General features: G+C 43.9%; 3 protein-coding genes across 3 annotated transcripts; 1 reads left to right on the forward strand and 2 right to left on the reverse strand.

Moving 5' to 3' along the window:
* Positions 1–8,429: 8,429 nt before the first annotated feature.
* On the forward strand, positions 8,430–30,368 carry LOC125514629 (nuclear-pore anchor). The gene is made up of 48 exons (XM_048679966.1): positions 8,430–8,910; positions 8,999–9,145; positions 10,511–10,609; positions 10,838–10,966; positions 11,042–11,134; positions 11,233–11,298; positions 12,446–12,535; positions 12,631–12,708; positions 12,808–12,950; positions 13,363–13,471; positions 13,571–13,663; positions 14,477–14,525; positions 14,645–14,748; positions 14,814–14,882; positions 16,219–16,353; positions 16,449–16,553; positions 16,679–16,792; positions 16,912–16,990; positions 17,132–17,175; positions 17,265–17,338; positions 17,783–17,885; positions 18,085–18,219; positions 18,293–18,391; positions 18,897–18,938; positions 19,011–19,064; positions 19,246–19,425; positions 19,498–19,539; positions 20,443–20,487; positions 20,734–20,817; positions 20,946–21,020; positions 21,111–21,295; positions 21,386–21,488; positions 22,312–22,428; positions 23,630–23,722; positions 24,011–24,163; positions 24,232–24,285; positions 24,819–24,932; positions 25,038–25,115; positions 25,210–25,359; positions 26,474–26,545; positions 27,010–27,156; positions 27,238–27,291; positions 27,378–27,465; positions 27,538–27,602; positions 27,670–27,777; positions 28,092–28,154; positions 28,315–28,486; positions 28,791–30,368. The coding sequence occupies exons 1-48, from the start codon at positions 8,605–8,607 to the stop codon at positions 30,077–30,079; spliced, it is 6,090 nt and encodes a 2,029-aa protein (XP_048535923.1). The 5' UTR covers positions 8,430–8,604; the 3' UTR covers positions 30,080–30,368.
* Positions 30,369–30,831: 463 nt separating this feature from the next.
* On the reverse strand, positions 30,832–31,574 carry LOC125514631 (putative cell wall protein). The gene has a single exon (XM_048679969.1). It carries the CDS (start codon positions 31,450–31,452, stop codon positions 31,117–31,119), a length of 336 nt encoding a protein of 111 aa, XP_048535926.1. The 5' UTR covers positions 31,453–31,574; the 3' UTR covers positions 30,832–31,116.
* Positions 31,575–33,080: 1,506 nt separating this feature from the next.
* On the reverse strand, positions 33,081–37,525 carry LOC125514630 (alpha-mannosidase I MNS5). The gene is made up of 15 exons (XM_048679968.1): positions 37,253–37,525; positions 36,795–36,837; positions 36,636–36,701; positions 36,479–36,540; positions 36,228–36,327; positions 35,927–36,109; positions 35,518–35,566; positions 35,265–35,444; positions 34,976–35,096; positions 34,786–34,867; positions 34,611–34,696; positions 34,331–34,431; positions 34,073–34,214; positions 33,811–33,961; positions 33,081–33,684 (listed from the first exon to the last, which is right to left on the reverse strand). The coding sequence occupies exons 1-15, from the start codon at positions 37,402–37,404 to the stop codon at positions 33,457–33,459; spliced, it is 1,746 nt and encodes a 581-aa protein (XP_048535925.1). The 5' UTR covers positions 37,405–37,525; the 3' UTR covers positions 33,081–33,456.
* Positions 37,526–72,089: the final 34,564 nt, after the last annotated feature.

The following is a 72,089-nucleotide window of genomic DNA, read 5'->3' on the forward strand; positions in this document are numbered from 1 at the left end:
GATTGTGTAGTTCGTATGCTAAAGGTTTTCTAATGTAAAGTATCATTTCCTTAGACCATGAGATTGTGCAACTCCCGGATACCGTAGGAGTGCTTTGGGTGTGCCAAACGTCACAATGTAACTGGGTGGCTATAAAGGTTCACTACAGGTATCTCCGAAAGTGTCTGTTGGGTTGGCACGAATCAAGACTGGGATTTGTCACTCCGTGTAAACGGAGAGGTATCTCTGGGCCCACTCGGTAGGACATCATCATAATGTGCACAATGTGATCAAGGAGTTGATCACGGGATGATGTGTTACGGAACGAGTAAAGAGACTTGCCGGTAACGAGATTGAACAAGGTATCGGGATACCGACGGTCGAATCTCGGGCCAGTATCGTACCGCTAGACAAAGGGAATTGAATACGGGATTGATTGAATCCTCGACATCATGGTTCATCCGATGAGATCATCGTGGAACATGTGGGAGCCAACATGGGTATCCAGATCCCGTTGTTGGTTATTGGCCCGAGAGGTGTCTCGGTCATGTCTGCATGGTTCCCGAACCCGTAGGGTCTACACACTTAAGGTTCGATGACGCTAGGGTTATAGGGAAAGTATGTACGCGGTTACCGAATGTTGTTCGGAGTCCCGGATGATATCCCAGACATCACGAGGAGTTCCGGAATGGTCCGGAGGTAAAGATTTATATATGGGAAGTCATGTTTTGGTCACCGGAAAAGTTTCGGGTGCTATCGGTAACGTACCGGGACCACCGGGAGGGTCCCGGGGGTCCACCAGGTGGGGCTACCTGCCCCAAAGGGCTGCGTGGGCCAAGTGTGAGAGGGGTCCAGCCCCAGGTGGGCTGGTGCGCCCCCCACCAGGGCCCAAGGCGAAGAGAGAAGGAAAAAGGGGGAAACCCTAGGCTCAGATGGGCCTAAGGCCCACCTAGTGGTGCGCCCCCCTCTCTCCCCCTTGGCCGGCCCCCTAGATGGGATCTAGGGCTGGCCGCCACCCCTAGGGGTGGAAACCTAGGTGGGGGCGCAGCCCCTCCCCTCCCCCTATATATACTTGAGGTATGGGGCTGCCCAACACGTGTGATTTGCTCTCCCTGTTGGCGTAGCCCTACCTCTCTCCCTCCTCGTCTCTCGTAGTGCTTGGCGAAGCCCTGCTGGAGTCCCGCGCTCCTCCACCACCACCACGCCGTCGTGCTGCTGCTGGATGGAGTCTTCCCCAACCTCTCCTTCTCCCCTTGCTGGATCAAGGTGTAGGAGACATCATCGGGCTGTACGTGTGTTGAACACGGAGGTGCCGTCCGTTCGGCACTAGGATCATCGGTGATTTGGATCACGACGAGTACGACTCCATCAACCCCGTTCACTTGAACGCTTCCGCTTAGCGATCTACAAGGGTATGTAGATGCACTCTCCTTCCCCTCGTTGCTAGATTACTCCATAGATTGATCTTGGTGATGCGTAGAAAATTTTGAATTTCTGCTATGTTCCCCAACACTAAGGAGGCTTGGTGAGACACTCTTCTCTTATTTTTGGATGTTTCTGGATAAGCAACACCTTTAAATACAAATAAAAAGGGTTCAGGGTTCATTGCATAGTGGGCTCAGATTGGCCTTTCCTCGGTCATATAACCTACCCCCGTCATCTCTTATCACCAGACCAATTTGTTAATACAGGGGAGCTGCCCTGGTTATCACTCAACAAGAATGACCATCCAAGGACAAAACAACAAGTATTACATGATCAAAAAAGATCCTAGAGACAAGAGGGAGGATCCAACTTGATACCCACAGGTTCCTCGATTACTCAAAGGCATACATATTTCAGCCACGGTTAATCATCATCGCCCTAGCACGAACGTCATTGATCAATTTAGCAGATCCAGTAGCATAGCTATAGGACCAGAGCATCCACATGTAAACCAGAGCATCACATGAGCTCCTATGATAGCAACTAAACATGAACAGCAGCCTGCGAACCCTAGAATAGCATGGATCCACAACTACAGAGCTCAAACAGGAACCGATGCATGAGTAGGGCATAGAGCATCAACCAGATGAGCACCACATCAATATAGCCACGACCATGTCCCGAAGAAGAGGAACAGGAGGAAGATGGAGCTCACCGAGGGAGTTTGTAGCCGAGGCAGTACTCAGTGGGTGCCGGGGTTGCGCCTCAACGCCGTCCAACCGGCGAGGAACCGCATCAGAGTTGCGCCTTGCACCGTCCCGCCGATGAGCATGAACGGGCACCGAGTGGCCAAGGACGCGAGGAGGTGATGTGTGCCACATCCAGGAGACTGAGCAGTGAGGGAAGGTGAGAAAGACATTATATTTGATGGGAAACGATTTTGGTCCTTAGTATAAGAAACTCCTACTTAATGTCAAACAATGAAATTCTTGGAAAAATGAATATGCTTATACAACGGGACATTTCTTCAGGAAAGCAGGCTCAAAATATAAACTCTTGCTGAGTGTTGTTTCCTCACATACCTCGGGTAATTCATGGACGAAGAAACCAGAATCCAAGAGGGGAAGCATTAGTGCTTGAGGATGCAACCTGATACATATTCCTGCATAAGCGCACATGAACCCAGTACCAAACGTGTTATTATCATCACCACTTCTATGTAGAAAAACAAATGTAGCGTACAAAAAGAAATAATCTAGTTCGATAGAAGCGTCAGGACCGCGACGGTTTCAAGTGACTATTAAATAAATGGTTATCATAGTCTTAAATGTACTATTACTTCCATACAACTGAGAATCTAAATATTAGATAACAAGAACACAACATATACAGGTTTAACTCTTTCTCGAAATATTACATGGATTTATCAGTGGATGCTTTAGAACTCTCACGCCTTATTTTATTCTTAATAATAAATCCATTCAAGAAATATATTTTGTATTACTGATTCAATAGTTGTTGTACAGAAGCATATCTTACTCTGTTCTAAATCCATGTACCTCCATTTTAATCCAGCCACATTATTTCTTGTTCTTTGTAGCTGATCAACACTAATAGTTTATCCGGGCAAAAGAAAGATTGATGTAACATTCGACACTCTAGATTCTCATTAACTATTCCAACAACAAATTTGACATCCATCATGGACAATCTATCTATTTTCAGAAACAGTGAGGACCAACTAAATCGATAGACGCACAATGTGCAGATATTAGGTGTGCAGCAACAGAACTAAATATTTCAGTCAATAGTCAACATCGGTGATGGCTAATCAAAAATGAATTGTAAATGTCAGGGAAGGGGAAGGAGTTTGCAACCTAGTACTCCTACTGTCAGGGAGCAAGAATGTGTGGAGGCATTGGGGCTTCAATTATTCCTCTTTCATCTGCTCATGTGCCACCTCCGCCGCATCCCACAATACAGCTAGGCATGCACAGAGGGTTCACACATCATCGCCTTGCCAGGAAACCTAGAGGTGACCAGGAGAGCAAAATTAGGAAATGGTGGAGCTTCAGATTCACATGGTGCCAGCAATCTGTCACCACAAAAAATTGTACAGAAGTAGAGGGGGTTGGATAATCTATGACACAAGACACACATGAAAGAAACACCAGTTTTGGCACAAGTTTCGGGTAAGGAAGATACTTAGACAGTAAAAACAACTGATTAGAGTTATTTCCCAGTTCAGATAAAAAAGAAAGAACCAATGATTGTTTACATACATTAGAATTATGTCTCAGTTCAGATAAAAAAGAAATAGTCACCGCTTGTTTCCATATAGCAGAATTATAGCTGATACAAAAATTGAGTTATTTCCCTTAAACAAAGAAAGGCCCATGAAACACACACTTTGATAGCAAGAGTGCTATTTATTTATCTATGCAAGCCTACAGCAGAACCATAATCCAAACATATGTAAAGCTCCTGTAAATGTTAAGGCTTGACATTTTTCTAACCCAAAAAATACATCAAAACTAATCCATCTTGGTCTGGGCTAATAAGTTTAAATCCTAACTAATCAGGGTAATCATTCTCCCAGCAATCCACAACTACAAAACCCAAAAAAAACCTCAGTGATCATGAAAGGCATGAATGATTGGCAAAAAGGGACAGGAAAGAGAGAGATACACACATAGTGAGAGAGACATGAGATTCTCACTGTAGAACCACTATATTCTGTTACTGCAACTCTAGCTTGCTGCTCAGCCAACAGACGCGACACTGAGCTCTCACTGCATCGATGACTCCGTTGCTTTGCTGCATGATAAAGTATATGTCAAATCAACTGAATCATAGCAATAATCCAACTCAGTGTGGGAATATACCTGCAGTTTTAGATAAGAATGAAGCAGCCAAATATTAGTGACAATCTACATGCATATGTTCTTGAAACACATAAACTAAACACAAAATCTAAGCCCGCCTCTCACAAAGTAACATGGGCTAGCTAACTCAAATTTAGAGCCGACGATGCTTAAGATCTAACCACAAAAAAGGAGGACTTGACTTGACTTGAACTATCTGCTAGGCAGCCGTTGTCTACAACCACCTCAAATAATGAAAATAAGCATGTTAATTGGCGATCTTGGAAGGTCGGGTTACTTCCAGTAACCACATCTCCATCATTTTTTTGGTCTGGCCATGGCATAGATCCATCCATGTTGTACCTTTTCCATTTCCTTTTGAGTATTATATTTTGCCAGACAAAGCAAAGGCCATGCTTCACAGTAAAGCGCTAACAAAACAACAAAGACAAAGAAGAATCTCTTCTTTGGAACCTAGCCAGACCTGAAGATCTTTCTTTGACAGCAAGGTACCAACAAAACAACAAAGACCAAAAAAATCTCTCCTTTGGGAATCTAGCAGTGGATCATGAATATTAAAAGATATTAAATTTTCCGTGCAGCAGGTAGCAACTAACATAGTATGCACTTGAACAACGCAGGCACATAGCAACATAGAAGTAAGGGGATACCTGTAGGCCACACTTTATATGATGCAGGGATAGGCATATCTTTGATTCCAGGGAAGGGTCTTCACCACCAGAGGCAATATATGAGTCACATCTTCTTCTTCTTCCCCGCAGCTCTAGAGGACTGAAACTTTGCCCTTGGGATCCAGCTCCCCCTGCAAATGAACAGACATACACACGTAATCGAATCTCGAGGGGATGAACAGATAATCTGAGAGAGAGACCGTGGAAACGAGGGAAGTGGAAAGGGCACTCACCGCTGTCTTCTCACCGCGGATCAGAGCCGACTCAGCGCGGGTCGTCTCTTCCCGAAGATGCACGAAGATGAGGAGGCCGAGGCGAGCTGGTGGCGGCCGGATTTGGTGGAGAGGCACTCAGTGGGTGCCTCGCGTCGCCCTGCGCCTCTACCCCCGCCGCTTCGGGCCACAGCCGTGCTCAACAACGCACCGTCGCGTCCGGGCTCGAGCTCAACCACGGCCGTCGCCGAACATGAGCAAACAAGGCGGTGCTTCCCGGAGGTGAAGGAGTCAGCGGGCCGGCGGCCAGCGGTGCGAGGGGGGCGGGGAAGAGAGAAAGAGCACGAGCTGTGGAAGGGGAAGGGGCGGAGGCGGCTCCAGCGGTGCGAGGGGGGCGGGGAAGAGAGGAAGAGCACGAGCTCTGGAAGGGGAAGGGGCGGCGGCGGCCCCCGTCCGTGAACAGGAAGAGGGAGGATGAGGATTGGGGAGAAACCCTATGGGCATTGGGCTTTTATACCCCCACCACGCGAAATGACCGAAATGCCCTGGTGGGGGCATGGTATTTACATTTTGTTGCCATTACTATTCATTCCAGCAGTGATCGTCTCAGATCCAACAGCCCAGCTTCCTCTAGATGTCGATCGGACGGACGAAAACGCATCAAAGAAAATGATCCAACGGCCGAGAGTCACTGATCTCTGAGGAGGCTTGTAGGAACATCCTTCTCTTATCTCTTGATTGCATGTTCGTTTTTTGTGTGTGAAAACCCTTGTAGGAGGGCCAATGGCTTCTTGCTATTGTCGGCGATCCTGTAATGCGTTTGTATGTCGACGAGGATCGACACAGACATGTCGAAGTTCATGAGTACCTCGGAGTCATCGGAGGTGTCTATTGTAGTGAAGGTATACCACCGGTTCATGAGGAACTCGGGTAGCCTGACGTAATCCTCGCTGGCTCTGCAAAAGTGGTAGAGCAGGACGTGGTCGCGCATGCACCACTCTGCGTCACTACGAGGCACCATAGGTTGGGCCCATCGATTCGCCTCGCTCACTGTATGGTTTGTCTGGCCTGATTTTCCCCTGACACCAAGGCTAAAGGAAAACATGGCTGAAATTTTGATAGATTTAAATCATAATATTTTTTAATAATCGTTCCCAAATTCAAAAAAATAGAGAAACTAAAACAATATTCATGGATGAAAAGAATTATACATGAATTTTAAGAAATGAACACATTTTTTTAAATTATGGTTCTAAAAAATATCCATAAATTCAAAAAATGTTCGTGAATTGGAAAATAAAATTCATGAATTCAAAAAATGTTCATGACTTTTAATAATATCCATGAATTAAAAAATGTATGTGAATTCAAAAAATATTCATAGTTGAATAGCCATGAAAATTAAAAAAACATTCACAAACAATTTTTTTCATGCATTTGAAAAAATATTAGAAGTTCAGAAAGTATATGAAAATTCTTAAGAAGTGTGTATGCTCCTCTTCTATGGCTGGAAGGAGACACTCCCTCGTGCCATAGATACATATGTACATGCTATAGCTTGTGTAAGTGTTTCTGGCCGCATATGCAATGTGCTCTGGGTAGAGAGGCCGCCCCCATTTCTTATTAAGGTATTGCATGTTCGTTTTTTTTGTGTGAAAACCCTTGTAGGAGGGGCAATGGCTTCTTGCTATTGTCGGTGATCCTGTAATGCGTTTGTATGTCGACGAGGATCGACACAGACATGTCAAAGTTCATGAGTACCTCGGAGTCATCGGAGGTGTCTATTGTAGTGAAGGTATACCACCGGTTTATGAGGAACTCGGGTAGCCTGACGTAATCCTTGCTGGCTCTGCAAAAGTGGTAGAGCAGGACGTGGTCGCGCATGCACCACTCTGTGTCACTACGAGGCACCATGGGTTGGGCCCATCGATTCGCCTCGCTCACTGTATGGTTTTGTCTGGCCTGGTTTTCCCCTGACACCAAGGCTAAAGGAAAACATGGCTGAAACTTTGATAGATTTAAATCATATTATTTTTTAATAATTGTTCCCAAATTCAAAAAAAGTAGAGAAACTAAAACAATATTCATGGATGAAAAGAATTATACATGAATTTTAAGAAATGAACACATTTTTTTAAAATTATGGTTCTAAAAAATATCCATAAATTCAAAAAATGTTCGTGAATTGGAAAATAAAATTCATGAATTCAAAAAATGCTCATGACTTTTAATAATATCCATGAACTAAAAAATGTATGTGAATTCAAAAAATATTCATGGTTGAATAGCCATGAAAATTAAAAAAACATTCACAAAGAATTTTTTTCATGCATTTGGAAAAATATTAGAAGTTCAGAAAGTATATGAAAATTCTTAAGAAGTGTGTATGCATTCGAAAACTAACTTTTTAAAAATAATTTAAAAATGCTTCACAAATTTTAAAATAAGAAAATGAATAAGAAAAAAAGGAAAAATAAAATAAAAACATAAAATAACCCTAAAGAAAACATAAAGAAAAAACAAAAAGAAGCTTCAAATGGGCGGGTGGTACACGCGTGGGCGCTATTTGGCAACCCAGACGGAATAGGTTTCCCGGAAAAAGCAGAAAGGCAAGTGATATGAATTGGTCCGCTAGTCACGTAACAAAGTCAATGAGTGTACGCGTGGTAAATCCTATGTGATGCTCCTTTGCGTCAAATTGCACAAGAGGAACCGAGCTAGGTTGGCCCATTTAATGCTTTGTAAATAAGACGGTGGTTCCGTTTTTCGGGAACTTCTGAAGGGTTCCAGTCTGGTATGTTTACCGATTTTCCATTTTCTGTTTTTACTGTTTTTTTGGTTTTGGTTTGTTCTGTTTCTGTTCTTTGCTTTTCTTCTTTCCTTTTTTTCTTCCAAAAAGTCACAATTTTTAAAATATGTTCTAAATTAAGAATTCATAAATTTGAAAAATGTTCAAGATTTCAAAACGTGTTCACTTTTCTAAAAATAGTTTGCTATAGTATGCCGGTTTGCTACAATGAATCAGTTCGCTATAATAGACCGGTTTGCTACAGTGCTGGGCTCTGTCTACCAAAAATGGCTCACATTAGTAAACAAGACAAAAAAAAGTAAAAAAAGAGACAAAAAGTTACACGGAGCCCGGCAGCCGCCATCTCGTTTCCAGCCCACGTCGCAAATACAGGCCCGGCGCCTGAGGTCGGTAACCAGGCCGGGCTCCCCAGCACGTCCTCCTCCCGATATACTGCCTCCGCTTCCGCCGTTTGGCGTCTCGTCCGTCTCCATTCTCCAGTTCAACTCGGCTCACCCCCTCCGCTTGCGGCACCGCCACCACCCTTCGCCCCCTCCCCGCGGGGAAACCCTAGAACCTTCTGGAGGCCACCCCGAAATCTCGGCGCGGCTAGGGCTCCCGCTCGCTCCACCCCGCCCGCGGCGATGCCGCTCTTCATGTCCGACGAGGAGCTCCGGCTCCTCGGCGGGGACGTGGCCGCGGTCGCCGAGCGGGCCGACGCCGCCATCCGCGAGCTCCGGAACCAGGTCGACACCGTCCGCGCCGAGGCCGACGCGGCGGCCATCGCGGCCGAGCAGACCTGCGCCCTCCTCGAGCAGCGCTTCACCACCCTCTCCGCGGAGGTCGATCGGTACCAGGCCGAGGCGGCCGAGCTCACCGCAGCCTCCGAGCGCCGCGCCGCCGACCTCGCCTCCTCCCAGGCCGAGATACACCAGCTCCGCATCCAAGCAGTACGAACCCTAGATTTTTTGGGCGACTGATCATTTTGTTTGGTTATTAAGCTTCCTGCACTGACCACTTGTGTTGCCGATGTCGCAGATTGCAAAGGATGGCGAGGTCGAGCGTCTCAAAGTGGAAATCTCGGAGCTGCACAAGTCCAAGTGCCAGTCGCTTGAATTGATCGAGCAGAGGGACGCAGAGATACGGGAGAAGGATGGCGTCATTCAGAGCTACCATGATAAGATGGTGAGCTACCCTAACGCCCTCACACTTCTACTAGTAATATGCAGCAGTCATCAAACTGGTTGTAGAGCGAGTTGAGAGTACATGATCACCTGAACAAATTGTCGCTTGGTGCAATCTGATATGGTGGTGTGCGGGACAATGTAGTTTTTAGCATCATACATTGGTAGTACCGACTACTGGTTACTGGTTGCTGCTTGAGGATTTTGTTATTGAGTTTAACTATAGGTTTGTTTCTGCCTAAATGCTAATTAGTGCAGCTTGTTTCTGTAACTTGTCCTGCTTTAGAACAGATTTTTGCGCACCTCAAGAGAGAGGGAGAGAGAGGATTTGATTTGGTTTGGTTTGCTTAGCACCATATGGTGCAATGTACATGCAAAAATGCGCAAGCAACTGTATATTACGGACGTTCTTGCTGGTTTTCACCAGTAAATTTATTGGAATAACTTCTGACTTACTGGATGAATCATTTTCGTTAGTTGGTTATGACTTTATCGATCAGTTACCCATGGGGCCATCCCTTTGGAAGGCATGCATGTCCAAAAGTCAAATTTGCATTCTGAGCAATATATTTGATCTTAACTTGATTTGCTTGTAGGTATACATCTATATCTGTCTCTACCATACATTATTTCACGTCTTTGTTAAGTTTTTATGACACACCTGATTACTTATGTGTGACATCTTACAAAACTTCTCTTACATCTTAGAGGTTTGTGTTTTCTACATATTATCTCGGTGGAGCTGATACAGTACCTCCATAGACGGCGGCCATTATATGCTATGTAGATTTGACGTTAGCTTGGTAGATATTATGTTGTTTCATGAAGAGCTATTCTTACATTCAAATATATTGTAATTTGTAATAAATCATGACATGTAGATTTGATGTTGTTTCATGAACAGACTTAAAACGTTAGTTTTCCACCGTCTATATAACATAGCTACATCTGCTTTTCTTTTATAGCATTATTGCATGAACTATCTGCCCATTTGAAAAGCTGAATGTTCGATCTCTTGTCAGTTTAACTGAAGTGGAGCTATTTAAGAATTCTGCCATATCGTCAGACCTCTCACTCTTTCTTGAATAACTTATCTGTAGTTTTTCCATCAGACAATCTTGAAAATTTAAAAAATGTGATATGCTATGTAATATCTATTGCGTTTTTTCTTGCTGGCGGTATGGATATATGGGTTATATTATTTTTGCGCCTATCATGAGCGTTATTTTATCTATGCACTCTAGCAAGCTAAGCCTTTTTTAAACTCAATTGAGATTTCATGCTCCTTTGTCGTGGAAAGACCTTTGCTCTTTTGTGTTTTATAGCATAAAATTAAGTGGGCATACCGTTTTTATCGTCTTTTCAGGTAAATCAGGCTGACTCTTCTGCTGGTAAAGAGGCTAGGATACACGAGGTTGAAGCTAAGTTAACTCACTGCCAGGCGACATGTAACCGCATTGAACAGGTATACATATAAAAAGGCTTAGGAATGCTTAGAACTTTCGAAGCAAGTTTTAGTATAATGTTCTACCAAGCCTTATTTCAGTTCTCTATAAATCTCTTGTACATCGCATCGTCTTCATCTGCTCTTTGGTTACTCATTGTTATACTAAGATTCAAGGAAGTTCCTGAGCAATTGTTTTTCATGGACCAATTGGTGTTTCTTATTTATTTTTATTACTTCCCTTATTAGGAGAAGGAGCTTCTTGAAAAGCATAATCTCTGGCTTGATGAGGAACTGAAAGCAAAAGTAAAGAATCTATCTGATCTAAGAAAGGCAAACATGGATGAGGAGTCTCGGATGTCAGCAAAGATTGCAGAGGTTACTTTCTTCTTATTTAATACTTGATGTGACAGATACAGGAAAGAAAACATGAACCTGATTTCTGGTTATCAGCTTGAAAGAGAGATTTCTGAATCTACAAGTTCCTTGAGGCGAAGTAAAGAACGGATTTCTGAGCTTGAGCAAAGAGTATCTTATATGGAAAAGGTATAAGTTCTGATGATTATGCTATATCTTTCATCTAACTTTTGCTATTCCCTAAAAAACCAGCTAACCTTTACTATTTCATCTTTTGTTGACTGTAGGAGCTACTCTCAGCAAAGGATGCTGCAGCTGCTAATGAGCAACGCCTTGGCGCTGAGCTTTCAACTGTATGCCCCCCCCCCCCCCCCCCCCCCCCCCCCCCCCCCTCAACCTCCGCTGTCTATCCTAGATACTCTCCCAATTTGCTTTGCTCACTTTATATTTTGACGATTTGGAAATTGTCGAGCTCTTTGATAGTAATTTCGCTTTGGCACACGACACATAGTACTAGTCTTAGAAGGCATATTAGATCTATGTTCATTAGCTCTAGTATAAGGAATTCAGCTTCACAGAAATTGTCTAAGCCAATTGAACCCCAAGTATGTTTATCTTCTTCTTGAGAAAAAGCAACAAGCATTGCACCTTGTTATATTGATATATAGGGGAAACATATTTACCTGAACAAATTACTAAGCTAAGTCAGTGAGCAGAAACATTTGCAGTTTCTTAGCCCCGGCCTTGACCTAATCGGGAGTTTCATAGCTCATTGTGCCCATCTGGCCTGGCACCGCTGGGTCTCCTCACGAAATACGCAGGAGTCCCTCTGCTTGCAGTCCCACCATGCATTGAGCATGGTGATGGAGCTCGATCGTACACGTAGCGTAGCCAGACGGGATGCTAGAGTTATCTTTCTTGGCAAAGAATTGGCCAACCTCTGGCTGTGAATTGCATATCAGGGGCATGGGCTGTGTGTTTGTTAATGCTAGATTGTCTGTTACTCCCTAAAGTAGTGACCTAAAACGTCTTATAAAAGTTTACAGAGGAGTATCTGTTATGCCGTCATACATATTTGGTTTGCATGAGAGTCAGTCGTCGCCCTTGGATTTGAAGTTTGACCAATGAAAGTTGTGCATTTCTTTTGAGAAACAAGTTCAACTCATGGCTGGCTTATCTAATACCCATTATTATCTTGCCCACCTTGGCGTGCCTGTCTAGCCAAGTAGACAGCCAAATTTATTTGGTATGCCTGCTTAAGTGTTTTGATATGACTAGTGTCACAGCTTGATTGTAAATTCTTGTACTTGATATAGAAGTTCTCTACCTGATTAAGACTCATTCTTTACAGTTAGAAACGTTGCAATGATCCCATTACCTTGTATGTGTATGGTCTAGCCCCTTGCCGTTGGCAATTTGCAGTTATGAAGCGATGATGTTTTTTACAGTAGTGCTGTTCATCTCTAATAGTAGCTTTTGATTTGAACCCTAAAAAACAAGGTCATGAAACTTGCTGAACTTCACAAAGAAAGTTCTAGCGAATGGTCAAAGAAGGCTGGGGAACTTGAAGGTGTTATTAAAGCTTTGGAGGTGATGCCTTTGTGTATCTTCTTTGGATGTACTTCTCTGTCCCATTTTATGGATAGAAACTCTTATGCTCAATTGTCATTCTTTGTGCAAACCAGACACATTTGACCCAAGTTGAAGATGATTACAAGGAAAAGCTTGGGAAGGAGACCTTGGCCAAGAGTGATCTTGAAATGGTATATCTGGGGATTATTTTCTGTACCCAATTCAGTGGATTCTGTGAGTGGATCGTAGTGGAGATTTGGACCTTATTCTGTTTTCTTTTTTCCCTGCAGGAAGTTGCCAACTTAAAGCAGAAGATACAGAAGTGTGAACTTGATTTGGAAAATTCAAGAAAGTCTGGTGAAATGAGCCTTGTACCATTCACCAACATTGCAGCAGAACCCGCTGATTTAAGTGATACACCCATGAAAGAAATGTATGGTTTCTAAAACTCACTGACCCTCTAGTCTAGTAAGATCTCTGAAGTAGGATCTATCACTGTATAGGCACCAAGAGTGTATTTTCTTCTATTTTGCACTCATGCTTGCATGTAAATGGAAATCTCAGCCTTCTCTTTTCTGTTAAATTTGTTTTACTAGAGCATGTAGGTGCCATCATTAATGTGCATTCTGTTAAGTGGATTTTCGTAGTATTTGAGCTAGATCTTTCTAAATATGGTATCTGCTGTGTGTCACATCCAGTGTAAACCATCCTACTATGTTAATCTTTACCAATGTTCATACATAAAATTATCTTAAAAAATAAAAAATAAATGTTGTGTTTATAGATCAAAACTCGGTCCTAAGAGAGAACATTTTCTGAATTCCGCTTTGTTCTCTGTTTTGCAGGTCACTTTCTGATGATGTAAATCGGAATGACCTAATGATAGTTCCAAGAGTACCTAGTGGTGTTTCTGGAACTGCATTAGCTGCTTCTCTTCTTCGTGATGGCTGGAGTGTATGTTTGATGTCTTGTACTCATTATATTTTGTCCAACATTGCACGCTTTTCATATCTCAAATCAAATGTTGCTTGATAACCTGTTTTACATGATCAGCTTGCTAAGATATATGAGAAATATCAAGAAGCCACTGATGCTTTACGCCATGAGAGGTTTGGGAGGAGACATGCTGAAGCGGTTCTGGAAAGGGTACATTATTGTGCTTGTCAATATCTTTGACCGAATTTAAGCTCGTACATAGTTCCACATGATTTGACTAAACTGTGTTGACTGACACTTCGTCTATATGCAATTACTCCCTCTGTAAAGAAATATAAGAGCCTCTAGATCACTACTTTAGTGATATAAACGCTCTTATATTTCTTTACGGAGGGAGCACATCTTTGTTTCAAAACCAGTTGGATAACTGTTATGTTTGAGAAGCATAACTAAAACCAGTTGGATAACTGTATATGTTTGAGAAGCATAACCAAACCTGGACGTTTTATGTTTACTTTCTTTTGTTTTTGCTAGTTTTTTCTACATATGGTTTCTAGAAAGGGTGGTAATTTGAAGCAATTGTGCTGTAAAGAAACTATTTTCTTATTTATGTTATCGGTCAATTTGAAACAATGGTGCTGTAAAAAAGGTATATTATATTTGTATGTAGTGGTCAATGTTTTAAAATTTCTACTGCATACATTCTGAAACAGCATCTATCAAGTAAGAAATGGACAAATACAAGAAGTTTCTCAATGTTGCCTCGTCTAACATTTCTCTTTTCCTTCACACTTCTTATTTTAGGATTAGTAGTGGATAGCAGGAAGTTTATCTGCGAAGTGCATAACACACACACCGCATGTAGTTAATATTCAATAATCACGTACTCGTACTTGTAATGCATCATCATTCCTGTTCAGGAAGGAAGCAACCATTAGCCTTTATTAATCTACTTCTTTTGTACTGCATCCTTTTTCTTTATTCTGCCTACTATTAGAGACTGAATTATCTTCTGTATAACAGGTCTTACATGAAATTGAGGAGAAGGCTGAACTCATCTTAGATGAGCGAGGTAAATTTTTAGTATAAGTACCATTTATGATATGATAGCATTGCAATGATGTTTGTTTTGTTATACAAGCTCAACCATTTGGACACACTATTTAAAGCTTGACCTTTTTCTCACGTCAGCCGAGCATGAGAGGATGGTTGAAGCTTATGCTCTAATGGATCACAAATTGCAGCAGGCATTGTTGGAGCATGATAATTTTGAGAATACCATAAGGAATCTAAAGGTATGCATGTATTATAACTTGTTAAGTTTCTTATAATGAGGTTTTAACATTATTGTGTCTTCCAGTCGGAGTTGAAAAGGTGGGAACGCGATCATTTTATTGCTAACAAGGAAATAGATGACCTGCAAAAACAAGTGAGTCGCCCTACATTCCTTTAGTTATATTCCTTCCATTCACTGGAATTGCGAAACTGTATTAAAATATGTACATGTGAAATGTCTAGCGCTAACCTCAATTATTAGTGCTATCATCTCATTGTCAACTCCCATTAATTATTGGGTGCATTGTTGGTGGGTAAGATTTAGAGAATCTTGAAGTGCTGGCAGTCCTGATAACTGATATCTCTATTTATGAGGCTCTCATGAAATGTCCATTCGTCCTCCAGTTGTTCTAAATCTGATCCATTCAAATCTAATCAAATGACACATGAATAGTTCCATAAGTTATCACTGAGAAGGTGCTTAACAGTGAATTTTCTGTGTAGTACCCCCACCCTGGAGTATCTCCTGACCGAAAAGAAATACTATATGGAATTGGATCGAACTCGCTTCCGTTAGATACAGTAGCAGAATGTTCGTCTAAAAGGAACAAGCATGGTTTGATACTCCAAATCTATCAAATACTCCCTCCGTTCCTAAATATTTGTCTTTTTAGAGATTTCAAACGGACTACCACATACGGATGTATATAGACATATTTTAGAGTGTAGATTCACTCATTGTGCTCCGTATGTAGTACTTGTTGAAATCTCTAGAAAGACAAGTATTTAGGAACGGAGGGAGTACTACCTTAGGGATGTTTGGGTTGTTGCCACACCTGGTGGTTATGCCGAAAATTAGGCAGACATGTCTCAAGTGTTTAAGTTAGCACATTTTTGGTTTGACTAACTGTTGCCACATTTTTGGTGGAACATTTTTGTTTCGAAGCATTGCCCTAGTTATGGCCGTCCTACCACTTAAAGTGTGGATGTTATCCAAACTTGTCTATTGTGAAACAACTGCAGTTTATATGGGGAAATTGCATGTTACTACTGGGTGTACTTACACACACGTCTGATATGCTACGAGCCTACGACGTGGTAGTATATATACTACTTTATCATTGAGTATGTTGTACAATATATATATATATATATATATATATAATATAAATAAAGTCCATCCATTCCAAAATATAAGACGTATTTTGATTGTCTCAATTCATGCTTTACATATCTCTCATACACTATTTAGTCAATGCTCAGGCAACCATAATCATACGGAAGTGCATTTGGATATGAATCTAATGGCGTCTATTTAGTGTAACTTAAACTACATACTATTGGACTAATTGTTGGTCAAAGTATGAATTCAGACGGTCAAACTACTCATGTTTTGGGACGGAGATAGTATATTGCATCGATGATACATCATTTATATATTTGAAGACTTGATTCGTTAATTGTATGTTGTACCTTCTGATTATTTGTAGGTCGCTGTTCTTTTAAAGGAATGTCAAGACGTACAGCTTCGTTGTGGTTCTAGTGTTCCCATTGTAGGTCATGGTGCTGCTTCTACCAGCATAAGCAATGGCATGTCTAATGCTGAAAACAATAACCATGCACATGTAAGCCTCATTTTGATCCTTACAAATACTATATTTTACCATCATTTCACACGCTTATTCTATCTGTAATGTAACCATCTGATAATCTGGGGCAGATGACATTTAATGATATTAATGGGCTCGTTCAGCAAAATGTTCAACTTCGAAATAAAGTTCACATGCTCTCTACCGATCTTGAAAATAAGGGCGTGGAACTCAGGGTATGCATGATGTTTAACTTCGCTCCGTATATCTGAATTTATATTTATATTCCATTTGTGAGTACCAGGCCATTCTGTTATTTCCATGGGCAAATGTCAAGCATCTTCCCTTTTTTCCTTTTTAGGAGAGCTTCCAAATCGAGCTGAAGAGAATCACAGATGACGCTGCATCAAGAGTTGAAAAAGTTATGAAGAAATCTGAAGAACAAGCAATAATGATTGAATCTCTTCATAGATCTGTGCGTCTTACATATCTTGTCAAGACCCGGAATATCTTTTGACGTTGAACCCCCTATTCTTCAAAATGTCATCCACAAGCTGCATGTGACATCAGCCCTAATATAGTTGACTTTTTTAGGTTGCGATGTACAGGAAATTGTGTGAAGAACAGCAGAAGACTCGTTCCAGTATCGAAAACATATCCAGTAATCTGCAAGGTTCGATCTGTTAACCGTATGTTGATTTCAGTTTAGACTGGCATGCTGTGGTGATGGAAGTGGTGTGCGCAGTTAGTATATCTTACTGCTATAGTAACGTAGTATTAACTAGAAGTCGTGGTTTTGTTTTTTATTTTCTAGATGATGGCAGAAAGGACCTGATGGTGCTGTTTGAAGGATCACAGGTGATCTTCTCAACAAGTGACCAATCATATGTACTACCATGCAGTTCTAATGATTGTTCTCACTGTGAATTCCATTTGATTTTGACCAGGAGATCTCGAAGAAAACACATGAACAAGTCTCTGAGCGGGCCAGAAAACTCGATGAAGAGTTGACCAAGTTGAGGTTATCCCCTCTGCTTTCTTACCTTGTTTGCTGTAGAAAAATGTTAGATGTAGGTAACATCTAGTATTTTTGTCTTTTCTCTCAATTGACAACAAGATTGATGGTTAGGAAGCAACATAACATCATAATAAGCTCTTTCGACATCTTTCTTGGGGCATTCTGATTTACTTGTGATTCATAACTTACCTTTGTATTTTTCTAGACAAAAACATATTTAAATGGCCAAACATTGTTACGAAAAAACTATGCGAAATCTGCTTGTCATGATATTTACTTGCCAACTGTGTTGAAGTTGGGTCTGCAGATTTGCAGACACATGATTCCATTTCTCACAACTTTTTACTACAGTTGTAGATGGCTACTTATACAGGCTCTTTATGTGATGCTCTTTCTGGCTTTACTTGAAATTGAATATCTGACCAATACTGGCTATCATTTTTTTAGGACTGAGCTTATGTCTTTGCGATCTGAGCGTGACAAGGCAGTGCTGGAAGCTAGTTTTGCTCGAGACCGGCTTAATGGGTTCATGGCAGAGATTGATCACCAGGTTCTTTCTTCATAACTCTTTCCTCACATTGGTGTGTCACCTTGAATTTCCAGTTACTTAGTACTCCCACCGTAAACTAATATAAGAGCGTTTAGAACTTTAGATCACTAAAGTAGTGGTCTAAACGCTCTTATATTAGTTTACAGAGGGAGTAGAAGATAAGTGTACACTCATCCTAATCTAGTATTCGTACATACAGAGAAAGGAAGCTAATTCTGTTTCGCTCAGAAATGCGGAGTTGATGCATTTAGTAGTTGATTATGAAAAAAGACTCCGTGAAAGTTCAGATTCTATGCAAGCTTTAGAGGAGAGCTCAAGGAAACTGTCAATGGAGGTATGTTGGATTTTATCGCATCCCTTGAACAGTTATAAAATGCTGAACCCTGACATAAGTTTCCAATTTTTAGGTGTCTATTTTAAAGCATGAAAAAGAGATTTTAGTGAAGTCAGAGAGAAGATCTTTGGATGAAGTCAACAGTTTGTCTGAGAGAGTGCACCGTCTGCAGGTTTTTTCTCAATGTCCATTACTTTAAAATTTTATCTCATGGCTTCTTTCTTTCTTTTTTTTTTGCATATTTTACCGTTTAGCTGCTGATATGATGGTGTTGCTGAAAAGATGAGATTTTTTGTGTGTTGCTGAAAAGATGAGATTTTTTGTGTGTACACCATCCTTTGTCCTTGTGTTATAACCATGCAAGTTCTGTTTTTCTGTACAACCATCCTTTATCCTTGTGTTAGTGATGCAATTTTCTATTGTACCTGCCTATGGGCAGGCAACTTGACATTAGCATTTTCTGTTGTGTTATGTTATAAATGTATATAGTTTATTTTGCATGAAATAGCAAGTAATTTTAGCTTTTGTATTGATTTGTAATCTCAGCAAATCTAATTAAGTTCCATGTTCTTTGTAACATTGAAGTGAGTTTATATTGTTTGTAATCAGGGATCTTTAGTGTATTTTCTTGAAATTTCCTTTCACCTTTTCTTCTTCTGAGATACGTTGCATCGCAGGCCACCATTGACACAATACATACTACTGACGAGGTTCAAGAGGTATGTTGTGTTTAAGATCTATTAAAACGTTTGAATTTTGTGTGCCTCTTCGTTAACCTGTGGATAATTTAGAATGCAAGGTCCATGGAAAGGAGAAATCAACAGGAGTACATCAAGCGACTAGAGGTAATAGTTTATCTCAGCAGCTATGGTGCATTGCCACTTCTGCTTCAGGTTTCATAACTACCTTGGATTTGTTTTGTCAACATTATGATTGCAAGATATCAGAGCCTAGGAATATATTGCTTGATTTTGTTCATTCAAGTCTACATGTACGTGGTTATTTTAAATCTAAACGGTTTTGTAGAGAGACTGGGCTGAACTAAAAAAGGAGGTTCAAGAGCAACGAGATCATGTTCGTGTCCTGACACTTGACAAGAAAAATGCCTTTGAGGGCTGCATGAAGCAGGTAGAGGATATGAGACAAGAGTTACAGAGCTCATGGAAAGCTTCTAGTGATGCTGAGGCGAGGGCTGCTGTTGCAGAGGTTCGTTCAAATAAATTGTTTACCAAGGTTTTGAGCGCATTACCCGACTGTTTTAACTTGTATGTTTTGTAGGCAAAGTGTTCAGATCTGGAGGCGAAACTCAAATCAAAAAGGGTAAATACTAGCCAGTCCAAAACTGTGATTTTAAAGACTTCCATCCACCCAAAATCGCATGCTGGCAATAAGAAAATGTTGTATATAAGGAGCTGTTTACTTTGGGTTGTTGCAACGTTTGGTGTGCATATTTGATGGTCTGCCTAATTAATGAGCTGTTTACTTTGGGTTGTTGGAATGTTTAGTGTGTGCATATTTGATATCTGCCTAATGAAAACAGAGTGTAGACTGTTATTTGCACATCTATATATTTATAATGGTTAAAAGCCAGTGTCTCCCAAGGAGTAACTGATGGCTTGTCAAGTGAACTAGTTGATTAGATCTGTCTCCTATTTAGTTTGTGTGGGTGCCCAGGTTCCTGTAAATTTTTGTGAAGAACCGTTTTTGCCAATGTATTTCAGTTAGGCCTCTCCCCTAAAAAGACTTGCTAAAAAAACTAAAAGTGCCAAAATTTGATTATATGTTGTGGTTCGTCTAATTCTGTTGGTTTCTGGAATGTGTCTTTAGTAAATCATCTCAACTTGACTATTAGTCCATTCTGTAATAGTGATCAAATTGTAATTGTCCCTAACACTGTAGTGGTTGTTATGTGATGCTTTGATGGACACATTGCCCTTGTAAGTTTGAGCTTCTTATGACAGTTGTTTTATACATGAGCAAACATTATCCTTAGTTTAGGTTGCATGTTGTTGATGGTGGAATGCCCAAAAAGGTCATTGTGAGAACTACGACAAAACAGCCTGCCTGCTAAAGAACTCTCCTACATATTATTGCATGTCTTATCAAGTGTACTTAGAAAACATGGAGTATTCTCGACACTTTTACTTATGTTATCTTCTTCACCTGATTTATTTTTTCTTTCCAAGAAAAAAAATCTGATCCTGCTTTCTTATCTTGATATAGATCATATTTAGGGACGGTGGTCATGATAACTCAGCAGTAAATGAGGTGAGTTAGCTTTCATCTGCTATTGACCTATTGTTTATATACTATGGTAAAGGGTCAATGTGATATGCTTGTTTTTCTTCAAAAATGGATCCATGCCACTGGTATCTCTTTGAGTTCAGCACTGAATCTTGGCATCTGGAATATTTTATGCCTTCTATAGTCTATGTTCTACCACCTTCATGCAGCTTTTACTGGGCCATTTTTGGATTATTCACGTGTTTGGTGTTTTCATGTTCATTCCTGTAGGTGAATGATGAGCTTTTCCGGTTGAAAGAGGAGTTGGAAAAATGCAAGGAGGAAGCACAAGCAAATAAAAACTATATGCTTCAGGTTCTCCTACCATCTCCTGCAATTTTGCTAATATTTCTTTCCTATGAAATTAACCTTACTTATAAATACATTTGTTCGCTGACCTATTTTGCTAATATAATTTTGCTAATACTTATGTTCCTGTACAGTACAAAGAAATTGCAAACTCAAATGAAGTTGCATTGAAGCAAATGGAATCGGCATACCAGGATTACAAAACTGAGGTATTAAATATCTGTCTTTTTTTTTTCTTTCTATTGAAGTCTCACGTACTTTATTGGACGTGTGTTTAAAATTCTTCCTACTTTTGGTAGTCCGAAATGGCCAAAAGAAGCCTGGAAGATGAGATCGCTAAGTTGAGAAGTAAGTTGTCTGAATTTGAGAAAAGCTATGTGATGAGGTGTGAAGAAGCTGCCAGTACAATTGAAGTTAAAGAGAAGGATATCACTACTCTTATGAATGACATTACGATCCTGAGGAATGAAGTTTCCCAGAAAGTGTAAGCAGTTGGACTCTCAATAAATAGGCATGGATGCAGTGTTCTTTTTTTTGCAGATTTGGTTGATCCAATGTTTTAATTCTCTGACAGATCGCGGATTGAGAACTTAGAAGTTGAATTGGCTTCCTCAAAGAGTGCTCTTGATGAGCAGTGTAAGCGTTGGCGTAGCGCGCAAGACAACTACGAGCGGCAGGTATTACCCTATTTTCCTGTTTTCATTTCTTAGTAAGCTTAATTTGAGAATCTAAATGAATGTTTGTCCATGAGTATACTTAGAATACCAAGTGTCATTTTGTGTTGTTGCGTGTGCCATGAAGGGCAGTTATTATGGCTGGAGCCTCTTGGCCCCTTATCGTTCTTGGTCTAAACCATTTTCTCAATGGAGACTTCTCTACTGTTCATTAAGCAACAATCATTGTATCATGTGGGTACTCCTTTAGGTTTTGGTGTTATTGTTATTTGGATTAATTAATGTTGTTATAATAAACTCCAAAAAGTTCTATGCGTCTCTCCAACTGACTAAAATGTGGTGACATTTGTTGATTTGGTGTCATAAAACAACTATGCATGATGTTTGTAAATCTGTTTGCATGTTGGTTATCTAAGTTTCAAACAGTTTTAACCATGATTTCAGTGAGTATTGTGTAAGATTCTAACCTTCACATGCCTTAACATTATTAGCAGCAATCTGGTGTCATATAACAACTATGCATGTTGTTTGTAAGTCTTTTCTTATTTTTTACCTAAGTTTCAGACTGTTTTACCATGATTTCATCGAGTATTGTGTATTAAGATCCTTACCTTCACATTAATGGCAATAGTTAATCTAAACCATATAATTGCTCACTTACCTGCTACCAGAATTGAACCTATGGTAAGTATAGAACAAAATTAAGTTTGCAGAAATAAACTATGTTTGCAGGATTGATTCACCTTTCATACCTTTTCGCCTACGACGAACCTGAATTAAATTTTTGCTGCTGGTATCACATATATTTATTATGTCTTCCTTGTAGGTTATCCTGCAATCTGAAACAATACAGGAGCTGACAAATACTTCTAAGCAACTGTCTTCATTGCAGCAAGAAATGGCAATGCTTCGTCAAACAGCAGATGCACACAAGGCTGAAAATGTAAATTTTGACACTCAAAATTCTTTGGACTCCGTTATTTTGTTTCGGGCTTTGGCTTTGTGGAGTACATACTATTCATATTTTGTCAGGCTAGAGTACGTACTATTCATGCTTTGTTAGGCCAAAACGGTTGATTAGTTTGTGCCTTTTGGCTTTTGGTGAATTTTACCTTTTTGGGTTAAAGTTTAGCTTGTGACCAAGTATAAGTTGTGGCATTACCCACTTTTGTAGCCTCGATTGTACTATTTATACATGTGTTTTAGCCAAAAGCCCATAACGTATACCTGTAATGCTGTTACCTTTTTCCTTGAGAGGAGTATGGGGTTGCCATAGGAATCTGGCTTGCCAAGCACTCTTTTGTCACAAGTGGCAATTTGTGGTGAAACAGATGGACTTAAGAGTTTCTCAAGATTGACTTAAACATTGATCTATTCTTTTGGTAGTAGGTAATTGTTCTTTTAGGAGGAATATGGTTGAGGCTTCTAATCCTTATTTCCGTATCTAGCTGGTTCATTTGAAAGACCTTGCTGCTATGTTGAAGCACTCCATTCAAGTTTAAGTAGTTAGTGTACTTAATTCTTGATTAATTCTTCAGTTGCTGGTGATATTAGTGAGCTACATATCTTGACAGCAGGTGCTATTCTTCAGATTATTGCCCTACTCTGCAGATTTTGTTTGAAAAATACTCCCTCTGTCCCAAAGTAAGTGTTTTAACTTTCGTACAGCTTTACACTAACGCTAGTACAAAGTTGAGACACTTATTTTGGGACGGAGGGAGTATTACCGCTGTGCTCGTAGACTACATTTCTCCTAAAAATCCTGAAGAATAACTTCTAAGCCCTTGCTGCTCTGGTTTTGTTAAAATTGTACTACCTGGCAGATACTTCTAAAATTCTGTACTCCAGGTCTACCTGATCGAGCAATATCGCTCATTTTCTTGGTTAGTGGGGGCATGTTTTGATTTCATATATGTTTAGCTGTTTAACTTAACTTATGCAATTGTGAATAAATATCGATTCTGTTCCCTTTATCTATGTTTACAATCTCTACATCATAGTATGAATTTGGTTGCACGGTTTCTTCTTGGGAAAAATTCTGTTGCATTTGTAGATTAAGCGGAGTTAGATGCATAAAAACAGTGATTTGCTTAGTTGCACCATCTTAGCTAGTTCTGTAAAAAAATAACATGTAATATTTTCAGGATGCTCTAAGAACGTCTGGTGAGCAAGAAAAGATAGAGTTGGTGAAAGAAAAGGATGAGGCCCTTCGGAAGTATAGCGAGCTAAATGATCAGGTTTTTTAGCTTGCCATTGTTACTATATGATTAGTCTTGTACTATGTAAGAAGTTTTTCTTTAGTAATGCTTATTTTTGTTAAAATCCTGCTGCTTATCTTAAGTCTAGATATTGGGTTCTCAAAATAAAAATATATCTGATTGGTTCTGGTAATTCTTGGAACAGTGTGTTTCTGGCAGTTCCTTGGTTGCCCATTTCAGTGTTGATCAGTTTCATGACCATATGGTTTAGTTATCTGCTTGTTATTCATTATGACTATCTTGGGTAACATTTTATTTCACGTGCAGAATAAGATTCTACACAACCGATTAGAAGCTTTGCACATTCGATTAGCTGAGCAAGAACGGGGTATTGCTGGACTTTCATCGCAACGAACCGACTCACATGGAGAGGATGATTTGCATGGCGTTGTTAGCTACTTGCGCAGATCAAAGGAAATAGTGAGTGCGGAATATTACTACATTATGTTATTTCTTGTCGGTGGTATTTATTCAGTTAACTATTTCAGGCGGAAACAGAAATATCGTTGCTTAAGCAGGAGAAATCACGGCTTCAGATAGAGGTATGTTAAGTTTGCCCCTCTTGCTCGCTGTTACTTGTTTAAAATACTTGCCAACTATGAGTACTGCACCGCGGGATGCACGATCATTGCATGTGGTCCTGTTCTTTCACTGTGCATATACGTTTTCTGTGCAAGCTAAGTTGCATGGTTTAATCAGTTTGTTTGTGTGAAGTGGGAACCAATATTAAACATGATTTCAGCTATATGACTACCGATTGCATGTGCTCCTGTTCTTTCACTGTACATATACATTTTTTTGTACTAAGTGGCATGGTTTAATCAGTTTGTTTGTGTGAAGTGGGGACCAATATTTAAACATGATTTCAGCTATATGATTGTCTATTTTATGTGATGGCATTTGTTTGTCTATTTTGAGAGAGAACTGTCCCTTCTATACTTGATTTCTGCTATATGATTGGCAAATTATGTGTGATGTGGATGAAGCCTGGCAAATCCCTTCTGCCCTTAAAGCTGAAGTATATAAGGTCATTATTATTTCTAATCAGATGCACTTCATTCTGTTGCTTGTATAGCTGGAAAGTGCATTGAAGTCCAGCAAGGAGGCACAGGACTTGCTCCGCAGTCAAGCTGATAGTGCAAGATCATCAATGTTCAAGGATGAAGAATTCAAGTCGCTGCAACTCCAGGTGCCATTCTACCTTGTGAATTTTCAACACATTTGTACATTTCCTCTTCGTGCCTTATATATGTATCTCATTTTCCCTTTTGTTTTTGAAATGGATTTTGCTCAGGTGAGAGAAATTAATTTGCTTCGTGAAAGCAACATACAGCTTAGAGAGGAGAACCGACACAATTTTGAAGAATGCCAGGTCAGCTAAATGATGGTGTATTGTCTATTTTGTTTTGGTATGGCCAATAGCTGTATGTGCTATAGTCATTCGTTTCTTGATTTTCTCTCTACAGAAATTCCGTGAGGAAGTTAACAAAGCTAAAATAGAGGCTGAAAGATTGAATAAAATTCTACTGGAGAAACAGGTATATGCTGAAGTGTGTACAAAAGATCTAGACATGAAGAAGACTGAAATAGCAAATCTCAACCAAAGGATTTCTGAGGTATGTTATTGGTCATTTTGCTACCATTGTATAGTCTGACACATCCTCAGATATAATTTTTTTTTATTAAGTACCAGTATATTGTTTCTCGAATCATTCTGAATATATCCGTCCAAGTGAATGTGCATGCTTACTGTCATGATATAATAAATTTCATCCGTCCAAGTGAATGGATACCAAGTAGTGGACTTGGTGATGATAGTCCAGTCAGTCATGTCACCCTAATTCAACCTCCCTTAAAATCTGGCAATCAAACTAAAAGAAAAACTATATCCAAACAACAAATAATACAACAGACAGTTGGCTGAGCATGACGGCACAGCCTTGATGCCCACTTGGGCAGTGCATGGGGTTGGATCTGACTGCAGGGAGCATGTTGAGCTTCATGGTGGCAACACAGTGAGGTTATTTTCTTATCTTTGGCAAAGATCAGTGCTCAACTAAACAACAAATTTGTACCATTGAGCCATCCCAGCCCCAGGCCTCCCAAATTGAACTCTTGGGATGCTCCCTGTAGGGGTGCAGAGCGGCGCCCGAACCCGTCCCGCTTCGTATAGAAAAGAGAAAAAGTTAGTTCTAGCTGGATCGGAATGTGCTAGTTCAATTTGTTCTAGCTTCAGTTGTTGGTGGGTCTTGGCGGGATGCCGCTTTGCACCCCTAGCTCCCTGGTCCCCTGGGACAGGCAACCAAACAGGCACTTGTTCTTGGACTTGAGGCAGCAAATCCCTTCAATGCTGGGCATCAGTTTTCTGCAGGCAACATTAAACTGTGTATTATTGGAAGTTATGGGGGCAGTCTTACCAAGGGAATAATGGGAGCGTATTCAGCAGTGAAAAATGTGTGCTTTCAATTTTGCTGTCATAGGTGGTGTTATAAGCGGTGGGAGTTGATTGATTTAGTGGCTTGCTGTGTGGCACAGAAAAGGGTAGGTATTGGAAGAAAGGGAAACAGTGATGAGGTGCTCAATTTGTGCTGTATTGTATTTCTTCATTCAGATGGTCTAAGTTAATGTTTTCTTCATGCCCTAACATTATTGACACCAGTATATCAGATATTTATAGTTCGACTCTTCTGAAGTTGCAGTTATGTTCTGAACTTTTACTGTCTTCTGCAGTTGGTTGAAAACAGTAGAGGCGTCGATTTGAAAACATATGAGACCATGAAGGGTGAACTTCAAAATATCAAAGTCAGTGGTTTTATTTTCTCTGTAGTGCCATAATTCTGAGATATCACTTTTAAAACTTTCTTTTAAAAAACATATGTCTCCCTTGACATTTCCTTCACAAGTACTTGAAATGATACTATTTTTCTATTTTGGGAGAGCATAGCAGCCCGCCCTTTTTTCCTTAAGCTGCACGCGATTGGTAGTGTTGTATCATATGCTGCAAAACCCCATTTCAGTTCAGAAAGTAGTAATGATACTCTTTTGGACTACTGGCATAAATTTTAAAAATCTTTTATTTTCTTGTGGATATAAGTGTTTTGCCATCCATGTGCACTGTCTTCTTTCTGGAGTACGAGTACACACCTTAGCCATGTAATCCAGAGCCATGCCATCTAAGTGTAGTGTCAAGGAGACTTCTATTGATTGACATGCTATCTAAGTGTAGTGTCAACTGACTTCTATTGTTTATTTCTTGTGCCTAACAGTCAACCTTGAGAGAGAATTCAGTTGAGCTTGAGCGTGCAAAGAATCTTCTTTCCGAGAGGGACGTTGCCATAAGAAATTTAGATGAGAAGCTTGCTGGCTGTCAGTCTGAATTGGGGGCTAGGGAAAAGAAGCTGAATGATGTTGAGGTTTGAATTTATTAATCCTTGTGATACCAATATTATGACTTCATATTCTCAGCTGTATTAATATACCATTCTGTTCCATAGGCTAGCCTGAAATCTGAAATTGATAGACAGAAGAAGATTACCTTCACCTACAAGGTTAGGATCTCCTTTTTTTCTGTTGCAAGGTCAAGAGTTCAGTGCAATTTTCATGTGTTATTATGTGACCCTATTTAATGATGCAGAAAAAGGTTGAAGTGTTAATGCGAGAGAAGGCAGATCTTATAAAAGAAAATAAAAGCCTTTTGAAGCAGATTGAAGATCTTAAATCAAGTAATTTGACGTTCTTTCTCTTTCATGTCAATTGATATCTGCAATTTCTCTAGTTCTAAATCTGATGAGCAGGTCAGAAAATGCCGATGGAAACATCAAATGTTCAGGCCGTAAAAGAGAAAGACATCAGGATACAGGTTAGCATGTTGAGCTTAAATGGCATTAAAACATTTCTTCCTGCTTCTAACTCGAATGTATTAACAGACACTGGAAAAAATCTTGGAGAAGGAGAGAGATGATCTCAAGAAAGAAAAGGCAAACCGCAGAAAGGCTGAGAACGTTTTCTACGTCGCTGTTCAAAATCTATCAAAGGTACATATCTTCCTCGTGCTCATTCTCGATGGATTTTCCCATTCGTAGTGCTTTGGCACATTGTCAGCTTACACATGATAAACAAACGTCAGCCAGTCATGCCATGTAGCATTGTTATAACTATTTTTTTATGCTTTTAATTTTTATCTAAAATGTTGTAAAGGCATATATTAAGAAAAGTCTAAAGAATCTTCAATGTTTATAAATCAGTGGACATTTTTTTAAGGCTTGATATGTTTTGCCTTCGTAAGTTCTTACCAAAAGGGTGTTTTTTTAAGTGTCATCCAATTGATTTTTTCAAATATCGTTTACAGGAGAAGAAGCAAATAGAGGAATCGATTGAGAAGCACCGGCAGGCTGTGAAGGAGGTGATTGAGGTATGGTTTATCTTAAATATCCATTTATTTTCCTGTTGGGTATGGAATTCACAGTATATATACTTTAAGTACGGAGCTCTGCTCATTTTAGGGACCTAACACATTTATCCTTAATTATCTTCTATGATCATAATTGAAAGTCGATGTGCATTTTCTGCAGCATTATTCTGGACAATCATCTCAAATCCCGTCTGGATCAGCAGTAGAGGAGCAGTTCCGTTCATATTTCCTTGCGGCTAAAAAAATGGAGGAGTCTCCTAGCCCGTTCCAAGATGGTTCAACTAGCCAGACACCACCTATTGAAACTCCCACTGTCGATGCAGCTGCGACAGGTGCTCCCCTCTTCATTCTTTCTATTCTTCCGAGGATGGGATATTAAGTAGTTGAAATAAATGTGGCAAGATCATAGAATCGATTAGGCGCATGCATTTGATAAATAGCCTGAAATTAACGGTTATTTATCGCAAAAGTTAGTATTAGACATTGTTTTGAAATGCAATATTATACTGAACTTACCAGGCATGTTACTTGGTGGCATAGGGTTGCAACTTAATCGTAGTTGACAATGGGGTTGTTTCTACTTTGTTACACATCCTTAAAGTATGGGAGTTAATAATCCATCTTCTTTTTCCTCAGGGCGGCAGGTAGCTACTCCGCCAAGGCCTGCTCAAGTTAAAGTGATGGAGGAGAAAGCAGTTTCTTCTTTGCCCAAGCCAAGTACTGAACAACGCAGATCAAGAAGGGTGCTCGTTCGGCCTAGTCTTGAACGAATTGAAGAGCCCCAGGCTGATGCGGCTACACCAGTTGTCGATGTTTCTGCAGTACAGGAGAAAGGTGGCACATCGACAGAACGAGGTTCCACAGTAGTTCAGGAAAAAGGTGGCCCATCACTGGAGCGTGAAACTTCTGGCAGTGTGTCTGTATTGCCTTCTGGTCGCAAACGTCTCATGCCATCATCGCAGATGAGAGATGATGCATCACATGGAGAGGCTAATGATGCCAATCCTCCATCAAAGAAACCTAAAGAGGATTCTGTTCAGAGTTCCAGTGAGTTAAAAACTGATCAATCGGCCCCTGAAGATGTAACGACTGAGGCTCCTGTGGTTATCTCGATAGACAACCAAGATGTGCAACAACAGCCTGGAGAAGAGATGAACACGGATCAGGCTTCCATGCCAGTTGAAGAGGTTGAGGACATCAAGGATGACGAAGCGGGTAACAATGATGACATGGAAGAATATACAGGTGCATCAATGGACATCGAAGGCCAGGATGCTGAAGTTAATATGGACAGTGATGCAACTGCTGTGGAAGATGTGCCGCTTAAGTCAGAGGCAGTAGTGGAATCGTTTGATGAAGACCAGAAACTCGAGGATGCGAAGGAAGAGGGCCAGATTACTACAGCCACCGATGCTGAGGATGAGAGGGAGGAGGGGGAGTTGCCGGATGAACCTGAACAACAATCAGATAGCAGTCCCCTGGATATTGGTGAGCAAGCAGGTGATGCTTTCAGGGCAGCATCTCCAAGTGGGGCAGCAGCAAAGAGCGACGCAGACATGTCAGAGGAGATTGTAGAAGGTGACGGTACTGCTGAACTTGCTGAGGTGGAGCCAGACCAAAGCCCTCTAGCACAGTCAGGCGGAGCGGATGCATCACCAAGCAGAACCACAGATGCATCCCCTGTACGTGAACCTTCCCCTTCAAACCCAGCCATTGCTGGCGCATCTTCTGAACAACAGAATCCCGGTACCGCAGCAGAGAGTGTGGGAAGAACAATCAACTTGACGGAGAGGGCAATACAAAACAGAACAAACAGACAAAACAGACTTGTACGGACGAGCACTCCACAGCCTTCCTCTTCCAGGGGTCGTTCTCGAGAAACCGGGCGCGGACGTGGACGTTCCCGGCGAGGTGGTCAGCCATAGTGAGGTGGAAAAAAATTGGTGTCGTCGCTGGAAATTTGTAGTTGCATCTTTTGCCCAACTACGTAGACTACTTTTTGCCATGAACTACTGAACAAGCTTTGCTGCCGGAGTAAAGCATTGCGTGACTTGTAAGCCGTCAAGTAAGCAAATATATGCTGCCCGACTCGTTTACAAATGGTATGCCGCTAAGCGGCTGTGTTATGGTGCGCCCATGTGCGCTTGAATTGCTCTGTGAGGTCACATTACTAATTGCTACGTGAAACTTGGTCATCAATCGTGTCTAAGTTCACCTCATGCGTTAAATTCAGCTCTGTTTTGTTGGCGTTGCGTGCCAGTTGCTGGGGTAGGCGGTGGCTTTCTCAAGGACGCGTGTGGGTTGTTGTCCGTTCTGACTTTTTTTTTGATACTATACACTTTCGTTTTCCTTTTGTGTCTTAGGACTCGGTTTAACGTGGAGCTTACATTTGCCATATGAAGTACTGAGCAACAAAAATCTAAAATCTAAAAAGTGAGTGTCAACTAATCCATCTAGAACATTAGACGCCTAGGAAAGCCGTTAGCAGGGCGACACAACTTAAGCCAGAGCCTTTGCCTAGATCACTGAAAACAACATCCCTTCTAACCAAGGATCAAATTCAGATTTTCACTGATTGGACCGAACAATGGGTCTTCTTTCATCTATACAAGCTTGTTTTTTGTGTGTGGCTAACATAGCAAGCTTCATCATTAATTTATCGAACTAAAAAGAAAAATACATTGAACTGAAACACATTATTGGCAACAACAAAGCAAAGCGAGATATGCAACGGATGCTTCCTTCCTACACATCCATGCATACCCCATACAGGTACACTCTCCAATCACACACAACGTCGACAGCGCGCTCGCACGCAGTCGCTGATACACGCATGCTCATGCCTTGCCTATGTATAGCAGCTAGTTTTATTATAGCAACCAAAAGCTAGCGGAAATTGAATTGTAGCAGGCTAGCTACCCATCGACCGATGGGCGTAACGTGGACGAGTTCGATCCATTCATCAGGGGGACTCCGTGGTGGCTGCGGGGCGGAAGGGGTTGGGCACCTCGAACCCGGGGTTGGGCACCCAGGTGTCGTCGGCACCGGGGATGAACTGCGCCCTGGCGGCGGCCGGGATGCTGTGGTCCAGCCCGCCGATGTCCGGCCTGTAGTGGGTGCCCAGCTCGTACCGCCCGATCCCCGGGATCAGCACCGTCCCCTCCTGGAACGTCTCCGGCCGCTTCACCGCGTCCTCCTTCGCGGCCACCGGGACGCCGCGCGCCGTTGCCGAGCCCGCGCACGCCGCGGCCGCCACCAGCGCCGCGAGGATCAGCAGGGAGGCCGACTTGCTGGCCATGTCAACGAGTGGCTAAGCTGCGACCGCGACTAGTGGTAGGCTGGTAGCCAAGTGAGCTTGCTGGCTGTTGCTTTCGTTGTGATGTTGATCGCTCGCCGCGCCGGGCTTTTATAGGGGCGTGGCGTAAAGGCTACGAGGAGCCTGCCCGCTGGCGCGCCGCGGGGTGGGAGCTAAGCTGGGAAAAGGCGGTGCGTTCAATTCGCATGCACGGCGCACGCTGCAACCAACGCCGGGCCGTGCGTTATTGTGCGCGCGCGAGTGAGCAAAAAAGGGCTTCTCCTAGGGTGTGAATGACGTCGACGAGCATGCGGCGCGAGCGATCGGACGCGGGAAAGGGCCGTGCGTGGACGACTGGCAGGGCGCGGTTGAGTTGGTTGCTTGCGTCGTACGTACCGTTCGATTGGGGGCGCGCGCGAGGAGGGAGGGACCCTGCGCCGCGCGGTTGTTGGTCTAGAAGCCATGCCAGGTCCGGAAGCTCCAGCTACCCTCGCCTGCTCTTTATAGCGCCGCCGCGATCGACCACGGGGAGGCTACTTATTTCCTTTCTCTTGCTATATCTCCCTTTTGCCACATTTGTGTGGGGTGTTTTCCAATGTAGCTTGGGCTTTGATCTACCTAGTCCACCTGAAACAACTGGCCCTGGTTGGAGAGTGGTCGAATCTCACTTTTATGGTCCGGAAAAAGGGACAGCCAAAGTCCTTTTTTGATTGCTTTGTGCCGGACTTGGTGGAAGACTCGAAAATGAGGCTTGTTTTGAGAACAGACTTCCCGCTGATCCCCATGGGATTATTTACCATGTTTGTCGCTTGGCTCACCTACCGGAGCGATTTGCAGACACCAAAGGTGCAAAAGGCGATGCACCGAGTGGATGAACTTGTGAAGAAAGGCGCGCGGGGGGTCTTCTGGCGATCTCATGGTTGGGCACCAACATTGTCGAAGAATAGCAGGTGAACAATTTCTGTTACCAATGACTCCGCGTGGAGTCTTTGATCGGCTGCATGTTTCGGTCCTGAGATCAGGATGAGGAACTGCTGAACTTGTGTAGTGTTCTGTGAGTTCCATCAATGAAGCTGGGGGAAACCCTTTTATATATTAAAAAAACATATACATGGCAGTAGCTTTTTTTCCACAGGAAATTAGGAAGTGTATCGTCTATTCCTATAACTCTGACATACTACTTATTTATAAGTCGGCATTCTCCACCTCGATCTTTTTGGCAAAACAATGCAACTTCAGTTTCAGAGATGCGTGGCATCGAAAATTTACACATGATTTTTTTACGACCCTACATACACAATGTGCAGCAGATTCTTCCAAGCGCGGGAATCACTGTGCGTGCTATTTGGTGTTATCTTAAATCAAGCCGTTTTAAGTTTGATCAAGCAGGAAATTATGAACATCTACAATACCAATACAAGACTAAGTGGTCTTGTATAGATCAAAGTAAGGATTAACTTTTTTTTGTTCCTGCCCTGCAATCTGACATTTGACTTTGCAGCTACATTGATTATTGGTGTGAATCTACAGTAGAAATCTGATGGCAGGGAAGGCTAGAGCCTGGAGCCACGGCTCCATGGCCCTATCAAACTGTACAGCAGTGCAATCACGATCAATTTGCAACTCACAACAAACAAAAGACTGAACTTAATTATTATGTCCGAACAAATTAACCAGAATGTACAATATCTCTAGTATGTTCTTTTTTTGCATGCCCACATGTGCTAAAATAATCAGATCAGACAGTAATTACATATATCGCACAATAAAATACACCCATATATCGGACCGCAGATACATCACATCAGCATGAAACTTCAAACCAGCATTTGACATACAGGTTAATTTGGCTGATTCAGACGTCACGAATCTGCTATCGATGCTATTCTAATGTACAAAGTCAGGCTGAAGCGGGTGGGTAACATTCTATTTTCAAGGTGGTGTTTACCTTATTTTGATCATTCTGTGAACGAATGGCGAAAGTATAATCCTCTCCAACAACATTGGCTAGTAAACCGCCAGCCACAAGCCGCAGTATCCAGCCATACTGCAGGTTCTCCTCTTGCATGTTACTGACTCTATCCCACAGTCATCGTCGGCTCTGCATCTGTGGCTAGGGAACACATCTGGTATGTGGCACGCACTCTCCCACGGGGAGCCAACGTTCTGCCGGAAAATTGTCTCTGGACAGACTTTGGATGACAATGCGCTCGCACGAATCGGTTGGTTGCCGTCCTGCAGAGAGGTTCTCGATATCATTACGATGACAGTACAAAGTAAGATTAATGCTCCTACAAATAGGAGCTAGGGCATCATATGGTTTCCTAACTTGCGTTCTGATGTAAGCTGGTATGGGATCACCTTAACAACTGTCCAATTGGTGGGAACATCCAGTCGAGGAATTTTTTCGTGCCACGTGCTCATTACTGGAAGGGGGTGGCCCTCTGTTGTAAATATGTAATTTTTGTTCCTCAAGAATGAATCGTCGTAAAGGAGAAAAAGATATTTGCACCTGCAGAAGAGTTATCAACCGTCATCTCAACAGTGACGGGATCTATCAGCGCGAATGAGACAGTTTTGCTCCAACTGCATATTAGAAACAATAGGAAGATTAACAGCTCACGTTTCTGAAAGAAAGAAGCTGTGTTGATGATCTTCAAGGTTCATTGTTGAAACATCTCTGATACTAGCAAAACCTCCTTCCACTTTGGTGTAGTAATTAAGTGATCCAATTATAGCTTCACCCACTTCTAGGTACCAAGGATCTATAGAGATCAGTGGTGTTAGTGATCTGGACATCATATTATCTTTATCTGCTTGATTAAAATTTTAAGAAAAAAAATCGCCAACAATATTATTTGTCTGTTATTCATGATCATACCTTTAGTTGCTTGATAAAGATAAAATGTAGACTCAGCAAACTCTGGACGTAAAGGATAGTACTTCTCTGTAGGATGCAAAATTCCGTAGTCTAACAGATATCTGCAAAGTACAAAGCACGCATCAACAAAATACAGTGTAAAACCTGAAAGCAAGTTTTGGTCATACTCTTGTCAGTCTTGTGCATCATACTCTGAATTGATTTGAAACAGTCACTCAATATTTCCATTTTCCTTTACAAACTGATGGTCAAGAGGTACTTAGTTTTTAGTTATTAATACCTTTCAGGAAGGACGCCAAACCTTTGCCATACATTGTAAAATTCACGATGTGACAGATTTGCAGCAGCAACATCTCCTAGTAGTGTCTGGTGATGATGATAGCAGTAAGCAAACAATACAAGATAAAAAATTCCACAATAAGGTGATATATCAACCATGTACAGAGTCAGCAGACCTGAACACCAGGCCAGAAGGCCTGGAGGCTAGTTAGTTGCCAGTGTGTTGCTTCTCCAGTCCTGATATCGGCCTCATGGTACCTGAGAAGACAGATGATTATTACTGTCCGGTACAAGCATATTGCGGCGACAAGTAACTAGCATGGAATGGAAATTTTTGAATGAATATGGCACGAAGAAAGGGTGTACCATGGCCCATGTCGGAAATACTTCTGCACTGCTAGGTAAGCAGAGTGAAACATATCCCAGTACTCATCACTTCCAAAAAGGACATATGCCTTAATCAAATACTCGTAAAATGAATCAACTCCTGCAAATATGTTACGAAAGATCATCAATATGTCTCAACCACATATATCTTCTAATTAGACAGAATTAAACCACATATACAAAGAAACACTTGGCAAAAAACAATTATGCTACAAATTTGACGTTGGTATAAGCGATACACCAAGTGGGCTAGCATAAGAAGTAGTACCAGCACCAATGCCTGACGAATATTCAATCCAGTTGCCAGACAAAACATCTAGTGTTGAGCCTACAAGATTCAGTGAGCTTCTCATGCTCCATAACTTGCGAAGAGCACGAAGAGCTGCAGCTTCATATCTAGGATCACCGGTCAAACGTGACAATGCACCCATTTCCAGGATAAGGGAGCCTGCAACAAATTTATGTATCTTAGCTACCACTACCAAGATACCCAACAGAATAAAGACTATTCCGCCACTCACCACATCCTGATGTGCTCGTTTCAGTTGTCTCATTCTCCATCACTCCATACTGGAAAAAGTAGTCATAGCATCAGAGATGATGTATGAATAAAATACAAGCTCAACAGCCATGTCAGATCATGATTAAAAGGATTGTAATATACGTGAGCTATGTAATATGTATGAGTTGAGTGTTACAAGTAACATCATACAAGGGTATCCAGAAAGGGAAACAAAATAATTGTCGAATGATTATCTAGTTTCCGCAGGAGGCTTGACACTTCTGTTCTGTGCCATAGAAGGAAGGGGCGTGCTGAATAAATGGAATTTATCAATACATGTCTTTTACTATTTATTTTATCCGGGAACGTGATTGTAGCGGTGTACTACTTTCTAAATCAGAAGAAAGGCCAAGGGTTTGTAAATGAACCTTAAGATTGATCCATGCATACGGCAATCCAGTAGGGGTCTCGAATGCTGGCAGAAACCGGCTGCCTAAATTTTCAGCAAGACGTAGCAGTTGGTTCTGATATACTCCATCTTTATTCTGACTGCTATAGTCCTTTGCAAGAATATGAGCAGAAATAAGCCCCCCAAGAAGTCTTATGTTACACTGGATAAGAAGGGGGAAAAAACCATGAAGGGAAAACTGTGAGAAAATGATTGTTGCTTAAATCCTGGCAACATGTCATTGTTTTGTTCTAGTGGTGATAAAAATCAGATGGCATTACCTCAAAAAGATTAACTCGAGCATCAACATCAAAAGTTAGGTTCTCTGAAAGCCAACTAACTCCTCTGTCAAATTCTGTTAGGTTACCTAAGACAACAAGACTGCATGAGCCAAAACAGAGAGGCATTACCTATCAATCTTATGGATACAATTTTCCTTTTGAAGAAACAACGTAGCAATTCATATTCTTATCATCAAAAGACAGCACAAATCTCGAAGTATCCAGAAACATTACAACTTCATAAAGTGTACCTTGATAATGACTCAACTAGTGTCAATGCTGATCCATTATAATCCTGTGGCAAGTGCTCAAGCTACAAGAAGGAAGAAAGAGTTGATATTACGCCTGGGTATCTTTAAGCTTTTGTGATGTCAATTGGAAACTGTAAATTTGTCGATACATTAATACATTTAAGTTGCCAAGCTCACTGAGGGAGTCAGTGAAGCCTTTAGTAAGAGGCTTCAATTCATCATGCTGAAAAGGTATCAACACAGAAAACATCAGATTGGCCATGAACAAATGAACTGAATTTTGCTCAAGAATTCCTAAAATAGCTGATGAACATACAGGAAATGCATACGCCATGTAGTTGTCATAAGCATGATAAAACCTGAAATGAGTGGAAATGGATCAGTACTAGAATATGGAGATACAGAGATTATGGAGTGATTCATTGATCACATGGGCTGATGCTCTGGGGACTGGGGGGTGCAAAATTATTTCAGGACTGAAATAGAGAGATTATGGAGTGATTCATTGACCACATGGGCCAAAACGTTGGTTACAGGCGTTAGTTCGAGATGTTGGCACTCGTCTGAACAAGACGAACAAAGTTCGCATTTTTATCTGCGACCCGAATTACAGGGGCTTCTGTCTGAAGACGGAGCTTACAGGACAGCTAAAATCATCTTCCCCGTACGACACAGAAATCCCCGCGACGAAATGGAACCTTCCCAGTCCCAAAGCTCGGATTAAACCCGACAGAAATCGAGCAGAGGGTAGCTAAGACAGGGGGGAGCGCTCACATCTCGACGACCTTGCCCCTCATGCGCAGCCTCCTCGTGCGCCCGTACCCGTCTCTGCTGGCCGCGGCCGCGGCGGGGGCGCCCACGGCCGCGGCGAGCGCCGCGAGGAGAAGCGCGACGGCAGCGAGCCGCGCCGGCCGAGGAGATCGCATGGAGACGGAGGTGGGACTGGGAGCCGGCCGATGACGACGGTGTCCGATGGGGATCAGGACCCCGCACGGCACGACCGAGAGCCGATGGTTCCCTCCTTCCGCCCGTGGATTTGGTGGGCGTATTCAGATCTCGTACCTGACGTGTTCTATGCTTGCGTGTACGTAATGGCACGACACGTTGTCTGCCACGTAGGATTCCCTTTTCTTCCTGTATATATTAACCTGAAAACTTTTGCGTGTGTTTGTGCACGCGCGCGCTTCACTGCGGACTTATTTTTTCGGGAGAAATAGCATTGCATTACTCAATCACAACGTCTTTACAATCATAAGATGCTATTTCCACTACTTCATCTGGACCAGCTCCTAAGCAAGTCAAGGTCCTGCCTTGGGTTCTAGCAAACTTAGCTAAGCAATCACTAACTTTATTTTGAGATCTAACTATATGAGAAATACAAGTCTTCCTTAAACCCATTAAGTGCTTAATCTCTCTAACAATAGAAGAGTAAACTGAGCGATCCGCATCCAAGCTTGATATGAGAGAGATCGCTTCGAGAGAGTCCATCTCCACCACGATCGGCAACTCGCTTCGCTGCAAGGCAAGGGACAAGCCTTCCATACACACGCACAACTCCGCCTCAAGGGAGTCTCTGCACGAAAACAACACCCTGCATGACGAGAAGTTGATAGCCCCGCAATGATCACGTAAGATCATGCCCGCACCCGCTTGTTCTGACGCAACAAAAGATCCATCAGTATTCAATTTGCACCACTCCGGCTCGGGCGTAGTCCAACTCCGTTCGTCCTGATCACCAACGCTTCTCCCCCTTCTCACTGTATCTTTCCATTCGATATAAGTTTTGCCTTTGGTTGGGTCAGCCTGTGGATTCTGCTTGATACCAACCAAGGACACCAGATAGCTTTGCAGAAATCTTAGAGAGACTTCCATAGGCGGGGCAGGCTTAGCATGAACTAGCTCGTTCCGGACAAACCAACTCCTCCAGAAAATCATTAGTAACATTGTTCGTTCAAGGTTTGTAAGAGGATCCAGGACGTGTAGCAGCCATTCTTTCCCGTTGTTAAGTATTGATGTGACATCCGGGAGCCTCCACACCCTGGCCATGGCCACAAACAGATCACGCCCAAACTGGCAGCGCACGAATGGATGAAAGTTATCCTCCTCTCCTGCTCCACATACCGGACACATACCTGTGGTTTCCAGCCCAATACGGTGCTTGTGGGTAGTGCATCATTCGACAGGCGCCAAGCGAAGTGCTTCACCGTTGGGGGGGGGGCGTCACACTTCCATATGAAGTCCCAGCAAGCACAGCTTCCCGAAGGCGCATAACTCGACGCCACCGCAGAACTGCTATGAGCCTCATCGAAAGCCAATTCGTAAGCTGATTTAAATGTAAAAATACCATGTCTGCCGGGGCCCCAAGCGATCACGTCTCCCTCCATTCTAGGAGATGCACGAATTTTCATTATTTCATGTACATCTGCAGCCACAAAATATTCCCGAAGGATCTCAACTTTCCAAGACCCATTAGTGTTTAGCAGACCAGAAACAAACCGAATACGGCAACACCCTTGAGGAGAGATCGGCTTATATGAGAAGGGTCTCGGGATCCAGCTATCCCGCCACACCCTTATGCTTGCCCGTCCCCTACTCTCCATAGCAGCCCCTTTTTCAACAGTTCCAGGCCATGGCATATAGCCTGCCAAGATGATGACCCGTTCCCAGCAAAAACAGCGTCTTCCAACTTGCCATCTGGGTAATAACGTGCTTTTAAGACCCTAGCACACAGGCTGTCTGGCTTCGTTAAAAGCCTCCACGCCTGCCTAGCCAACAAGGCCTGGTTAAACAGTCGAAAATCGCGAAAACCAATTCCTCCTCTGTCCTTGGGCTGCAAGAGATGGTCCCAATTCTTCCAGTACACCTTTCTTTTACCCTTTGCCGATCCCCAATAAAAATTCCGCACCATGCGTGTAAGATCATCACAAACTGAAAACGGTAACTTGAAGACGCCCATAATATAAGTTGGGAGCGCTTGCGCAACCGACTTTATCAACACTTCTCTCCCCGGTTGCGCCAAGAGGCCATCCCCCCATTGTATCAACCGTTTAGTGAGCCGAGTCTGTAGATTCTGAAAACGCCCTTTAGACATCCGCCCCTCCGGCGTTGGTGTTGGAAATATGCCCTAGAGGCAATAATAAAAGCATTATTATTATATTTCCTTGTTCATGATAATTGTCTTTATTCATGCTATAATTGTGTTATCCGGAAATCGTAATACATGTGTGAATAACAGACACCAACATGTCCCTAGTAAGCCTCTAGTTGACTAGCTCGTTGATCAACAGATAGTCATGGTTTCCTGACTATGGACATTGGATGTCATTGATAACGAGATCACATCATTAGGAGAATGATGTGATGGACGAGACCCAATCCTAAACATAGCACAAGATCGTATAGTTCGTTTGCTAGAGTTTTCCAATGTCAAAGTATCTTTTCCTTAGACCATGAGATCGTGTAACTCCCGGATACCGTAGGAGTGCTTTGGGTATACCAAACGTCACAACGTAACTGGGTGACTATAAAGGTAGACTACGGGTATCTCCGAAAGTGTCTGTTGGGTTGACATGGATCAAGACTGGGATTTGTCACTCCGTATGACGGAGAGGTATCACCGGGCCCACTCGGTAATGCATCATCATAATGAGCTCAAAGTGACCAAGTGTCTGGTCACGGGATCATGCATTACGGTACGAGTAAAGTGACTTGCCGGTAACGAGATTGAACGAGGTATTGGGATACCGACGATCGAATCTCGGGCAAGTAACATATCGATTGACAAAGGGAATTGCATACGGGGTTGATTGAATCCTCGACATCGTGGTTCATCCGATGAGATCATCAGTGGAGCATGTGGGAGCCAACATGGGTATCCAGATCCCGCTGTTGGTTATTGACCGGAGAGTCGTCTCGGTCATGTCTGCTTGTCTCCCGAACCCGTAGGGTCTACACACTTAAGGTTCGGTGACGCTAGGGTTGTGAAGATATGTATATGCAGTAACCCGAATGTTGTTCGGAGTCCCGGATGAGATCCCGGACGTCACGAGGAGTTCCGGAATGGTCCGGAGGTAAAGAATTATATATAGGAAGTGCTGTTTTGTCCATCGGGACAAGTTTCGGGGTTATCGGTATTGTACCGGGACCACCGGAGGGGTCCCGGGGGCCCACCGGGTGGGGCCACCTGTCCCGGGGGGCCACATGGGCTGTAGGGGGTGCGCCTTGGCCTAGATGGGCCAAGGGCATCAGCCTAGGCCCATGCGCCTAGGGTTTCCATGGGGAGGAGTCCCACTAGTGGAAGGCACCTCTAGGTGCCTTGGGGGGGAGGGAAACCTCCCCTTGGCAGCCGCACCTAGGAGATTGGATCTCCTAGGCTGCGCACCACCCCCCCTTGGCCCTCCTATATATAGTGGGGGAGAGGAGGGACTTCATACCCCAGCCCCTGGCGCCTCCCTCTCTCCCCGTTACGTCTCTCCTTCGTAGTATAGGCGAAGCCCTGCTACTGTGACGCCCTGCATCCACCACCACGCCGTCGTGCTGCTGGATCTTCATCAACCTCTCCTCCCCCCTTGCTGGATCAAGAAGGAGGAGACGTCTCCCGTCCCGTACGTGTGTTGAACGCGGAGGTGCCGTCCGTTCGGCGCTTGGTCATCGGTGATTTGGATCACGTCGAGTACGCCTTCCTCATCCCCGTTCTTTGAACGCTTCCGCGCGTGATCTACAAAGGTATGTAGATGCATCCGATGACTCGTTGCTAGATGAACTCCTAGATGGATCTTGGTGAAACGAGTAGGAAAAATTTTGTTTTCTGCAACGTTCCCCAACAGTGGCATCATGAGCTAGGTCTATGCGTAGTTCTTCTTGCGCGAGTAGAACACAATTTGTTGTGGGCGTAGATTTGTCAACTTTCTTGCCGCTACTAGTATTTTCTTGCTTCAGCGGTATTGTGGGATGAAGCGGCCCGGACCAACCTTACACGTACGCTTACGTGAGACCGGTTCCACCGACTAACATGCACTAGTTGCATAAGGTGGCTGGCGGGTGTCTGTCTCTCCCACTTTAGTTGGAGCGGATTCGATGAACAGGGTCCTTATGAAGGGTAAATAGAAGTTGACAAATCACGTTGTGGCTTTAACGTAGGTAAGAAGACGTTCTTGCTAGAACCCTAATTCAGCCACGTAAAACTTGCAACAACAATTAGAGGACGTCTAACTTGTTTTTGCAGCAAGTGGTTTGTGATATGATATGGCCAAAGTTGTGATGAATGATGAATGATCTATATGTGATGTATGAGATGTTCATGCTATTGTAATAGGAATCACGACTTGCATGTCGATGAGTATGACAACCGGCAGGAGCCATAGGAGTTGTCTTTATTCTTTTATATGACCTGCGAGTCATTGAGAAACGCCATGTAAATTACTTTACTTTATTGCTAAACGTGTTAGCCATAGTAGTAGAAGTAATAGTTGGCGAGAAACTTCATGGAGACACGATGATGGAGATCATGATGATGGAGATCATGGTGTCAAGCCGGTGACAAGATGATCATGGAGCCCCAGATGGAGATCAAAGGAGCTATGTGATATTGGCCATATCATGTCACGTTCATTATTTGATTGCATGTGATGTTTATCATGTTTTGCATCTTGTTTACTTAGAACGACGGTAGTAAATAAGATGATCCCTCATACTAATTTTAAGAAGTGTTCCCCCTAACTGTGCACCGTTGAGACAGTTCGCTGTTTCAAAACATCACGTGATGATCGGGTGTTTTATTCAGACGTTCACATACAATGGGTGTAAGACAGATTTACACATGCAAACACTTAGGTTGACTTGACGAGCCTAGCATGTACAGACATGGCCTCGGAACACAGAAGACCGAAAGGTCGAGCATGAGTCGTATAGAAGATACGATCAACATGAAGATGTTCACCGATGTTGACTAGTCCGTCTCACGTGATGATCGGACACGGCCTAGTCAACTCGGATCATGTAATACTTAGATGACTAGAGGGATGTCTAATCTAAGTGGGAGTTCATTAATAATTTGATTAGATGAACTTAATTATCATGAACTTAGTCTAAAATCTTTGCAATATGTCTTGTAGGTCAAATGGCCAACGTAGTCCTCAACTTCAACGCGTTCCTAGAGAAAACCAAGCTGAAAGACGATGGCAGCAACTATACGGACTGGGTCCGGAACCTGAGGATCATCCTCATAGCTGCCAAGAAAGATTATGTCCTACAAGCACCGCTAGGTGAAGCTCCCGTCCCACAGAACCAAGATGTTATGAACGCTTGGCAGACACGTGTTGACGACTACTCCCTTGTTCAGTGCGGCATGCTTTACAGCTTAGAGCCGGGGCTCCAAAAGCGTTTTGAGAGACATGGAGCATATGAGATGTTCGAAGAGCTGAAAATGGTTTTTCAAGCTCATGCCCGGATCGAGAGACATGAAGTCTCCGATAAGTTCTTCAGCTGTAAGATGGAGGAAAATAGTTCTGTCAGTGAGCACATACTCACTATGTCTGGGTTACATAACGCTTGTCTCAGCTGGGAGTTAATCTCCCGGATGATGCGGTCATTGACAGAATCCTCCAGTCGCTTCCACCAAGCTACAAGAGCTTTGTGATGAACTTCAACATGCAGGGGATGCAAAAGACCATTCCTGAGTTGTTCTCAATGCTGAAATCAGCGGAGGTAGAAGTCAAGAAGGAACATCAAGTGTTGATGGTCAATAAAACCACTAAGTTCAAGAAAGGCAAGGGTAAAAAGAACTTCAAGAAGGACGGCAAGGAGGTTGCCGCGCCCGGCAAGCAAGCTGCCGGGAAGAAGCCAAAGAATGGACCCAAGCCCGAGACTGAGTGCTTTTATTGCAAGGGGAGCGGTCACTGGAAGCGGAACTGCCCTAAATACTTAGCAGACAAGAAGGCCGGCAAAACAAAAGGTATATGTGATATACATGTAATTGATGTGTACCTTACTAGTGCCCGTAGTAGCTCCTGGGTATTTGATACCGGTGCAGTTGCTCACATTTGTAACTCAAAGCAGGGGCTGCGGAATAAGCGGAAACTGGCAAAGGACGAGGTGACGATGCGCGTCGGGAATGGTTCCAAGGTCAATGTGATCGCCGTCGGCACGCTACCTCTACATCTACCTTTGGGATTAGTTTTAAACCTTAATAATTGTTATTTAGTGCCAGCTTTGAGCATGAACATTGTATCGGGATCTCGTTTAATTCGAGATGGCTACTCATTTAAATCCGAGAATAATGGTTGTTCTATTTATATGAGAGATATGTTTTATGGTCATGCTCCTATGGTGAATGGTTTATTCTTTATGAATCTCGAACGTGATGCTACACATGTTCATAATGTGAGTACCAAAAGATGTAAGGTTGATAATGATAGTCCCACATACTTGTGGCACTGCCGCCTTGGTCACATAGGTGTCAAACGCATGAAGAAGCTCCATGCAGATGGACTTTTAGAGTCTCTTGATTATGAATCATTTGACACGTGCGAACCATGCCTCATGGGTAAGATGACCAAGACTCCGTTCTCAGGAACAATGGAGCGAGCAACCAACTTATTGGAAATCATACATACTGATGTGTGCGGTCCAATGAGTGTTGAGGCTCGCGGTGGCTATCGTTATGTTCTCACGCTCACTGATGATTTAAGTAGATATGGGTATATCTACTTAATGAAACACAAGTCTGAAACCTTTGAAAAGTTCAAGGAATTTCAGAGTGAGGTTGAGAATCAACGTGACAGGAAAATCAAGTTTGTACGATCAGATCGTGGAGGAGAATACTTGAGTCACGAGTTTGGCACACACTTAAGAAAATGTGGAATAGTTTCACAACTCACGCCGCCTGGAACACCTCAGCGTAACGGTGTGTCCGAACGTCGTAATCGCACTCTATTAGATATGGTGCGGTCTATGATGTCTCTTACCGATTTACCGCTATCTTTTTGGGGCTATGCTTTAGAGACTGCCGCATTCACTTTAAATAGGGCTCCGTCGAAATCCGTTGAGACGACACCGTATGAATTATGGTTTGGGAAGAAACCTAAGCTGTCATTTCTAAAAGTTTGGGGATGCGATGCTTATGTCAAGAAACTTCAACCTGAAAAGCTCGAACCCAAGTCGGAAAAATGCGTCTTCATAGGATACCCAAAAGAAACTATTGGGTATACCTTCTACCTCAGATCCGAAGGCAAGATCTTTGTTGCCAAGAATGGGTCCTTTCTAGAGAAAGAGTTTCTCTCGAAAGAAGTAAGTGGGAGGAAAGTAGAGCTTGATGAAGTATTACCTCTTGAACCGGCAAATGGCGCAACTCAAGAAAATGTTCCTGAGGTGCCTGCACCGACTAGAGAGGAAGTTAATGATAATGATCAAGATACTTCTGATCAAGCTCCTACTGAAATTCGAAGGTCCACAAGGACACGTTCCGCACCAGAGTGGTACGGCAACCCTGTCTTGGAAATCATGTTGTTAGACAACGGTGAACCCTCGAACTATGAAGAAGCGATGGCAGGCCCGGATTCCGAAAAATGGCTGGAAGCCATGAAATCCGAGATAGGATCCATGTATGAAAACGAAGTATGGACTTTGACTGACTTGCCCGTTGAACGGCGAGCCATAGAAAATAAATGGATCTTTAAGAGGAAGACAGACGCGGATGGTAATGTGACCATCTATAAAGCTCGACTTGTCGCCAAGGGTTATCGACAAGTTCAAGGGGTTGACTACGATGAGACTTTCTCACCGGTAGCGAAGCTAAAGTCCGTCCGAATCATGTTAGCAATTGCCGCATTCTACGATTATGAGATATGGCAAATGGACGTCAAAACGGCATTCCTTAATGGTTTCCTTAAGGAAGAATTGTATATGATGCAGCCGGAAGGTTTTGTCGATCCTAAGAATGCTGACAAGGTATGCAAGCTCCAACGCTCGATTTATGGGCTGGTGCAAGCATCTCGGAGTTGGAACATTCGCTTTGATGAGATGATCAAAGCGTTTGGGTTTACGCAGACTTATGGAGAAGCCTGCGTTTACAAGAAAGTGAGTGGGAGCTCTGTAGCATTTCTCATATTATATGTAGATGACATACTTTTGATGGGAAATGATATAGAACTCTTGGACAGCATTAAGGCCTACTTGAATAAAAGTTTTTCAATGAAGGACCTTGGAGAAGCTGCTTATATATTAGGCATCAAGATCTATAGAGATAGATCGAGACGCCTCATAGGTCTTTCATAAAGCACATACCTTGATAAGATATTGAAGAAGTTCAATATGGATCAGTCTAAGAAGGGATTCTTGCCTGTGTTACAAGGTATGAAATTGAGCTCAGCTCAATGTCCGACTACGGAAGAAGATATAGAAGAGATGAGCGTCATCCCCTATGCATCAGCCATAGGTTCTATTATGTATGCCATGCTGTGTACCAGACCTGATGTAAACCTTGCCGTAAGTTTGGTAGGAAGGCACCAAAGTAATCCCGGCAAGGAACACTGGACAGCGGTCAAGAATATCCTGAAGTACCTGAAAAGGACTAAGGAAATGTTTCTCGTTTATGGAGGTGACGAAGAGCTTGTCGTAAAGGGTTACGTCGACGCTAGCTTCGACACAGATCTGGATGACTCTAAGTCACAGACCGGATACGTGTATATTTTGAATGGTGGGGCAGTAAGCTGGTGCAGTTGCAAGCAAAGCGTCGTGGCGGGATCTACATGTGAAGCGGAGTACATGGCAGCCTCGGAGGCAGCACATGAAGCAATATGGGTGAAGGAGTTCATCACCGACCTAGGAGTCATACCCAATGCGTCGGGGCCGATCAAGCTCTTCTGTGACAACACTGGAGCTATTGCTCTTGCCAAGGAGCCCAGGTTTCACAAGAAGACAAGGCACATCAAGCGTCGCTTCAACTCCATTCGTGAAAATGTTCAAGATGGAGACATAGAGATTTGTAAAGTACATACGGACCTGAATGTAGTGGATCCGTTGACTAAACCTCTCCCTAGAGCAAAACATGATCAACACCAGAATTCAATGGGTGTTCGATTCATCACGATGTAACTAGATTATTGACTCTAGTGCAAGTGGGAGACTGTTGGGAATATGCCCTAGAGGCAATAATAAAAGCATTATTATTATATTTCCTTGTTCATGATAATTGTCTTTATTCATGCTATAATTGTGTTATCCGGAAATCGTAATACATGTGTGAATAACAGAACCAACATGTCCCTAGTAAGCCTCTAGTTGACTAGCTCGTTGATCAACAGATAGTCATGGTTTCCTGACTATGGACATTGGATGTCATTGATAACGAGATCACATCATTAGGAGAATGATGTGATGGACGAGACCCAATCCTAAACATAGCACAAGATCGTATAGTTCGTTTGCTAGAGTTTTCCAATGTCAAAGTATCTTTTCCTTAGACCATGAGATCGTGTAACTCCCGGATACCGTAGGAGTGCTTTGGGTATACCAAACGTCACAACGTAACTGGGTGACTATAAAGGTAGACTACGGGTATCTCCGAAATTGTCTGTTGGGTTGACATGGATCAAGACTGGGATTTGTCACTCCGTATGACGGAGAGGTATCACCGGGCCCACTCGGTAATGCATCATCATAATGAGCTCAAAGTGACCAAGTGTCTGGTCACGGGATCATGCATTACGGTACGAGTAAAGTGACTTGCCGGTAACGAGATTGAACGAGGTATTGGGATACCGACGATCGAATCTCGGGCAAGTAACATATCGATTGACAAAAGGAATTGCATACGGGGTTGATTGAATCCTCGACATCGTGGTTCATCCGATGAGATCATCGTGGAGCATGTGGGAGCCAACATGGGTATCCAGATCCCGCTGTTGGTTATTGACCGGAGAGTCGTCTCGGTCATGTCTGCTTGTCTCCCGAACCCGTAGGGTCTACACACTTAAGGTTCGGTGACGCTAGGGTTGTGAAGATATGTATATGCAGTAACCCGAATGTTGTTCGGAGTCCCGGATGAGATCCCGGACGTCACGAGGAGTTCCAGAATGGTCCGGAGGTAAAGAATTATATATAGGAAGTGCTGTTTTGTCCATCGGGACAAGTTTCGGGGTTATCGGTATTGTACCGGGACCACCGGAGGGGTCCCGGGGGCCCACCGGGTGGGGCCACCTGTCCCGGGGGGCCACATGGGCTGTAGGGGGTGCGCCTTGGCCTAGATGGGCCAAGGGCATCAGCCCCACTAGGCCCATGCGCCTAGGGTTTCCATGGGGGAGGAGTCCCACTAGTGGAAGGCACCCCTAGGTGCCTTGGGGGGGAGGGAAACCTCCCCTTGGCAGCCGCACCTAGGAGATTGGATCTCCTAGGCTGCGCACCACCCCCCCTTGGCCCTCCTATATATAGTGGGGGAGAGGAGGGACTTCATACACCAGCCCCTGGCGCCTCCCTCTCTCCCCGTTACGTCTCTCCTTCGTAGTATAGGCGAAGCCCTGCTACTGTGACGCCCTGCATCCACCACCACGCCGTCGTGCTGCTGGATCTTCATCAACCTCTCCTCCCCCCTTGCTGGATCAAGAAGGAGGAGACGTCTCCCGTCCCGTACGTGTGTTGAACGCGGAGGTGCCGTCCGTTCGGCGCTTGGTCATCGGTGATTTGGATCACGTCGAGTACGCCTTCCTCATCCCCGTTCTTTGAACGCTTCCGCGCGTGATCTACAAAGGTATGTAGATGCATCCGATGACTCATTGCTAGATGAACTCCTAGATGGATCTTGGTGAAACGAGTAGGAAAAATTTTGTTTTCTGCAACGTTCCCCAACAGTCGGTAGGCCCAAATATTTCTCCTCGAAGTGAAGGCTCGTGATATTAAGTACTGACCTTACTTCCTCCTGAACTGCTACGGGGCAAGCCTCGCCAAAAAGAATGGAGCACTTGTTAGGGTTTAGGCACTGGCCCGCCGCCTTCCCGTACAAATCCAACACCACTTTAACCTCATCTGCTTGTTCTCTCGAAGCCTCAAAAAACAACAAAGTATCATCAGCAAACAATAAGTGTGAAACGCCCGGTCCTCGTCTAGAAACCTGCACCAGCGTGATGTCACCCGTAGACACTTTGCTCTTTAGTAGAGCTGATAGACCATCTGCCACAAGCAAAAAAAGAAACGGAGAGAGCGGATCTCCTTGCCGAAGACCACACGTCGGCGCAAACGAATCCAAGAGGGTTCCATTAAGTTTGACAGAGTATCTCACCGACGTGACACACGACATTATCCAGTCAACCCATCGCTGAGAGAAACCCAACTTTTGCATCATTTGCCTCAAGAAGACCCAATCCACTCGATCATATGCTTTTGATAGGTCCAGTTTGTAAGCACAGAAACTTCTTGTGGGATCCTTCTCCTGCTTGATATGATGGATACACTCAAATGCAACTAGTGCATTATCTGTAATCATCCTTCCTGGGATAAAGGCGCTTTGCTCAGGAGAGATGAGATCATCCAGCAAAGGCCTCATCCTATTCACTAGGCACTTGGAGATGACCTTATAGATAACATTACACAGACTAATGGGCCTGTAGTCCGTGATTTTTACCGGGTTGGGAACTTTGGGAATAAGTACAATAGATGTAGAATTCACTCCCTCCGACATGACACCAGTGCTGAAAAAATCCTTCACCGCAGCCAACACACCCTCCTTGAGAGTGCTCCAATTCCGCTGAAAGAATCTAGCGGGGAAACCATCCGGACCCGGAGCTTTTAGTGGTCGGATTTGAAACAAAGCATCCGAGATCTCTTTATCTATAAAAGGAGCACACAACTTGGTGTTATCCTCCTCAGTCACCACCGGGTTAATTAGTTCCAAAATAGGCGCTGCATTAAGTGTGGGATCAGCTGTGAAAATATCATGAAAATAACGGTTAGCCACTTCCCCCATAGAGGCAAGATCAGAGTGAACTACACCGACACTATCCGTCAACTCTCGAATCTTGTTCTTCCTCGCCCTCCAGACTGCTTTGCTTTGAAAATATTTTGTATTTCTATCCCCCTCCTTCAACCACGTGATACGCGTTCGTTGTAACCAAAGCATCTCCTCTTGGTACAAAAGCTCGTTCATCTTGTCCGTCACTCTTGCGATATCTTGGCGGTCAGCGTTCATATTCATCAACTCCTCTAGCTGAGTGCGGGACTTGGCAATCTCTCTAGTGATATTACCAACTTTTTTGCTCCAAACCCTGAGAGCTGTCATTGTTTTAGACAGAGCGTCCCGCAACTGAGACATATTATGAACTCCCCCCACTGCTTCCCAGGCCTCCTTTATCACCTCAGGCAGTGACTCATCACGCTCCCAAAACACCTCGTACCTCCTCTGCTTTCCACCTAGCGGCCCCGGATCAGCCGAACCCTTTAGGACAAGGGCCACATGATCTGAACAAGGTGAAGGAACATGCACCACCGTAGCATATGCAAACAAGTTCCTCCACGCATTAGTTGCAACTGCCCTGTCCAGCCTTACCTTCACATTACCTCCTCCTCCCCTCTTATTATCATATGTGAAGGGAACACCAACGAAGCCAAGGTCAACTAGGCCACAGTTCTCCAACGTATCCCGAAAAGCAATCATTTGTGGCTCTCCACGCGGTGTAGCAGATAGATGTTCAAAGTCCCACATGGCCTCGTTGAAGTCGCCGACTACAAGCCAAGGTAGGTCATTCACAACTTTTAACTGCTCGATTTTTGACCACATGATGTGCCTGTTTTCTACCCGTGGTTCACCATAAATACAAGTGATCCTCCATTGCGCCGACCCCTCCTGGACATGGACCACTGCATCTATAAAGTGTTCTTCTTTATCCAAGATCTCCACTTCGTAGTTCTCATGCCAAAAAAGAGCGAGACCACCACTCATATCATTACTGTCAACCCCAGCAAAACCCTTCAAACCAATCCTCCCACACACCTTTTTTATTTTCTCAGCCTTCTGTCTTGTTTCACACAAAAACACCATACTGGGGGAATGCGACTGACAGATAGTCGCTAACTCACGAACTGTCCGGGTATTCCCCCCTCCCCAACAGTTCCAGCTTAAGACATTCATTGGGCCCGGCGGTCCCCCTCGAAGGAGGCCGCCTCTTCAGTCATAGTTGTGTCACCATCATCCCCATCTTCCCCTTGCTTCCTTCTCTTCACAATGGGCACCTTGCCCGGTGTAGACGTCGAGTCCGGCCCATTATTCGCCCCTGAACCACTCCCCCCTCCAACATCAGAACTGTGTTCGGGACTTTGCCCGCAAGGTTTGGCACTGGTTGCCCTCGCACCATAACAACACCGTCCACCCCCATCAGCCTCTTGCGGGCCGTCCGCACATTGTCATCACCAATATTGGGAGCTCCCGACACGGTGTGCACACCACCCCCCACATACTGAACATCAACATCTACCTTTCTTGCCCGAGCTTCCTCTGAACCGCCCCTTCCTCCTGAACCTCCTACGCCTCTGCCTCCACCTCTACCAGCCCGACTCGCTCCCCCCACGCCTTGGCCTGTTGACCTCCCTCCTCTACCACGCCCTACACCACCTCCCGCCATGGCCGGTTCACTACTCCAATGCAGCCAATCCCTCCATTCACACTCGGCGGGATCATGAACCCCGTCCCCGCATTCCTCTACCACATGCCCCATACAGCCACAGAAAAAACAAAAATCCGGCAGCTTCTCATACGTAACAGGGTACCGTTTCATCTTCTTAAGGGTGATACTCACAAACCTCACCAATGGCTTCTGGACATTCACAAAAACCCTCACCCTTAAGTGGCTAGCTGGGTTAATCCTCCCCTCATTAACTACCACCGTAAACAGCGGCTCTCCGACCTTCTTGGATACCTTCTCCGCCAACTCCCTCTTTCTTGTGAGCCCATCCGGCAAGCCTTTGATCCTCGCCCACAAAGGATACATATCCAATGCATATTCAGAGACGTTAGTGAACCCATCGTATTCCACAATGACTACCGGATCTGTCGTGGAATTGTCACAACAGATGTCCTTAGTGTGAGGACTTAGTCGCGAGGCCAACCATCTATGTGGTAGCTTGAGAGGGGTTGGGCAGAATCGAGAGACGCAACACAAGACAAGGGTTTAGACAGCTTCGGGCCCCGGGAAACATCATCCGGTAATAACCCTACATGCTGTTTGTGGCTAGGTCTCATTATGATCATGAGGGAGTTGCCGGTAAGCCGGCTCTTCGTGTCTAGCTCTAGAGATTATTTTTTGTCCCTCTTTGGGGAGCCCTACCCCTCCTTATATATGTTGAAGGGGCGGGTTACATATGGAGTCCTAGTAGGACTAGGACTAGTCTATCCTTTCTCACAAGTTGAATACAAGTCCGTGTCTTGCTTCCTTGTAAAGGAAATATTTGTCATCCCTTTCCTCTTAAGCCGGCCCACCAGAGTATAAGCCGGCCTGCTGGGCCTTGGGCCTTGTCGTCCGTCTGATCCGCCCGCCGGGTCTCCAATGAGTCACAATGTCCAGGCGGGTTACATGTAAACTGCCATGTCCGGGTGGATCGCCAGTGAGTCGCCAAGCTCTAGCGAGGTCTCTGGTGAGTCGCCAAGCCCGGCCAGGTCATGATTCCGGCCGGGTCATACCGCGGGGTATATCCCCGACATTAGCCCCCAGTTTAATTTGGATTTATCCATGTTAAACTGATCCTGTAAAATAAACACAAGAACAAACTTGATAGGTTGTGCTTTGGGTTAAATATTTTCCTGAACCGGCACCTGATCATCTTTAAGTCCTTGTCATTTCCTCCTGGATGCATACTCAAAGATCTTATAGAAAATCTCTACAGATATGTCCAAACCTTGCCAATGCAAAAATCCAGATACTTCTTTTGAGAAATCTGGGTCAATAGGCCAGCTTCAGAACCAATTTGCAGACATTGGTATCTTATATTGTAATAAATAATCCACTTGAATTGGCTTCCAAAGCGCCGGTTTAAAAAATATTGGTCTTAAAAACTCATCTGACTTTCAGTCGGCTTGTAGAGCTTGCCGGTTTATCATTGCCAAAATATCTAGTTTGTAAATATTTATAGCACCGGGTCATAATTGTCAAGGTCCTCCATCCATTACCCGTTTCCAATCGCCCAGGCAATGACACTGAGCCAAGAACAGGTTCGGCCCTTTGATGTTGAAGGTAACTCCTTGGGCACAAGCCCATGCGTTGCTCATTGAATTTAGTAACGCCGCATGACTAAACGGCCTCATAGTATGAACCCGAAACAAGCACAACCAACGAACATCCTTAATCAACTCATCTACCTCTCCTGAAAGATTGAGGTCCTCCTCCTCCTCACCATGAAGCTTTAGGCCTTCAAACACGTCTTCCAACTCTGGGTCCGGGCCAAATTGATCCCATCCAACAGTATCCTCCTCCCGATCTGCATCTTCTTCCCGATCTGCATCTCTAGCCACAGCCCCCGCCGCCTCCATGGATCCAGCCCCGTTCGCACCCAAAGGCGCCCCAAACTTCCTCCCTTGTCCTCCTGCAACTCCCGCCTCCGCACTAAACCCTAGATCGCCTTGATCTCCCTTCTTCCCGCCCCCGATCTCCTGGGCTTCCGGTTCCGCCATGCAGCAACACGGGCTCGTTCTCGAGAACCAACCCTAGCGAGTTGTCGGCCGAGATCGCTAAACGTAACGCTGGATTTGTTGGATGGACTCCGGCTTCACTGCGGACTTCATATTTATCTCCGGTCTACAAACGTCATATTTGCACACTTTGTGTGTGGAACATCAATCCATCATTCATGTTTTTTCTTAGGGAACCATCATTCATGTTCTGGTAAAGAGAACGGCATTGGGTAAAACCTTTTTTTAGAAACTTCCGATCTATTCATTCTCAACCATGACGGTACAAAGAACAATAAAGGTAACAAAAATTACAACCATGTCTGTGGACCATCTAGCGACCCGTCATTGCCCCTCCCTCACTAGAGCCGGACAAACCTTGTTGTAGAGGACAGTCAGTAAGTTGTCGTGCTAAGACTCCATAGGACCAGCACACTAGAGAAGCAACCATCGCCGATGAAGAAAGTTGTAGATCAGATACCTGTAAACACTCAAGCGAGGACATGATCCAAACAGATCCATCGAAGGCCAGCACCGACCGAATCTGATGAGATCCGACAGAAACACACCTCTAAACACACTCTGATGATACTAGATGCACCATCGAGACAGGGATAGAACATGGGATGCATTATTCCTACTAAGGGACATCGCCGTCGCCACACAACCCCAACCAAGACGCCGAAACTAACAAGAACGAGAACTGGGTCCTTCCCACCAGTGGGAGCCTGAGATCCTCTGCACCTCCATGACCCAGAGGCCATCGGAGATGGGGCAGACCGGCGGCAGCGCCAATGGGAGGAGTGTTGACTTGGCTACCCTCGATTTTCTTTGTTTTTTATGGGAACTCATATCATTGGGTATAAACCTCTTCATACAACAATCATCTTTCATGCATTTCTTCCACAAGAATACATAAAAACCCTATTAATGATACAAAAATACATCAATTGTCTCGTTTATGCTAAAACATATAAATCAATGATGTATCGGCTCAAAAAGATTATGCATCTAGGACTTGAGCTAGGGCCAGTTCTTTTGGCAGCTTAAAAATAAGCCACTTCCTCCCTAGCTTTTACCACAAGCCGTCTCTTATATTTATTGGGGCTTCTGAACTAGTTATGAGATAACTAATTTAGAAGTCTCAACAAATTTACGAGGCGGCTTATTTTTTAAGCTCGGGAGAGTGAGGGACTTGGGCACTTCGTGTGCCTTTGCCATTGCATTTAGTGCATAGGTTTGAGTTCTCTATGGTGGTACGTGAAAGTGAAGTTGAGAAGCTTATTACTCTTAGGTGTTTGGGCACCCTAGAGATTGTTCCTCTTGGGTGCTTTGGTGCCCTAGACGGTTGGTGTCACGGAGCTTAATCCACTAGTAGAAAAAGGGCCTATTGTCCCGGTTCGTAAGGCCCATTTGTCATGGTTCTCAAACCGGGACTAAAGGGTCGTTACTAAAGCCCAAGGCCTTTAGTCTTGGTTCTTACACAAACCGGGACAGATGGTAATGTGACCATCTATAAGGCTCGGCTTGTCGCTAAGGGTTATCGACAAGTTCAAGGGGTTGACTACGATGAGACTTTCTCACCCGTAGTGAAGCTGAAGTCCGTCCGAATCATGTTAGCAATTGTCGCATTCTATGATTATGAGATATGGCAAATGGATGTCAAAACAGCATTCCTTAATGGTTTCCTTAAGGAAGAATTGTATATGATGCAGCTGGAAGGTTTTGTCGATCCTAAGAATGCTGACAAGGTGTGCAAGCTCCAACGCTCAATCTATGGGCTGGTGCAAGCCTCTTGGAGTTGGAACATTCGATTTGATGAGATGATCAAAGCGTTTGGGTTTACGCAGACTTATGGAGAAGCCTGTGTTTACAAGAAAGTGAGTGGGAGCTCTGTAGCATTTCTCATATTATATGTGGATGGCATACTATTGATGGGAAATGATATAGAATTCTTGGAAAGCATAAAGGCCTACTTGAACAAGTGTTTTTCAATGAAGGACCTTGGAGAAGCTGCTTATATATTAGGCATCAAGATCTATAGAGATAGATCGAGATGCCTCATTGGTCTTTCACAAAGTACGTACCTTGACAAGATATTGAAGAAGTTCAATATGGATCAGTCCAAGAAGGGGTTCTTGCCTGTATTGCAAGGTATGAGATTGAGCACGACTCAATGCCCGACCACGACAGAAGATAGAGAAAAGATGAGTGTCGTCCCCTATGCCTCGGCCATAGGGTCTATTATGTATGCCATGCTGTGTACCAGACCTGATGTAAACCTTGCCGTGAGTTTGGTAGGAAGGTACCAAAGTAATCCCGGCATGGAACACTGGACAGCGGTCAAGAATATCCTGAAGTACCTGAAAAGGACTAAGGATATGTTTCTCGTCTATGGAGGTGACGAAGAGCTCGTCGTAAAGGGTTACGTCGATGCTAGCTTCGACACAGATCTGGATGACTCTAAGTCACAAACCGGATACATGTATATTTTGAATGGTGGGGCAGTCAGCTAGTGTAGTTGCAAGCAAAGCATCGTGGCGGGATCTACATGTGAAGCGGAGTACATGGCATCCTCGGAGGCAGCACAAGAAGCAATCTAGATGAAGGAGTTCATTGTCGACCTAGGAGTTATTCCCAAAGCGTCGGGCCTAATAACTCTCTTCTGTGACAACATTGGAGCTATTGCCCTTGCCAAGGAGCCCAGGTTTCACAGGAAGACCACGCATATCAAGCGTCGCTTCAACTCCATTCGTGAAAATGTACAAAATGGAGACACCGATATTTGTAAAGTGCATACGGACCTGAATGTCGCAGATCTGTTGACTAAACCTCTTCCTCGAGCAAAACATGATCAACACCAAAACTCTATGGGTGTTCGATTCATCACAATGTAACTAGATTATTGACTCTAGTGCAAGTGGGAGACTGTTGGAAATATGCCCTAGAGGCAATTATAAAATGGTTATTATTATATTTCCTTGTTCATGATAATTGTCTATTGTTCATGCTATAATTGTGTTATCCGGAAATCGTAATACATGTGTGAATACATAGACCACAACATGTCCCTAGTGAGCCTCTAGTAGACTCGTTCGTTGATCAATAGATGGTTACGGTTTCCTGACCATGGATATTGGATGTCATTGATAACGGGATCACATCATTAGGAGAATGATGTGATAGACAAGACCCAATCCTAAGCATAGCGCAAGATCGTGTAGTTCGTCTGCTAAAGCTTTTCTAATGTCAAGTATCTTTTCCTTAGACCATGAGATTGTGCAACTCCCGGATACTGTAGGAATACTTTGGGTGTGCCAAACATCACAACGTAATGTTGGGTAACGTAGCATAAATTCAAAATTTTCCTACGTGTCACCAAGATCTATCTATGGAGTCATCTAGCAACGAGGGAGGAGTGGATCTACATACCCTTGTAGATCGCGCGCGGAAGCGTTCAAGAGAACGGGGTTGATGGAGTCGTACTCGTCGTGATTCAAATCACCAATGATCCTAGCACCGAACGGACGGCACCTCCGTGTTCAACACACGTACGGAGCAGCGACGTCTCCTCCTTCTTGATCCAGCAAGGGGGAAGGAGAGGTTGAGGAAGATGGCTCCAACAGCAGCACGACGGCGTGGTGGTGATGGAGCTGCAGTACTCCGGCAGGGCTTCGCTAAGCTCTATGGAGGAGGAGGAGGTGTTGGAGAGGGAGAGGGAGGCACCAAGGCGCGTGGTGAGAGGGCCTCCTTCCCTCACTATATATAGGGAGGCCAAGGGGGGGGGGCGCCGGCCCTAGGAGATCCAATCTCCTAGGGGGGCGGCGGCCAAGGGAGGAGTCCCTCCCCCCCAAGGCACCTAGGGGTGCCTTCCCCTCTTAGGACTCTTCCCCTAGGGTTTCCCCACCCTTAGGCGCATGGGCCCTAAGGGGGAAGTGGCGCCCCAGCCCACTTTGGGCTGGATCCCTTCCCACTTCAGCCCATGGGGCCCTCCGGGATAGGTGGCCCCACCCGGTGGACCCCCGGGACCCTTCCGGTGGTCCCGGTACAATACCGGTGACCCCGAAACTTGTCCCGATGGCCGAAATAGCACTTCCTATATATAATTCTTTACCCCTCGGACCATTCCGGAACTCCTCGTGACGTCCGGGATCTCATCCGGGACTCCGAATCTCACGGGACTCCGAACAACATTCGGGTTACTCGCATATACATATCCCTAACCCTAGCGTCACCGAACCTTAAGTGTGTAGACCCTACGGGTTCGGGAGACCATGTAGACATGACCGAGACATGACTCTCCGGTCAATAACCAACAGCGGGATCTGGATACCCATGTTGGCTCCCACATGTTCAACGATGATCTCATCGGATGAACCACGATGTCAAGGACTTAATCAATCCCGTATACAATTCCCTTTGTCTAGCGGTACGATACTTGCCCCGAGATTCGATCGTCGGTATCCCCATACCTTGTTCAATCTCGTTACCGGCAAGTCTCCACGAGCATTCGATCGTCGGTATCCCGATACCTTGTTCAATCTCGTTACCGGCAAGTCTCTTTACTCGTTCCGTAACACATCATCCCGTGATCAACTCCTTGATCACATTGTGCACATTATGATGATGTCCTACCGAGTGGGCCCAGAGATACCTCTCCGTCACACGGAGTGACAAATCCCAGTCTCGATTCGTGCCAACCCAACAGACACTTTCGGAGATACCCGTAGTGCACCTTTATATCCACCCAGTTACGTTGTGACGTTTGGCACACCCAAAGCATTCCCTACGGTATCCGGGAGTTGCACAATCTCATGGTCTAAGGAAATGATACTTGACATTAGAAAAGCTTTAGCATACGAACTACATGATCTTTGTGCTAGGCTTAGGATTGGGTCTTGTCCATCACATCATTCTCCTAATGATGTGATCCCGTTATCAACAACATCCAATGTCCATGGTCAGGAAACCGTGACCATCTATTGATCAACGAGCTAGTCAACTAGAGGCTTACTAGGGACATGGTGTTGTCTATGTATCCACACATGTATCTGAGTTTCCTATCAATACAATTCTAGCATGGATAATAAACGATTATCATGAACAAGGAAATATAATAATAACTAATTTATTATTGCCTCTAGGGCATATTTCCAACAGTCTCCCACTTGCACTAGAGTCAATAATCCAGTTCACATCGCTATGGGACTAACACTCAAGGTCACATCCCCATGTGACTAACACCCAAAGAGTTTACTAGAGTCAATAATCTAGTTCACATTACCATGTGATTAACACTCGATGAGTTCTGGGTTTGATCATGTTATGCTTGTGAGAGATGTTATAGTCAACGGGTCTGAATCTTTCAGATCCGTGTGTGCTTTACAAATCTCTATGTCATCTCCTAGATGCAGCTACCACGTTCTATTTGGAGCTATTCCAAATAACTGTTCTACTATACGAATCCAGTTTACTACTCAGAATAATCTGGATTAGTGTCAAAGTTTGCATCGGCGTAACCCTTTACGACGAACTCTTTTACCACCTCCATAATCGAGAAAATTCCTTAGTCCACAAGTTACTAAGGATAACTTTGACCGCTGTCCTGTGATCCATTCTTAGATCACTCTTGTACCCCTTGACTGACTCATGGCAAGGCACATTTCAGGTGCGGTACACAGCATAGCATACTGTAGAGCCTACGTCTTAAGCATAGGGGACGACCTTCGTCCTTTCTCTCTATTCTGCCGTGGTCGAGCTTTAAATCTTAACTTCATACCTTACAACTCAGGCAAGAACTCCTTCTTTGACTGATCCATCTTGAACACCTTCAAGATCATGTCAAGGTATGTGCTCATTTGAAAGTACCATTAAGAATTTTGATCTATCCTTATAGATCTTGATGCTCAATGTTCAAATAGCTTAATCCAGGATTTCCATTGAAAAAACACTTTCCAAATAACCCTATATGCTTTCCAGAAATTCTACGTCATTTCTGATCAACAATATGTCAACAACATATATTCATCAGAAATTCTATAGTGCTCCCACTCACTTCTTTGGAAATACAAGTTTCTCATAAACTTTGTATAAACCCAAAATCTTTGATCATCATCAAAGCATACATTCCAACTCCGAGATGCTTACTCCAGTCCTTAGAAGGATTGCTGGAGCTTTGCATACTTATTAGCATCTTTCAGGATTGACAAAACGTTCCGGTTGTATCACATACAACCTTTCCTCAAGAAAATCGTCGAGGAAACAATGTTTTGACATCCTATCTGCAAGATTTCATAAATAATGCAGTAATCGCTAATATAATTCCAACAGACTCTTAGCATCGCTACGAGTGAGAAAGTTTCATCGTAGTCAACTCCTTGAACTTGTCAGAAAACATCTTAACGACAAGTCGAGCTTTCTTAATGGTGATACTTACCATCATTGTCGTCTTCCTTTTAAAATCCATCTGTACTCAATAGCCTTACGACCATCAAGCCGTTCTACCAAAGTCTACACTTTGTTTTCATACATGGATCCTCTCTCGGATTTTATGGCCTCGAGCCATTTATCGGAATCTGGGCCCACCATCGCTTCTCCATAGCTCGTAGGTTCATTGTTGTCTAGCAACATGACTTCCAAGACAGGATTACGTACCACTCTGAAGTAGTACGCATCCTTGTCATCCCACGAGGTTTGGTAGTGACTTGATCTGAAGTTTCATGATCACTATCATAAGCTTCCACTTCAATTGGTGTAGGTGCCACAGGAACAACTCCTGTGCCCTACCACACACTAGTTGAAGAGACGGTTCAATAACCTCATCAAGTCTCCACCATCCTCCCACTCAATTCTTTCAAGAGAAACTTTTACTCGAGAAAGGACCCGATTCTAGAAACAATCCCTTATTGCTTTCGAATCTGAGACAGGAGGTATACCCAACTGTTTTTGGGTGTCCTATGAAGATGCATTTATCTGCTTTGGGTTTGAGCTTATCAGCCTGAAACTTTTTCACATAAGCGTCGCAGCCCCAAACTTCTAAGAAATGATAGCTTAGGTTTCTCTAAACCATAGTTCATACGGTGTCATCTCATCGGAATTACGTGGTGCCCTATTTAAAGTGAATGTGGTTGTCTCTAATGCCTAACCCATAAACTATCGTGGTAATTTGATAAGAGACATCATGGTATGCATCATATCCAATAGGGTGCAGTTATGATGTTCGGACACACCATCACACTATGGTGTTCCAGGATGTATTAGTTGTGAAACAATTTCCACAATGTCTTAATTCTGTGCCAAACTCGTAATTCAGATATTCATCTCTATGATCATATCATAGATCTTTTATCCTCTTGTCACGACGATCTTTCAACTTCACCCTGAAATTACTTGAACCTTTCAATAATTCAGACTCGTGATTCATCAAGTAAATATACTCAACATCTACTCAAATCATCTGTGAAGTAAGAACATAACGATATCCACTACACGCCTCAGCACTCATTGGACTGCACACATCAAAATGTATTACTTCCAACAAGTTGCTTTCTAGTTCCATTTTACTGAAACCGAGGCTTTCAGTCATCTTGCCCATGTGGTATGATTTGCATGTCTCAAGTGATTCAAAATCAAGTGAGTCCAAACGGTCCATTTGCATGGAGTTTCTTCATGCATATACACCAATAGACATGGTTCGCACGTCTCAAACCTTTCAAAAATGAGTGAGCCCAAAGATCCATCAACATGGAGCTTCTTCATGTGTTTTATACCGATATGACTTAAGTGGCAGTGCCACAAGTAGGTGGTACTATCATTACTATCTTTTGGCATGAACATGTGTATCACTACGATCGAGATTCAATAAACCATTCATTTCAGGTGTAAGACCATTGAAGGTATTATTCAAATAAACAGAGTAACCATTATTCTCTTTAAATGAATAACCGTATTGCGATAGACATAACCCAATCATGTCTATGCTCAACGCAAACACCAAATAACAATTATTTAGGTTTTAATACCAATCTTGATGGTAGAGGGAGCGTGCGATGCTTGATCATATCAACATTGGAAACACTTCCAACACATATCGTCAGCTCACCTTTAGCTAGTCTCCGTTTATTCCGTAGCCTTTTGTTTCGAGTTACTAACACTTAGCAACTGAACTGGTATCTAATACCCTGGTGCTACTAGGAGTACTAGTAAAGTACACATCAACACAATGTATATCCAATATACTTCTATCGACCTTGCCAGCCTTCTCATCTACCAAGTATCTAGGGTAATTCTGCTCTAGTGGCTGTTCCCCTTATTACAGAAGCACTTAGTCTCGGGTTTGGGTTTAACCTTGGGTTTCTTCACTAGAGCAGCAGCTGAATTGCCGTTTCATGAAGTATCCCTTCGTGCCCTTGCCCTTCTTGAAACTAGTGGTTTCACCAACCATCAACAATTGATGCTCCTTCTTGATCTCTACTTTTGTGGTGTCAAACATCGCGAATATCTCAAGGATCATCATATATGTCCCTGATATATTATAGTTCATCACGAAGCTCTAGCAGCTTGGTGGTAATGACTTCGGAGAAACATCACTATCTTTTCTGGAAGATCAACTCCCACTCGATTCAAATGATTGTTGTACTCAGACAATCTGAGCACAAGCTCAACAATTTGAGCTTTTCTCCCTTAGTTTGCAGGCTAAGAAAATCGTCAGAGGTCTTATACCTCTTGACGTGGGCACGAGCCTGAAATCCCAATTTCAGCCCTCAAAACATCTCATATGTTTTGCGACGTTTCAAAACCGTCTTCGGTGCCTCAATTCTAAACCGTTTAACTGAACTATCACGTAGTTATCAAAACGTGTATGTCAGATGTTCGCAACATCCACAGACAACGTTCGAGGTTCAGCACACTGAGCGGTGCATTAAGGACATAAGCCTTCTAAGAAGCAATGAGGACAATCCTCAGTTTACGGACCTAGTCCGCATAATTGCTACTATCAACTTTCAACTAAATTTTCTCTAGGAACATATCTAAACAGTAGAACTGAAGCGCGAGCTACGACATAAATTGCGAAGACCTTTTGACTATGTTCAGGATAATTAAGTTCATCTTATGAACTCCCACTCAGATAGACATCCCTCTAGTCATCTAAGTGATTACATGATCCGAGTCAACTAGGCCGTGTCCGATCATCACGTGAGACGGACTAGTCATCATCGGTGAACATCTTCATGTTGATCGTATCTACCATACGACTCATGCTCGACCTTTCGGTCTCTTGTGTTCCGAGGCCATGTCTATACACATGCTAGGCTCGTCAAGTCAACCTAAGTGTTTTGCATGTGTAAATCTGTCTTACACCCGTTGTATGTGAACGTTAGAATCTATCACACCCGATCATCACGTGGTGCTTCGAAACAACGAACTGTCGCAATGGTGCACAGTTAGGGGGAACACTTTCTTGAAATTATTATGAGGGATCATCTTATTTACTACCGTCGTTCTAAGCAAATAAGATGCATAAACATGATAAACATCACATGCAATCAAATAATAGTGACATGATATGGCCAATATCATATAGCTCCTTTGATCTCCATCTTGGGGCTCCATGATCATCTTGTCACCGGCATGACACCATGATCTCCATCATCATGATCTCCATCATCGTGTCTCCATGAAGTTGTCACGTCATCTATTACTTCTACTACTACAGCTAACGGTTAGCAATAAAGTAAAGTAATTACATGACGTTTATGTTGACACGCAGGTCATAAATAAATTAAGACAACTCCTATGGCTCCTGCCGGTTGTCATACTCATTGACATGCAAGTCGTGATTCCTATTACAAGAACATGATCAATCTCATACATCACATATATCATTCATCACATCCTTTTGGCCATATCACATCACATAGCATACCCTGCAAAAACAAGTTAGACGTCCTCTAATTGTTGTTTGCATGTTTTACGTGGCTGCTATGAGTTTCTAGCAAGAACGTTTCTTACCTACGCAAAGACCACAACGTGATATGCCAATCGCTATTTACCCTTCATAAGGACCCTTTTCATCGAATCCGATCTGACTAAAGTGGGAGATACAGACACCCGCCAGCCACCTAATGCAACTAGTGCATGTTTGTCGGTGGAACCAGTCTCACGTAAGAGTACGTGTAAGGTCGGTCCGGGCTGCTTCATCCCACGATGCCGCCGAATCAAGATAAGACTAGTAACGGCAAGCATATTGAACAAAATCAACGCCCACAACTACTTTGTGTTCTACTCGTGCATAGAAACTACGCATAGACCTAGCTCTGATACCACTGTTGGGTAACGTAGCATAAATTCAAAATTTCCCTACGTGTCACCAAGATCTATCTATGGAGTCATCTAGCAACGAGGGAGGAGTGGATCTACATACCCTTGTAGATCGAGCGCGGAAGCGTTCAAGAGAACGGGGTTGATGGAGTCGTACTCGTCGTGATTCAAATCACCAATGATCCTAGCGCCGAACGGACGGCACCTCCGTGTTCAACACACGTACGGAGCAGCGACGTCTCCTCCTTCTTGATCCAGCAAGGGGGAAGGAGAGGTTGAGGAAGATGGCTCCAACAGCAGCACGACGGCGTGGTGGTGATGGAGCTGCAGTACTCCGGCAGGGCTTCGCTAAGCTCTATGGAGGAGGAGGTGTTGGAGAGGGAGAGGGAGGCACCAAGGCGCGTGGTGAGAGGGCCTCCTTCCCTCACTATATATAGGGAGGCCAAGGGGGGGGCGCCGGCCCTAGGAGATCCAATCTCCTAGGGGCGCGGCGGCCAAGGGAGGAGTCCCTCCCCCCCAAGGCACCTAGGGGTGCCTTCCCCTCTTAGGACTCTTCCCCTAGGGTTTCCCCACCCTTAGGCGCATGGGCCCTAGGGGGAAGTGGCGCCCCAGCCCACTTTGGGCTGGATCCCTTCCCACTTCAGCCCATGGGGCCCTCCGGGATAGGTGGCCCCACCCGGTGGACCCCCGGGACCCTTCCGGTGGTCCCGGTACAATACCGGTGACCCCGAAACTTGTCCCGATGGCCGAAATAGCACTTCCCATATATAATTCTTTACCTCCGGACCATTCCGGAACTCGTCGTGACGTCCGGGATCTCATCCGGGACTCCGAACAACATTCGGGTTACTGCATATACATATCCCTACAACCCTAGCGTCACTGAACCTTAAGTGTGTAGACCCTACGGGTTCGGGAACCATGTAGACATGACCGAGATGACTCTCCGGCTAATAACCAACAGCGGGATCTGGATACCCATGTTGGTTCCCACATGTTCCACGATGATCTCATCGGATGAACCACGATGTCAAGTATTCAATCAATCCCGTATACAATTCCCTTTGTCTATCGGTACGATACTTGCCCGAGATTCGATCGTCGGTATCCCGATACCTTGTTCAATCTCGTTACCGGCAAGTCTCTTTACTCGTTCCGTAACACATCATCCCGTGATCAACTCCTTGATCACATTGTGCACATTATGATGATGTCCTACCGAGTGGGCCCAGAGATACCTCTCCGTCACACGGAGTGACAAATCCCAGTCTCGATTCGTGCCAACCCAACAGACACTTTCGGAGATACCCGTAGTGCACCTTTATAGCACCCAGTTACGTTGTGACGTTTGGTACACCCAAAGCACTCCTACGGTATCCGGGAGTTGCACAATCTCATGGTCTAAGGAAATGATACTTGACATTAGAAAAGCTTTAGCATACGAACTACATGATCTTGTGCTAGGCTTAGGATTGGGTCTTGTCCATCACATCATTCTCCTAATGATGTGATCCCGTTATCAACGACATCCAATGTCCATGGTCAGGAAACCGTAACCATCTATTGATCAACGAGCTAGTCAACTAGAGGCTTACTAGGGACACGGTGTTGTCTATGTATCCACACATGTATCTGAGTTTCCTATCAATACAATTCTAGCATGGATAATAAACGATTATCATGAACAAGGAAATATAATAATAACTAATTTATTATTGCCTCTAGGGCATATTTCCAACACGTAACTGGGTGACTATAAAGGTGCACTACGGGTATCTCTCGAAGTGTCTGTTGGGTTGGCACGAATCGAGACTGGGATTTGTCACTCCGTATGACGGAGAGGTATCTCTGGGCCCACTCGGTAAGACATCATCATAATGAGCTCAATGTGACTAAGGGTTGGTCACGGGATGATGTGTTACGCAACGAGTAAAGTGACTTGCCGGTAACGAGATTGAACGAGGTATTGGGATACCGACGATCGAATCTCGGGCAAGTAACGTACCGATTGACAAAGGGAATTGTATACGGGATTGCTTGAATCTTCGACATCGTGGTTCATCCGATGAGATCATCGTGGAACATGTGGGAGCCAACATGGGTATCCAGATCCCGCTGTTGGTTATTGGCCGGAGATTTGTCTCGGTCATGTATGCATGGTTCCCGAGATTTATATATGGGAAGTCATCATACGGTCTCCGGAAATATTCAAGGGTATACCGGTATTGTACTGGAACCACCGAAGGGGTTCCGGGGGTCCACCGGGAGGGTCCACCTGCCCCGGATGTAGGTGGAAAGGAACCAGCCCCTAGTGGGCTGGGCACCATTCCCCCCTAGGGCCCATGCGCCTAGGGTTTGGGGGGAACCCTAAAGGCCCCCCCTTTGCTTGGGGGGCAAGCCCCCTCCCCCTTGGCCGCCGCCCCCCTCTAGATCTCATCCAGAGGGGCTGGCCCCTTCCCCCTTCTCCCTATAAATAGAGGGGCGAGGGGAGGGCTTCAGCACCACATCCAAGGCGCATCCCCTCCCCTCCCCAACACCTCTCCTCCTCCGCGTGAGCTTGGCGAAGCCCTGCCGGAGAACTGCCACTCGATCACCACCATGCCGTCGTGCTGCTGTTGGAGCCTTGTTCCTCAACCTCTCCCTCCTCCTTGCTGGATCAAGGCACGGGAGACATCACCGGGCTACACGTGTGTTGAACGCGGAGGCACCGTTGTTCGGTGCTTAGATCGGATTCGGCCGCGGTCCGAATCGCTACTTGTACGACTCCTCCAACCGCGTTCTTGCAACGCTTCTGACTCACGATCTTCAAGGGTATGAAGATGCACTCCCCCCTCGTTGCTAGTTACTCCATAGATTGATCTTGGTGATGCGTAGAATTTTTTTAATTTTTGCAACGATCCCCAACAGTGGCATCATGAGCCAGGTTTATGCGTAGTTTCTATGCACTAGTAGAATACAAGTTGTTGTGGGCGTCGATTTTGTTAATTTACTTGTCGTTACTAGTCTTATCTTGATTCGGCGGCATCGTGGGATGAAGCGGCCCGGACCAACCTTACACGTACGCTTACATGGGACTGGTTCCACCGACTGACATGCACTAGTTGCATAAGGTGGCTAGCGGGTGTCGGTCTCTCCCACTTTAGTCGGATCGGATTCGATGAAAAGGGTCCTTATGAAAGGTAAGAAACGTTCTTGCTAGAAACCTATAGCAACCACGTAAAAACTTGCAACAACAATTAGAGGACGTCTAACTTGTTCTTGCAGCATATGCCGTGTGATGTGATATGGCCAAAAGGATGTGATGAATGATATATGTGATGTATGAGATTGATCATGTTCTTGTAATAGGAATCACGACTTGCATGTAGATGAGTATGACAACCGGCAGGAGCCATAGGAGTTGTCTTAATTTATTTATGACCTGCGTGTCAACATAAACGTCATGTAATTACTTCACTTTATTGCTAACCGTTAGCCATAGTAGTAGAAGTAATAGTTGGCGAGACAACTTCATGAAGACACAATGATGGAGATAATGATGATGGAGGTCATGGTGTCATGCCGGTGACAATGATGATCATGGCGCCCCGAAGATGGAGATTAAAAGGAGCAAAATGATATTGGCCATATCATGTCACTATTTGATTGCATGTGATGTTTATCATGTTTTACATCTTATTTGCTTAGAATGACGGTAGCATAAATAAGATGATCCCTCACAATAATTTCAAGAAAGTGTCCCCCCTAACTGTGCACCGTTGCTAAGGTCTGTTGTTCCGAAGCACCACGTGATGATTGAGTGTGATATGTTCTAACATTCGCATACAACGGGTGTAAGCCAGATTTACACACGCAATACACTTAGGTTGACTTGACGAGCCTAGCATGTACAGACATGGCCTCGGAACACGAAAGACCGAAAGGTCGAACATGAGTCGTATAGAAGATACGATCAACATGACAATGTTCACCGATGATGACTAGTCCGTCTCACATGATGATCGGACACGGCCTAGTTGACTCGGATCATGTATCACTTAGATGACTAGAGGGATGTCTATCTGAGTGGGAGTTCATTAAATAATTTGATTAAATGAACTAAATTATCATGAATATAGTCTAAAAATCTTTGCAATATGTCTTGTAGATCAAATGACCCACGCTAATGTTGCCCTCAACTTCAACGCGTTCCTAGAGAAAACCAAGCTGAAAGGCGATGGCAGCAACTACACGGACTGGATCCGTAACTTGAGGATTATCCTCATAGCTGCCAGGAAAGCATATGTCCTTGATGCACCGCTAGGTGAAGCACCTGTTTTCCCTGCAGAACAAGACGTTATGAACGCTTGGCAGATGCGTAGTGATGATTACTCCCTGGTTCAGTGCGGCATGCTTTACAGCTTAGAACCGGGGCTCCAAAAGCGTTTTGAGCAACACGGAGCATATGAGATGTTCCAAGAGCTGAAAATGGTTTTCCAAGCTCATGCCCGGATCGAGAGATATGAAGTCTCCGACAAGTTCTACAGTTGTAAGATGGAGGAGAATAGTTCCGTTAGCGAGCACATACTCAAAATGTCTGGGTTGCACAACCGCTTGTCTCAGCTGGGAGTTAATCTCACAGATGATGCGGTCGTTGACAGAATCCTTCAGTCGCTCCCACCTAGCTACAAGAGCTTTGTGATGAACTTCAATATGCAGGGGATGGAAAAGACCATTCCTGGGGTATATTCAATGCTGAAATCAGCGGAGGTGGAAATCAAAAAGGAACATCAATTGTTGATGGTGAATAAAACCACTAAGTTCAAGAAAGGCAAGGGTAAAAGAACTTCAAGAAGGACGGCAAGGGAGTTGCCGCGCCTGGTAAGCAAGCTACCGGGAAGAAGCCAAAGAATGGACCCAAGCCTGAGACTGAGTGCTTTTATTGCAAGGGAAAGAGTCACTGGAAGCGGAACTGCCCCAAGTACTTAGCGGATAAGAAGGCCGGCAATGCCAAAGGTATATGTGATATACATGTTATTTATGTGTACCTAACCAGCGCTCGTAGTAGCTCCTGGGTATTTGATACCGGTGCAGTTGCTCATATTTGTAACTCAAAACAGGAACTGTGGAATAAACGGAGACTGGCGAAGGACGAGGGGACGATGCGCGTCGGGAATGGTTCCAAGGTCGATGTGATCGCTGTCGGCACGCTACCTCTACATTTACCTACGGGATTAGTTTTAAACCTCAATAATTGTTATTTAGTACCAGCTTTGAGCATGAACATTGTATCTGGATCTCGTTTAATGCGAGATGGCTACTCATTTAAATCTGAGAATAATGGTTGTTATATTTATATAAGAGACATGTTTTATGGTCATGACCCGCTGGTCAATGGTTTATTCTTATTCAACCTCGAACGTGATGTTACACATATTCATAGTGTGAATGCCAAAAGATGTAAGGTTGATAATGATAGTCCCACATACTTGTGGCAATGCCACCTTGGTCACATTGGTGTCCAACGCATGAAGAAACTCCATGCAGATGGACTTTTGGAGTCTCTTGATTATGAATCATTTGACACGTGCGAACCATGCCTCATGGGCAAAATGACCAAGACTCCATTCTCCGGAACAATGGAGCGAGCAACCAACTTATTGAAATCATACGTACTGATGTGTGCGGTCCAATGAGTGTTGAGGCTCGCGGTGGCTATCGTTATGTTCTCACCCTCACTGATGACTTGAGTAGATATGGGTATGTCTACTTAATGAAACACAAGTCTGAGACCTTTGAAAAGTTCAAGGAATTTCAGAGTGAGGTTGAGAATCATCGTGACAGGAAAATCAAGTTCTTACGATCAGATCGTGGGGGAGAATATTTGAGTCACGAATTTGGCACGCACTTAAGGAAATGCAGAATTGTTTCACAACTCACGCCGCCTGGAACACCTCAGCGTAATGGTGTGTCCGAACGTCGTAATCGCACTCTATTGGATATGGTACGATCTATGATGTCTCTTACCGATCTACCGCTGTCATTTTGGGGTTATGCTATAGAGACTGCCACATTCACTTTAAATAGGGTCTGTCGAAATCCGTTGAGACGACACCGTATGAATTGTGGTTTGGTAAGAAACCTAAGCTGTCGTTTCTGAAAGTTTGGGGATGCGATGCTTATGTCAAGAAACTTCAACCTGAAAAGCTCGAACCCAAATCGGAAAAATGCGTCTTCATAGGATACCCTAAAGAAACTATTGGGTATACCTTCTACCTCAGATCCGAAGGCAAGATCTTTGTTGCCAAGAATGGATCCTTTCTAGTGAAAGAGTTTCTCTCAAAAGAAGTAAGTGGGAGGAAAGTAGAACTTGATGAAGTATTGCCTCTTGAACCGGAGAGTGGCGCAGCTCAAGAAAATGTTCCTGAGGTGCCTGCACCGACTAGAGAGGAAGTTAATGATGATGATCATGAAACTTCAGATCATGTTGCTACTGAACTTCGTAGGTCCACAAGGACACGTTCCGCACCAGAGTGGTACGGCAACCCTGTCCTGGAAATCATGTTGTTAGACAATGGTGAACCTTCGAACTATGAAGAAGCGATGGCGGGCCCAGATTCCGACAAATGGCTGGAAGCCATGAAATCCGAGATAGGATCCATGTATGAAAATGAAGTATGGACTTTGACTGACTTTCCCGATGATCGGTGAGCCATAGAAAATAAATGGATCTTTAAGAAGAAGACATACGCGGATGGTAATGTGACCATCTATAAGGCTCGGCTTGTCGCTAAGGGTTATCGACAAGTTCAAGGGGTTGACTACGATGAGACTTTCTCACCCGTAGCGAAGTTGAAGTCCGTCCGAATCATGTTAGCAATTGTCGCATTCTATGATTATGAGATATGGCAAATGGACGTCAAAACAACATTCCTTAATGGTTTCCTTAAGGAAGAATTGTATATGATGCAGCTGGAAGGTTTTGTCGATCCTAAGAATGCTGACAAGGTGTGCAAGCTCCAACGCTCAATCTATGGGCTGGTGCAAACCTCTCGGAGTTGGAACATTCGATTTGATGAGATGATCAAAGCGTTTGGGTTTACGCAGACTTATGGAGAAGCCTGTGTTTACAAGAAAGTGAGTGGGAGCTCTGTAGCATTTCTCATATTATATGTGGATGGCATACCATTGATGGGAAATGATATAGAATTCTTGGAAAGCATAAAGGCCTACTTGAACAAGTGTTTTTCAATGAAGGACCTTGGAGAAGCTGCTTATATATTAGGCATCAAGATCTATAGAGATAGATCGAGATGCCTCATTGGTCTTAAAGTACGTACCTTGACAAGATATTGAAGAAGTTCAATATGGATCAGTCCAAGAAGGGGTTCTTGCCTGTATTGCAAGGTATGAGATTGAGCACGGCTCAATGTCCGACTACGGAAGAAGATATAGAAGAGATGAGCGTCATCCCCTATGCATCAGCCATAGGTTCTATTATGTATGCCATGCTGTGTACCAGACCTGATGTAAACCTTGCCGTGAGTTTGGTAGGAAGGTACCAAAGTAATCCCGACATGGAACACTGGACAGCGGTCAAGAATATCCTGAAGTACCTGAAAAGGACTAAGGATATGTTTCTCGTCTATGGAGGTGACGAAGAGCTTGTCGTAAAGGGTTACGTCGATGCTAGCTTTGACACAGATCTGGATGACTCTAAGTCACAAACCGGATACATGTATATTTTGAATGGTGGGGCAGTCACCTGGTGTAGTTGCAAGCAAAGCGTCGTGGCGGGATCTACATGTGAAGCGGAGTACATGGCATCCTCAGAGGCAGCACAAGAAGCAATCTGGATGAAGGAGTTCATTGCCGACCTAGGAGTTATTCCCAAAGTGCCGGGCCCGATGACTCTCTTCTGTGACAACACTGGAGCTATTGCCCTTGCCAAGGAGCCCAGGTTTCACAGGAAGACCAGACATATCAAGCGTCGCTTCAACTCCATTCGTGAAAATGTTCAAAATGGAGACACCGATATTTGTAAAGTGCATACGGACCTGAATGTCGCATATCTGTTGACTAAACCTCTTCCTCGAGCAAAACATGATCAACACCAGAACTCTATGGGTGTTCGATTCATCACAATGTAACTAGATTATTGACTCTAGTGTAAGTGGGAGACTGTTGGAAATATGCCCTAGAGGCAATAATAAAATGGTTATTATTATATTTCCTTGTTCATGATAATTGTCTATTGTTCATGCTATAATTGTGTTATCCGGAAATCGTAATACATGTGTGAATACATAGACCACAACATGTCCCTAGTGAGCCTCTAGTAGACTCGTTCGTTGATCAATAGATGATTACGGTTTCCTAACCATGGACATTGGATGTCATTGATAACGGGATCACATCATTAGGAGAACGATGTGATGGACAAGACCCAATCCTAAGCATAGCGCAAGATCGTGTAGTTCGTCTGCTAAAGCTTTTCTAATGTCAAGTATCTTTTCCTTAGACCATGAGATTGTGCAACTCCCGGATACTGTAGGAATACTTTGGGTGTGCCAAACGTCACAATGTAACTGGGTGACTATAAAGGTGCACTACGGGTATCTCTGAAAGTGTCTGTTGGGTTGGCACGAATCGAGACTGGGATTTGTC

This window comes from Triticum urartu, chromosome 6 (genome assembly GCF_003073215.2).
Source record: "Triticum urartu cultivar G1812 chromosome 6, Tu2.1, whole genome shotgun sequence".
NCBI lineage: Eukaryota > Viridiplantae > Streptophyta > Magnoliopsida > Poales > Poaceae > Triticum > Triticum urartu.

Coding starts and splice junctions, on each gene's coding strand:
- LOC125514630 (XM_048679968.1), bottom strand. CDS start 37,404: ATGCGATCTCCTCGGCCGGCGCGGCTCGCTGCCGTCGCGCTTCTCCTC. Junction 35,097..35,264: donor TTCGTCAGGCATTGGTGCTG/GTACTACTTCTT, acceptor ACATATTTGCAG/GAGTTGATTCATTTTACGAG. Junction 33,962..34,072: donor AGCTTCTTTCTTTCAGAAAC/GTGAGCTGTTAA, acceptor ACTCTTCTGCAG/GTGCAAATATCTTTTTCTCC.
- LOC125514631 (XM_048679969.1), bottom strand. CDS start 31,452: ATGGCCAGCAAGTCGGCCTCCCTGCTGATCCTCGCGGCGCTGGTGGCG.
- LOC125514629 (XM_048679966.1), top strand. CDS start 8,605: ATGCCGCTCTTCATGTCCGACGAGGAGCTCCGGCTCCTCGGCGGGGAC. Junction 14,749..14,813: donor ATACCATAAGGAATCTAAAG/GTATGCATGTAT, acceptor TGTGTCTTCCAG/TCGGAGTTGAAAAGGTGGGA. Junction 16,793..16,911: donor TTGAATCTCTTCATAGATCT/GTGCGTCTTACA, acceptor TGACTTTTTTAG/GTTGCGATGTACAGGAAATT.